Here is a 72089-nt window from a genome sequence, read left to right as displayed (position 1 = left end):
GCTTATATCCTTTTAGATCCTAACCGTTGATTTTCGTCCATCAACGGTTATAATTTATTGTATTAAAATTATTAATTAATAATAAATTTGGCCCATTAAATTTGGCCCAATAGATTATAACCGTTGATAGACGAAAATCAACGGTTAAAATCTAAAAAAATATAAACTTATATCCTTTAAAAGGATAGATGTTTTTCATATAAAACAATGATAAGTAATGTCATTTCATTCTATTCTCTTTTTGACAAGTTTAATGAAAATTATCACCAGTCAACCTAGGTAGAATCCGGTTACTATGGTTAAGTGCAAGTTCAAATATAATAATTATAAAGCAGCAATTTTTTTTTTACATAGCTTGAAATTACCGTAGGTGTTGTAAAGTGAAGTAATCAAAACACACGAGACTAAAAAAAAGTGTCAAATTTTCATATCCATGAAACTTTCTTCTTTTTGAGTTCTTCAACTCCTTCGTTCAAGTTAACTAATTTAGTTTTCCAGTGACACTGGGTTAAAATCTTTTGTCCTTGCTAATAATTTGTCGATAAAAAACTTGAAATCAAGTTCCAATTTGATCGGAAGAAAGTGAGCATTAACTAGCTGCTGATGTTGCCATGATTTTTCATGATTGTTAAACGGCATGAAGAAACTTTTTACAAAGTACTTGTCAACCCTCTGCTTACTTTGTGATTTTGTTGGGCATCATGCAAACATTTCTCTGAGTAGAGTTATAAACAATCATTTCTAGAAATAATTGCATCAGAATTTACAGAGGAATAATTCCCAGCCATTATGAAGGACTGCAAATGCTGGTGTCAGCACACATTCTTGGTTAATTATACCATAAACTGCACCAAGAAGGAGAATTTAGGTATGGTCCTACACGTTATAGGAATCATAAAATAGATCAAAAGAGAGTAAATATAAAGGATTCGATATTTGGATCATAAGTACAAAGCATAAGTGTTAGAGAAATATGAAATATTAATATAACCTTACTCAATATCATGTTAAAGAAATATAAATTATTAATGTTACCACACCCAAAAATTTAAAATTTTTTGGTTAAATTGACGCTTTACGAGAAGTCTAACAAAAAGGCCATTGGCTGAAGCACTGCAGGAGCACCAAGAAAAGTCATAGGACATCAATGATCTTTTTCAGTACATATATACAGCATGCAAAATCTCTATCAGAACTCCAAAGATGAAATCCTTTGACATGGTTCCTCCCCCACTAGAAAGGCCTGAATCAGGGACCAGTTGGCAGTTACAAATAAAACAAGGAATAAGGTAATACCGTAATAGAGACTAAACCCTGTCATTATGCCGTTTTGCTTCTTCAACGACATATATGATTAATTCTGAAACTGGAATCGTTTATTGCTGCTTAGATTTCACTAAGCTTAATGATAATACATTGTTTATTTTGATTATTTACTTCTTCTTCTTTTTTCAAACCATGCTTTTTTGGTTTTTACTTACAAGTCAAATTACTCCCACTAGTGATATGTAATAACGCTGGATTTGAGAATTTCAGCATTTTTTTATAGAAAATTCATAACTTGAATTACGGTGTTTTAAATTAAGCGCGGTTTGAACCCACGCATAGCTAACAAAGAGATTTATAATATAATTGGAGATGAGGATCATAGAGGAAGTATATAATTCCTAGAGTAATTAAAAAGTGAAGATATTTAATGTTGAATATTAATAAAAATGAGTTTTAAGCCTTGTTGGATTAAAGGGACTACTTGGCGCTTTGTGGGAGCGATGTATGATATGGTTAAATAAACCTTAGGTGTTCCACATATTATTTAAGTTATGATTACAACTTTTAGAATTATTTTAAATACGGAATTGATTTTAAACAAAAACGTTTATTAACGCAAAAAGAAAAAGTTTATCCATATTTTAATTCAATTGTTGTAATTATAACTGCGCTTAATGTCATACGTAATGTTAATGAACCGGTTTCAGAACAGACGTTATAGTATGAATAGATAACGAATTCAGCTCTTTTGCTAAAAGGCATGTGTTATGTGCATAGACATATAAGGATAGAAATTTTGCAGGCTCATTTTTAACCATTAATTATTTTAAATCTCCGTAATAATTTTCCTTTTGTCCAAATCCAACTAAACAAAATCCCATCCGTAATACTTTGTGCATAGAAATTTGTGCAAATATTATACTTGGTAGAAGAGAAATTTTTTTTATCCGGGAATCTCGATTTTCAGAAATATGATAACAACATTCAGTTTACGATAATATCCGAAAATTAAAAATTTAGAAAAATTCAGTTTCGCGAAAATCCTAAAAAATACCGGCTACCAAACGCCCCCTTGAATAATCCAACACACCTCTCTCAATATTTCCCTTAAACATGAATAACGACTGATACAATGTCTATAATAAGCTCAACACATTCTAGGACCTCATTTCCTATATAAGAACTTTAACACATGCAGAAGACAGTGCATCAGACTTTCTTCGGATCCCATAATGAGAAGGGTATTATGCACTGAGCTCAAGTTTGCACCATCTCATCAAATTTGTGTACGGTTATCTTTTTTTTTTTAGGAAACTACTTTTTTGAAATTTTGATGTTCAAGTAAGTGCGAGCATTAGTTTACCATCCTCCATAGCAACTTCTTTTGGCTAGGCACTGTGACTTGTATAACAATAGTTACTTTTCCAAAATTTTCCAAATAAATATAGATTTGCATTTGAGTGACATGAAGTGGATATCTAATAGCCACATGGACAATGAGGTTGAACCTTTGAGATCTCATAAAGCATTGAGTCTGACACCGAATCTTTAATTGTTGATATGAGCAAAGTTCTGCCATAAAATTCATATTTTCTTAAGAACTCACTTGAACTTGTTAAGAGGAATGGTGATGTATTTTTTTTTTAGTACAAAGGAAGGGCAAAGCCCAAAAACAAACAGAAGAAAAACTACAGAGAAATTAACTCAGCATCCAGGATAGGACCTAGTCCAAGAGGACAGCAATGAAGGAAAACAAACTCTTCTTGAGTATGGTTTGCTAAATCAGCTAGCCAATCAGCGCTTCTGTTGCTTTCTCTTAGCACATGCTGAAAAGAAATTTGCCACTCTTTATCCCTCCACTAGTGGATACACTGCACAATTGCTAAATTCTCAGGGTAATTGGTTTCTTTGGAAATAGCCTGGATGGCTAAGAGGGAGTCACTTTCCACAATTAAGGCCTGAGCTTTAGAGGTTCAAGCACACTGTAAACCTTTAAGAATAGCCCACAACTCAGCTATTAAAGGGGAGCAGATGCCAATTCTATAAGTGAACCCAGCTACGCAATTGCCATTGACGTCCCTAACGAGACCTCCACACGCAATTGCCAATTATATAAGTGAACCCAGCTACGCAATTCTATAAGGGACCTTTCCACCTCCAGATTGTCTTCCAAATTTGATCATGAATAACTGTATCAAAATTTTTAATTTTACTATACGCAAACTTGACCAGATTTCAAGAATTCAGATTATTCTTCCAAAATGATCAGAAGCCCTACCAGTAGAAAGGGGAGGAATAGCTCGAATGTGCTGAACCACAGAAGGATACTCTGAAGGAGCTCCATCCTCCATTCTCCAGAAGCAGTGTCCACCATATCAACACCCTTATTTTGCATCTCATCATCAGTAATAGTACGCGTGGTTAGATTGACAAGAGGACTATCCAAGCTAGTCCACATATCCTTCCAGAAGAAGGTATCCTTGCCACTGCCAATTTCCCACTTAAGGCAGTCCAAGAAGTTCTCCCAAATTTTTCAAATTCCTTTCCAGAGGGTTGAATCGTAGCTTTGACATCTAATATGCCTTATGATATCCTTCTTCCTACCATATTTGCCAAGAAGCACGTGAACCCAGAGAGCATCCTTGTTGCTAATGATTTGCCATGCTATCTTATACAAGAAAGCCTCATCATGCGCACTAAGGTCTTGAATCCCTAAGCCACCATCAACCTTAGGCTTGCATATTTTCTCCCACGAGATGAGATGAACCTTCTTCTTGTCCACTGAGTCCCCCCTTTGAATTTGCTCTATTTCTTTACAGATCGAAATAGGCAGAGAGTTGTGTTGCATGTGGTAGATGGGAATAGCACTAATCACTAATTTGGCAAGAGTGGTTCGACCTGCGAAGGACAAGGGGTTACTCTTCCAACAAGAAAGCCTCTTCTTGACCCTATCAAGGACTCTAACATAGTTTCTTCTTTTATCTCTTCCATGAAATAACACCGCACCAAGATATTTCCCTAGGGATTCAATCGCGTTAAATCCACTAGCTTGGATGATGCCAGCTTTTAACGTGCTCTCAGTGTTCCAAGAGAAATAGATTGTGGACTTTTCAATACTAACAAGCTGGCCAGAGCTGTCACAAAAACGCTTAAGGCAATCCAACATACTTCCCAGTTGGTCCAGCGAAGCTTCCCCGAAAAGAACTAGGTCATCAGCAAACATCAGGTGGGAGATATAATAGCCCTAACCTAATTAATTAGCAAATTACATGTAATTAAATAATTAAGCATGTTTTAGTGAGTAAAATTAAGTATAAGGCTTAATTAAATGAATCTGAGTCACTTTGAAGTTAAAAAGTGTACTTAGTGAAAATTAAAGGGTATAAATAGGTACTGGCGAAAGTGCCCAAAATATAAATATAAAAATATAAATATTCCTAGAATAATATTCCAGACTTTTGGGTAAAGTTTGGTAATTAATGGAGTTGAATAGATAGACGAACCAATACCCGCTTAAAGTCACTTAACCTATGTTAAGTGACTAAGACACCAAAAAGAGAACCCATTTCCCACCCATTCCCGTCGACAGCCAGAGAGAAGGAAGAGAAGAAAGGAAAAGAGAGAGAAGAGGGAAGGAGAAGAAGGAAGGGAGGAAGAGCAATCCTCCATCGATTGGAGTAATTCAAAAGCCTAAACCACTCTAAATCTTCCCCTCTTTCATAATCTAAGCTTAGTTTTGAGTGGGGAGCATTGTGGAGTGAGATATTGCCTCTCGAAAATTCGACCCTTTGGGAGATTTTGGGGTTTTGGGAATTTCTACCTCCATGGGAGCTTGAGGAACGCTCCTTGCTTGGTTGTGCAACCATTGGTGGTAAGATTCTACCCTTTGAACTTTATTTTCATGGAAAATTGCATGAGTTAGGGTTCAATGAATAGTAAATTGGGGTTTTGATGAAATGTGGTTAAATTAGCTATGTTCTAGAAAGAATGGAGCTTAGTGTATGTTGTGAAAAATGCTAGGAATGGCATTTAATCGGTGGAAATGAGCTTAGATAGTTATATGACTATACCTTGGAAAATTGCAAGAATTTAATGCTTGATATTGGATTTTCTTGCATTAATGATAAAAGGTTTGGTTTGGTTGATTGATGTTTGTGTCCTAATGATGTCTAGGATTGAGGCATTTGGAGCAACCGTAAGTGATCAACCATTGGAGCAAGCAATGGAGCTTGATTAGCTCTTTGTGATAGGTAAGTCCATGCCAATTGTGGTGTGGTATTGTTGTATTGATGATGAATATATGTAGATATTCATTGAATTGCATGATTGATGCTATGACACCTGGATGTAGGTGTGTGCTGCGTAAACCATAGCTTGAAACCAAAGTTGATTGATTGTGGAACCGGTTGGTGGGAACAAAGGTTGGCTAAAGCTTGAGGTAAGCCTTCGGACCTTGGGTGTAATTCCCTTGACTGTTCTACCAAGCCCTGAAAGGGTAGAAGTTGTGTTTGTGTATATAAATGCAATAAAATAGTGTAATGTTTTGTTATACGTATGTGTATGCATTTGGTGTGGCATAGGATGGTGTTTTCCTATGTTGGTATGTTGCATGACGATGCGTAAATCATACTTGGTAGTTAGCTGGCCAGTAGGACTATTTGCATATGAGTTTTCTTAGGAAAGCTTGAGAGCTCGAGGGATTTCTCCTGGAGATGTTATTGCACTTTGCATAAATATGTATTTACTGCATTATTATTGTTATTGCTATTACACTGATATGGAACTGTGGGGTGGAGAAATGCTCCAAGGACTCCTGGTTTACTGGATATATTCGTATATCTCACCCCGTGTTGTGGGGACCCCTTTTCAGGTAAGGAAGCTGCAGGAGCCTCTGGTGGCAAGTGACCATATCTGGATTAGCATATGCATGAAGTGTTGCATTTTTTGAGATTATACATGTTGTTTTGTAGCTCACATGTATAGAATTGTAATGATAGGCAAAGATAGATTTATGATTGGTATATTGGAATGGACTTAGCCTATGCTCATGCCTTTGGTCATCTCTTTTGTTGTTGGGAGTCAAGGGAATGATCATAGTGTTTGTAAGCTAAGTTCCATGATTTGTAATGAATATGTACTGTAAATGATGCCTACTTGAAATTCAATATATGCATGTTTTTATGTATTGAGTTATTGAATTGGTTGGGCTGAGAAATTATATTAGGTACCTAGTTCCAAATTGGGAATTGTTGAGAAAACAAAGGTTATGCTGCCCAAATTTTAGTACAAGCCATGAGGAAAAGGGCATGCATGTCCCTTTAGATGTATTTGTATTATGCAAGAACTAAGAACCATTTATGGAGAGGAATTTATATGATAGATTTGGACTGTGGTGTATGTATGGAAGTTGTAGATATTTTTCTTAGCTTTCCATAGAGACCAATATTGTGTAATTTGGACAAGTACAACTCTAGTTAGAGGTAAAATACTAAGACTTGGTGAAACCTTCAGAACTCTGGCGAACTTGGCGCCAACCATGGCGCACATCGCGCCATTGTGCTCGAAAGCTTCTGTTTCGTGGCGCACATCGCGTCGGTGTTGGCGCAAATCGCGCTGGGATCACCAGCTGGCGCACCTGGCTCCAACCTTGGCGCATCCAGCGCCATAGCGATAGGGAGCTTCTGTTTCGTTGGCGCCCTCCGCGCCACAGCTGGCGCCAGTCGCGCCGGGATCAGCAGGATTCGCACACGCGTTTCGTAGAAAACCCATAACTTGGGCTACAGTGCTCCGATTTGAGCGCGGTTTGAAACCACGCGTAGCTAACGAAGAGATCTACAATATAGTAGAAGTTGTGAAATAAATAAGAAATAAATTTAAAAATGGAATAAGAACATGATGTTAAGCTTGGTTTATCTGATTCCGCAAGGTAATATGGTTATGATCACGCAATTGGATATTTTAAATTTGGCGTCGTTTTAAAAAGAAAAATTTATCCGAATTTTTAATTGAGCGAATGTGATTGTAACTGCGCTTAATATCATAATGCGATGTTAACAAACCGGTTCTAGAACGGGGTGTTACAAGAGATGTGAGGGCCTGAACTACCAACCTTCAGCGGCTTCCATCTATTATTCCCAACAGCTTCCGAGATCAAGTGGGACAGTTTGTTCATGCATAATACAAAAATGTACGGAGATAAGGGGTCCCCTTGGCGAATGCCTCTGGAAGGAAGGAATTTCTCAAACCTGCCCCCGTTCCTTTAAATGTGAAGTAAATCAATGTAACAATGACAAGGGAAAGAAATAATATGAATTATAGCTAGTTGAGAATCAAAGGAAAAGCGCAATAACACGGTTATAGCTAGACGAGATTTTAGCATAATGACTCCTCAATATATGAATGAGATGATGGATTCTGAACATTAAAATACTGATATCATAACCGTTTTAAACTCTCTAAACTCATTTGACATATGAGACTACATCACTCTTCATCCTACTGTGAATTAGTGGAGTGAACAGTCAAGAACGTCGTTAATGCATATTTTAATGGCATTATTACACAATTAATTATTAAGGGTTAGTCTTATTCTGCAACGTATTGGGAGACAACTATCAAAATATCACACTATTCACAAAAAATTACCTGAATGTCACGAACCAGATTTTTTTCTTTCCAAAATGTCACATCACCTAACTCGTTACAACACCTGGCGAGTTAGGTGTGGACATATGACAGCAGGTTCATGGCCACGTAAGTCCCTACACAGTGCAGTGAGATTTCGTTGTAGACAGCTTCTGCCACAGCCTGCGACGCGACATAAAACGCTAGACAAATTGGCGTGTTACGTGTCTAACATGTGTCAAACTCGCTATGCTGCATAGCATGTTACATGTCAGCTTTTCTGACACGTGGCCATACATGTTGTGCTGCATAATATATTATCTGTAAGTAGCTCAGCAGTCTAGCATTTATGGTCTAATAAATTCACCACTTCCCTTCTCATTTCTTGTATCATTGTGGTCTAATAAATTATAGGATAATTTTAATTATTGAATTTTGTATTTTGGAATAAAATGATTTAAGGAAAATTAATATTTTTTATTTTAGTTTTAAATAACTTATGCTAAAATAATTTAATTTAAGACTGTTAATTTAATTTATTTGTGTTGACAAATTTAATTTAATGTAGGAGTGTTAATTTAATTTAATTTAATTAACAAACATATTTAATTTAATTCATTAACACTCTTAAATTTAATTTAATTGCTTAAAAATTAAAAATAATTTAATTTAACATAAACTAAATTAATTAACACTCCTACATTAAATTAAATTAATTAACACTCCTACATTAAATTAAATTAATTAACACACATAAATTAAATTAAATTATTTTAACATAATTTATTTAAAACTAAAATATTCAAACTAATATTAACTTTCCTTAAATCATTTTCTTTCAAAATGCAAAATTCTATAATTAAAATTATCATATAATTTATTAGACCACAATGATGCAAGAAATGGGAAGGGATGAATTTATTAGACCAAAAACATTGGACCACGGGGCTACTTATATATAATATGCTATGCAGCACACCATGTATGGGCGCATGTCAGAAAAGCGAGTTTGACACGTGTCAGACATGTAACACGCCAAGCTGTCTAACATTTTATGCCGCGTTGCAGGTTGTGGCATAAGTTGTGTGCAACATAATATTGCTGCACTGTGCAGCGGCTTATCTAGCTATGAACCTGCTGCCACGTGTCCATACCTAACTCGCTAGGTACTGTAGTGAGTTAGGTGATGTGGCATTTTGAAAAAAAAATATTTCGATCTATGACATTCATGTAATTTTTTGTGAATAGCGTGGCATTTTTATCTTGTCCCACGACCTGGTTGCGATTGTTATAGTTCGAACTTTTCTTGGTGATCCAAAATAGACAGATGGACAAAAAAAAAGGGTACAAGGTAAAGTGGCTAAACTCAACTAGTCAAAGTAAACAGCAATCGACAGGCATGTAGCATCTTGGAAGAGAACCCGGATTAGAACCTCCAATATTGCTGTCAAACCTGCAAGCCTCTTCAGTTTGTTAAATACTTTAATACTATCCCTCATCAGTAAAAAGAAGAGCCTCAGCAGGAGTGGGGAATAGTATTTGATTTTCGTGTCAAAACTTCCTTTATCAGTAAAATTTAATCATGCAGACAGAGACAGATAACTGAGCAAAAGATGTTCTGAAATTCTACCATTCACTTCAATTCTTTTTCCTTTCTATTGTTCTTTTTCCTATTTTTTCTCAAATACCGTGGCAATCACTATACATCAAAACTCTCATTTTCTTTGCATTAAAAAAAAAAAGTTAGTGCCCAAATGATTATTCTGACGATCTTTCAGCTTCACTCAGTCATCATAAATATTCTCCAAAAACAATCAAAGAATCTTGAATAAAAAAATCGACTTCTTCAACTTCCTGCACAAGGAAAAGGCTTGTTTCATGAGTAAGCAAGCGTGTATATTTCTGTTAATTCGCATAAACAGCAACTAGCATTAATAACCACAATGTAGTACCAAATGACTGTGACACTGAAAGTTGATTGTTTGTTAATTGGGTATCAAATTATGCACAAGATGATGGTGATAATGTACTGAACTGATCATGTGTTTGGCAAAGCATAACAGTAGACCAAAACTACAGATTATAAACTGACAAAGATAAAGTAAAGGTAAAATTACAAAAAAGAAGTTGGGCAAAAGCAGAACCAAGAAAAGCATGAAAGAGAAGAGAACTAACCTTTTTCGGTAAGTGGGAAATGGGTTGTCCCTATCTCCCTTCATGAATGAATTTCTTCAAAGTAATTCCCGCTTGGTAATGGGGGACCAATTGCTGAATAGTAATAGGTGCATGTAAGATTTCTAATTCAGGGGAAAAGAATAACTGTAATGACAATAAGAAAAGAACAAAAGTACTTCAAAGCAGAAAGATTGAGATATAGACTTTCCAGACTATGCTGTGAACATATTCTGTTTATAATGGCTGCCGAATTCATGAAATCAATTTGTATATCTAGTAAAGCAAGATACACCTAGGCCAAGATCATATTAGTATATTCTTTAGACTTTATGTTTTGATTGCAGGATCCACTCTATTATGTTCAACCCCTTATAAATCAGTTACAGCTTCAGAATCTTGCAATTTTCGTCAGCCAACGAGAAAATAAGAAAAAGGTCAGGGTCCCCTTTGGGGCACGGTCAGGATTGCTTAGAGCCATACACATAGTTTTTTGTTTTTATATTTGTATGTATTTGCATGAGCTTAAAATGAAAAAAAATAAAAAAATCATTCAGGTACCTAAGTTCCACTGTTTGACAAGCATGATTGAAAGAAGGCATAAGGGATAGATAGCATACTTGAATGTGGATGGACATGTCTCATATCCAGCCGTCCTTTAGAAAAAACTTAGTTCAGTGTATCCACTGGTATATGGCAGAAGTTCCTCCACCTCAATTCTGGAACGAGAACAACTCACACTTTTCTTCAATCTGCCATGAGTTGACTCAACCTCAGCACAAAATATGCCATAAACAGGTCTGTGGTCTGAAAACCTTGATTCCCCGCGGACATAAGATGACTGATGGAGACCTTCTCCATACCACAAAATGCGGTCACACCTATGAAAAGAAAATTATTTATATCAGCATAAGCTGTAACAATTTAACAAAATTATATCATAAACTATGAAACATATCTTATGCTTCACTTTATAGCATCTAATTTTTTTTCTTCATATCACTTAATTGCCTCTTTAAGCATTTATAGTAAGTTTCTTCTAAATTTTTATTAGGTGATGCGGTAATCTTACCAAGCAGGTGTTCTCCTTTTCTCCTTGGGGTGCATATCATCTCCAGCATACCTATCTGAATTAGTTGAATACTTATATGTTGGAGGAAAATATATCTTCCCTTCTTTCCATCCCACAAACGCGCGGCCTCTTTTCTGCTCTATTCTCAACTGCCAGGAATGCCAATAATTAAGACTCATTATGCTTGTTATACAACAATACATGGAGTTATTTGCGAGGTTAAACAGACGTACTTGATCATTCTCTAATAATGCTCTCCAGTTTTGCATCTCAACAAGTGCCTTAGCAGAACGGTAGGAGAGAGCAATTCGATAATTCAAATCTCCAAGCCATATAATTCGACTACATTAATGAATTTAAAATGAGAAAATGCGAAAGTTTTGTTAAATGGAAAGGAAAAACAATCATTGGGAAGCAGAAGTGCTATTGTGTGCATTTTGCACAATACACCTGGACAAGGTGATATATTAGCAGTTGCAGAGACATTTTCAAAATATTAATTATAGATGAATATGAGCAGATTCTTACTCATGCTCGAGGATTGTCTGTGGAGACTTCTCATTGTCCACACCATGAACACGAGGAAACCTTGTCTTTTTAAGAATCTCCATCACATCAGAATTTCTTCTTAGCTCGTCACCCTCTTTCTGTCCTGAGGTTAAATGGCTACAGATAAAGCAAAAGCTTGTTTCATGCACAGACATACTAATTGAGATGGATCCCTGCAAATACAAGCAAAATAACTCTCTTATTTAAGCCAATTTCAGGTAACCATCATTTTTGCCATAAATTAATCTAAGGAAAAATAAAAACTAGGACTATCATGACAGACTTAAATCACCTTATTTCCGAGATAGCCCATCAATCCTCTGCCAACACAAGATACTTTCATGTTTTGAACATGATCTTTCAATTCACTTTTCACCCATATGGTAAGATATATCCCCACCATTTGCTTACTAGCAACAAGGCAGTACCTTGAATGCCCTGGCATGCCATATCCATCTTCATTAGAGGCAGGTCTACCATAAGACATTGGTGAAAATAAGACTGTACTTGGAGAATCCCCAAGGCCATTATCATCATCAGATGAACCCCATCTTGAATAGTCACTTGGTCTTGAGTAGTCACTTGCCCTGGAATAGTCACTTGCCCTGGAATAGTCACTTGGCCTATAACCCCATCTAAAACTGGGATCATAGTCACTTGGCCTGTGACCAAAAATCACACGATCACAGACACTGTATCTTCTATCTAGTCGTGGCTGCACAATTGAAGGATCATTATCCATTCCCCAACCACTAGAAGTTGTCTGGAATGATCTCCTATGGAAGAAAGATGAATTCTTCTGCCTAGCTGATCCCTCAAAATCTGCATTTAGCTCTGCAACTGGTTGAGGAATGGGAGATGGTGTATAACATCCACTACTTCCACTGGTGCCAGGAAGATTGTTCAAAGTCTTTCGGATTAGAGCCAACCATTTTTTGGCAGGGCCATTGTCCTCTGAACCTAAAATATTACCAGCATTCAAGGGAACTATCTCTTGAAATCTGAAAAAGACAGGTACAAATGTATCATTTGTAACAGTTAATGCTAAGTTTGGCTAAAGTCTAAAGATGATGTTGACAACTACAAATACCTACCCAAGAACATAAATATCAGCTGGTGGCGAGGAATGAAGCCAATCATCTAAAGTCAAATTACTTGATGGGGATCTTCCAGCTACATTCCATGTAGCTACAAAAATGCTGTTCAAAGAAGAAAAGAAAGACACCATGAAAAATTGAACAAAGCCTTTTTTTTATTATTTGTTCATAAAAAAGTAAAATCAGTGAAGCAGTATACCTATAGTTGTGCACATCTATAATTCGAGGATGGTCAAGATTCATTCTTCCTCGCTTGACCTGATCTGTGTTCCTGCTAAATTTATCTGTTCATCACAATGAGGGGTTGTAGAGATTTTTTGTAAGTGTCAACATTTTAAATAATATCAAGATTTTCAAATGGGCATGGTTCAAGAAATGGTATGGGGTAATTGTGTACCTGTTTTGCTCTTCTTGATTGTGCATGGCTCTCTCTCAGAGAAGCTATTCCTGCTTCTGCATTCCATGTCACCCCCTGAAGAAGGAAAGAGATGTTAATGTATCAAAATCACACACACACACAAAAACTATAGTAACTGAGTTTATATGAGGAAAAATAAATAAAACAGAATCTGATTTAATGAACAAATATTCCAGAGTTTAAAGAATGCTTGCACTTTGTTTGGATTCCAAGAAATTGTAGTAAGAAATAGAATTGGTAAGAATTTAGGCCTCACGGAAAGCTAAAGGATTATTTGGCAAGGCTTAATTTTTTGCATTAGATAACTACAAAATCAGCCAGAAATTGATGAATGATCCTAGGCTTCAATTTTCTTTCCAAATGATGTTATTTGTTTACTTTCCCTCGTTTCTCGGGTACCCAACTAGAACAAGAGAAATCATGCAAGGCCTTTGCATTGGACAGTGATATCATCACAATCTCTTATGGGATTTAATCCTATGCTTGTTGCTCCATTAATTTGTTGAAACAGTTCACTAGTAGAAAATGAATTTTGAAGAAAACAAGGACACCCACCTCCATAAGCAACAACATCTGCTTGGGAGTCCTCAGATTTGCATTTGATGTTAAAGAACTTTCTGACCATTTTCTTTGACCATGAGAGCTTCACCAAGCAACAGATGGACAAAACAATTAACAACTTGCAATATACAAACACCAACACAATCTAAATGTTGAATTTCATTTCCCAGGAAAAAAAAGAAAGGAAAACCAAAAACAAATTATCTTTATAGAAGAGGAGATTGGCAAAACCTTGCTTTTCTTGGAACTCTCATCTTTCATTTTTGCACTTCTACTTCATACAGCACCCCAAGTACTCTTTGATATTTATCTGTTACTGGTTGTGGCTTAGAATTATACCCCAAAACTACTCAGAATTTGAAAGAGTAAAATATTATTTGCTTTGGAAACCCCTTCTCCAATCTCCACCCTTTCTATCCGTCTTTTAGAGCTGAGAAACAGGACCAAGCTCATTTGTTTCCCTGTTTCTCAATTCCAAAGCTCTCCACCATACAGAATAGAAAAGAAAAAAGAAAAGAAAGAACTTAATCAACACGAGAAACTCAACAGAAGACAGCAAAATATCCTTAATTTCCTCTTCTGGTGCTATGTGCTCTTACCACACTAATAAAAAGTGTAAGAGCATGGAAGCAAACTCCCATAAATATGAAAGAAAGCGCCACCAACTCGTAAGAGAGAGAGGGACAACACTTTAATGCGTGGAAGTGAGAAGAGATTCTGAAGTAGAACAAGACAATGCACCAAGCATAGGAAGAGAGAGAGAGAGAGAGAGAGGGAAAGCAAGCTCCTCGTTCTCTGCAACCACAGCAAACAAAGTATCGAATTTGAACAGAATAAAGCACAGTAAAAGAGTGAGCATAGAAGAGCTTTATTAGTATTAAATAACAATTTTTAAGTAACAACCTTGGCACAAGACAAGGGGGCAACGGTCAATGAGTTTAGCTTTAAGGTTTCTTCGTAAAACGACCCCCGGTCAGCAGAACAAAGCCTGCCCGTAGTCAGCAAAGCGAAGAGGGGGGTTGTGATTTGTGAACCATGAACTGTGAACTTTGAAGTGAGATGTAGCACTATCCTATAGCTACATTCTCCTTCCGGTTTTTTGGTCTTCCAATTAAAGCAAAAGCAGTTAAAGAAGGAAAAAAGATAAAGTTCATGTGTATATAATGTTATGTACTGTTTTTTTTTTTTTTTCTTCCTTCTTCTTTTGTTGGTTGGACAAGGAATGTTTGGAAGAGAAGTATACTGATGCAGTGTTATGGCTTATGAAATTTGACAACCCCTCACCCCTCTATAATAATGAAAACAATAAATAAGAAGAAAAAAAAAAGTTGTGTCTTTTTGGGTATGTGAAAGAATCCCTTCAAAAATCTATTTTTTTCATGAATTGCCATGTTACGACAATGTATTTTGTGGGTCATATTTATCTTATTTTGTATAAGAGAAACAAATTTTTTACACACACTAGAAGGGTGAGTCCCACATCTTCTTTTTTCTCTTATCTTAATCGTGGATTTCATTTATAATTTTATTTCTACGACATGATAATAATTTTTCCATAAAGTGAGAAAATTATTTCCCGTATATAAATTTTATATGGAACAATGTGACGTTCGATTTCACAGATTAGTGATAGGCGTGGTGCCTCAGAATGTAGATTAGGGAGGCCCTTTTGGGTCTGACCTAGTCCTGTATGTCTTTGGAAACAATGGCAACTTACCCAATTTTGTGGTGCTGGCTCTATTGGGGCTTCCCTTCCCCTCATTGTGTTCAATGTTTTTGACTCTTAGAAGCTACCGCCTACTTGTGGTATGTGTTGCTAAATGCTTTAATATAACTATGGTTTAAACTCTGGAATAAAAATTCTATGCATTACTTTTCTTTTTTTTATCTTTATTGGAATCACATGCGCTGTTCATGCTTCCTTGGAATTTCTTGGTCGTCCAACAATCCATCCCTCTCTAAAAACTATACCAATTTCCAAAACAAAATGACCTTTCCGCTTTGGCTCCCCAGTTTGAACTCTTCCTTTGACCAAATGACCATGCCTAAGCTTTTCCCTATCACTCAATCCTCCTCTGCTTGTAGTTTGGAATTTTATTTTAAAATTGAGTCTTCTTCTTTTTTTAGTAGATCACAATATGAAATTTGATCTGTATTAAAATTTTTGAGAAAGCTCATTGAGGGTTGAGGCCATGGCCCCACTAACCTCTTTCACCAATTATCGGGGCTTAAGTATTTGATTAGTCAACACTATTTTAATATCGTTAATGGAAAATGTATTGAGTCGACGGCGCAATACTGCAATTTGAGGCATATTATTATTATCATAAGGAATAAAAGGCATTTTTCAACACACAAGTCCACCCTCCAAAAGAAATACTAAGCTGCTTCATATATAAGCCCCCCACTAAGCAGTGTCTGTTTGTATTAACTGCCATGATTGCCAAGCAGGTCCCAATCTAAATAGAGAATTGTTAATATCGTTTCATGTAAGTCTAAAAACAAATCTTAACAGTTTCACAGAATAATATATGTGATTACATGCTCTGCTTTTGCTTTTTGTAGGAATTTGAGATCATGGTTACGTTTATCCGTGGATGAATGTGGATCTTTGGGAATGATTAGCGAGACAATAAGGAAGTAAAGTGGGGCCATTGAATAGTCCAAATAAACTCATAAAGGGAAGAATTGTTGCAATGATGAAAGAGAAATGGGCCATATGTATGCCAATTGCATATCTAAAGTGCAAAATAAGTGGTCCCGCAGTTTAGAATGTGCTTAGTCTTCATCTAGTTTTCTTCAATCTTTGAGTATTGACAACTTAGAAGATACATCAGCATCAGCATCTTCATCAATGGTATCTAAGAGGAACCAACGTTTTTGGATTCAATGAGGATATGATGAGAAGGGATATTTGTATGCGCATTTTATTGGAGGTGTCATTCTAACGACAAGAGATAAAGTCTGGAAATTTTTTTCCTTTAATTTATTTTAGGCAACATAGTTGAGATATTTTACAAGAATATTCTCTTTGAATTACAGAAACTACAAACTATTATAGCAGAGTTATGGCAAGAGGTTCGTGTGAGAAATTACTCTCAACAATTCAATCCAAAATCTTAAAGTATTAGGTAAAGGTGGTTTAAATTATTCTCGAACACATCTCTTATCCAAGAGTCTTTTGGGCTTAAAACGTGTATATTACATAACTTAATTTTTTTTTCTTTTTGATTTACCTTATGCTTATTTAATTCTATAAGTGGGAGGACGTTGAGAATCGAACTCATGATTTTGTGATTAATAAAGCTCTGATATCATATAAAGAACTAATTCAATCCAAAATTTTAATGTGGAAGGTGACGGACATTTTTAATAGTTTATATTATTCTCTAACATCATAAAAAAAAAAGGCATGCCTTGAAATAAAAAAAAATAAAAAACTATGTATTCAATGCGTGACGAATACATACCGTCATAAAGGGGGATCAGGGGGGAACACCCAACAGTGTATTCAGCAAAGATATGATGAGCGCTATGAATATGTGCAATATTTTTCACGTAAGTATCGAGCAGGAGAGGGTTTCTTGCATTTCCAGCACTTACTTATATAGGCAAGTTTGAATTTGGTGCTAAATGACACTTATAACTCAACAAGAAGAGAGAAAAAGGAAAAGAAAATGGGAGAGGATAACTAGGTACCTTGATAACGAAAGTCGTTTTAGTCTTTGTGCTCGGAAAAAGCACTGGCCACAGTTTAACAAACAACTGAAGAATATTGAATGATTGGAATTTGGGACCATATGCATTCAATTTTTTGTACTCTCAGGTTGGTACTATTCATAACGGCCAAACACAATATTGTTGTAATAAAAAAAAAATCAATATATTGTATAATTGTAATCACCAAAATCGAATTTTTAGGTAGAAACGGAAAGAAATGATAGAAATGTAAATAGTAAAAATGACATAAAATGTACAGTTTTTATTACTTTAGGTCAAGATACAAAATTATATATATATGCATGTAAAAAAAATATCGCATAATTCACTATTCAAATTTCAATGAATAACTTCATATTTAAAAGATATAAGTCACATAACTATATAAGACATAAGTCCAAAAACACAAAAAAGAGTTTAACAACTCCTATAACCAAGTTCCACAACATCAAAGAATAAAGTTTAACAACTCTTAAATGGAAATACAGCGGCCTCGCGTGAGGATTTTTTTTTTCAAATAGCTAGAAGATGATACTGTACATTTGATTTGGGGAAATGGAAATAGGGTTTATTTTATTTTATTTTATTAAAAATATAAAAATAAAATCAATCATGGGTTAAAAGTTGACCTCGTTTGATTTTTTGGTTTAAGTAAAAACGTAAAAACTTGTGTTTCTACTATTTTTACACATAGTTTTTATCAGTTTTTATTAAGGAAAGTTTTTACTTGTATCTTAAGACGTATCACCTTAGTAAAAATGTAAAAAAAGTAATTTACGTTTTTACACTAATTTTCAATAACAATGGTAATCACAATGGGTAACATTTCTAGTGGTAGCAGTTATAAAAGGAATGGGAACTACTATTTTTACATAATAAAAACGTATGAAATAATGCCTCCTTCATAGTCTGTGTCTAGAAAAGAACATTGAATTGAAACTGTAATTAAAAAGATTGCAAAGAGTTCCAATTAAAATTTACAAATTAAGAATCATTATCAACCTTCATGAATAAATGTTTGTATATTTATCATTGTCTTATGTGAAAACATGTATTCTCAATATCCCAATTGTGTTTTTGGTTAATAAATCCTAACACAAAGGACATAAATTTATATCATGCTCGGAAAAAACATTGAACACGACTTGATAAACATCCGGATAATATTGAACGATTGGAACTTGGGACCATATGCAATCATGCATTCAATTTGTTGTACTCTCAGCCTCAGGTTGGTATTATTCATAATGGCGAAACGGAAAGTCGATATAATATATAATTGTAATAACAATAGGTAAAATTTCTATGGGCACACAGATGTAAATATAACACCTAATTCATTAATGCTAAAGCCAAAAATCACACGAGTTTTATTAAACAAAAATAAATTACATCCATTACCAAAAAAAACATTACGTCAATTAGTGTTTTAAATGAGCGTCGTTATCTCATCAATCAAATTTGAAAAAAAAAATGTTAAAGATATGATATGTGATCTGGATAAAATATAATAGGCTCATTAGAGGCCCAATAACATACAATGAAGCTCAATCTCATGAAAGGTCCAGAATAAAGCGCGATGGTCAACATCACGCGCATGGCAAGACGCGATGCTTCCATCGCGCATGAAACTACCCTTTGATATAAGATCCAGAAATAAGGAAACTAACTTAAGAACCAAAGCAGGCTCACCGCGCCTTTGAACTAATAAACAAATGACAGCACCAGCTCGCCGCGACTTTATCAAAATAGCTTGATACTAAGAAGATAAGGCTACCTAGGTCCTAGCTTGACCTGCATCCCAAACATGACCAATCAGAAGCCATACCGCCTTATGAAGGCGGCATCATAACCGCTATATAAGCAGGAGGTACACACTCAGGTACATTTATCTATTTTATTATTCACATACATACACCTGCCTGATACTGACTTAAGCATTGGAGTGTCTTCGCAAGTACCCCATCCAGACTCACCGCGCTAGCAAAGGACAAAGGCATACTGCTCCTCAACAACAACTCCAAGCCCAAGACAAAGAACATCATACTCGCCTCAATCGTGTGTGATTTGGCCCAATACATATTGGTCAGCCTATATTGTATTTGGTCTGATCAATATGTAAAAGGAAAAAATATTTTTGCAGTTACTGCATATAAGTTATCTGCATTTTTTTCCAAAACGGCGTCGTTTTGGTATTGAAATCTTAAAAAATTATAAATATAAAGATTATTAGAACCCTGAAATAAATTAAAATTATAAAAATATCATGAGTCTCATAACGACGTCGTATTGGGCTTACTGCAGATAACTTATCTGCAATAATTGCAGAAAAAATGAACCCTATGTAAGATCATTAATCTGAAATTTAGTTAAAAATTTAATTGGCCCTTTATGTGATATAAGAGTTTTTACGACCAAGTGATTACGAGTTTCATCCTCATCGCTATTGTTCCAAAATTCATTATTAATGTGACATTCACTAACAAATTTAAATTTTTGGGTTGAATTGATATTTTATACATAATTATTTTAAAAAAATTATAATACATCAAATAATACTTAGTTGTGAATGATTTTATTTCCCATTATAATTGTGATTTTAAATCACGAGATATTTGTCAAACAAATATGCAGAATAAATTCTAACAGTGAAAATTTAATTTTAAAATGCAAAAGTGCTTTTTGCCGCACATAAATAATTGTAAAGTCATATATTTAAAAAAATTATTTATCCTTTTTTATAAATATTACTCCATTTATATTTTTACTATATTTAACATTTAAGATTGATATGATTGTTCAACTGCAAGCGTATGTATAAATATTTCCTAATTATATCTAAGAATCATTTTATTCAATTAAAAGGGTATGTATACGTACTTTTCTTTTAATAACAATATTGCGTGCTCTCTTTTTTTCATTTCTGCACCGTGTACTTGGAATGCAGAATCCAGAATTACTATTATGTATTCACTAACAAGAGTAAGTAACTACAATACAGTGTGCTCAACGTAATCCATTTTATAATTGTTTGACACCCAAATCTTAAACTGGAAAATCTTCCACATAGTTAATTGATATATATAAAAGGTCAAAAAACAAAAAAGAAGTTCAAGAAGATCTGCTTCTTTGCTTTTGCTTTTTGTTTCCTAAACAACCCACCTTGTAAAATCGGGGGCAAAATTATGTTTTACGAGGCAGTCAAAGAGATAAGCATTTGATTTATTTTATTTTGATTTTTATTCTTTTTTCCGTGTGCCTTCCAGTTTGATTCTTTCTTGCTTTTTCTGCTTTGAAAGAGACCCCATTGTGTTTGTGTCTCCTTTTTCTTCTTTCATAGCCTTAAGTTTTAATCTGTTTCATGGAATGGGTTTTGGGCACTTTAGTTTTGAAAACGTGACAAAGCTTTCCTCACCCGTCACTATCTTTGCATTAAAGAGACCCATAAACAAGCAAATTGAACAATATGAGTATGCTTCTGAAATTCTGATGTAGATCCCCTCTACGGTTCTATTCTACCATAAGCAAATTTGACACGTCCTTGCTTTTCTTCCAGGGTTAAAGGAACAATCTATATAATTACTCTCTGCAATAAAAATTTTGTATTAAAGTTTTATATATATATATATATATTATGGAATATTTCCATATCCTAACTACCTACCCAAGGATCCCTTAAAGGATAACTACCCAATTATCCTAACACTATAAAACAGTAAGACTGATAAGGATAGAGTCTCTATCCCAACAGAAAGGAAGTTAAATCCTATGGGAGATCTACACAAGCTCAAGAGGTAACCCTTATAAATAAGAGGTTAAAGACCCCAGGTACATACTCGGAACTCATTTACTACTTCGGCCCACACTGTGCACAAACTCACGTCTCGGCTATAAGCCTATTGCTTGTCCGCAGTGATGGAGATATTGACTATAAGTCAACCAAGATACCTATATGTTGGATATATGCTCTTTTGGTCACTAAAGTCCTATTGGGCTTCAGTGAAACTTGAGCCCATGAGGCTTAGGGTTGAGTTATGTCTAAGACCTAAGCGTATATATTCATAGTTTTCTCCTCTTGTGCCTCCAAGGTGAACAGATCATCAGAAACAAACCCCAAGAGGCAGACGTTCATCATCTGAACGGTTGCCCACACAACCATCTCATCCTCCTCGAGAGATAGTCTGGAAGATCTGCCACAGTCCAGCTTCAACGAGGTTGTTCGTGCTGCGGCGCTGAGGTGAGCTGTTCGTGAGGAGGAATCCTACAAGGGAAGATTCTACACGAGACCTGCGCACCGAGAGGTAATTGTGAAACAAGGATGATTCGGTAAGCATACCAATGTACTAGGTCCTAAACCGCTTCCGCATAAATCTAAGATTTCCTACAATTGGTATCAGAGCCTTGGCTGTACATTGGTATGTGAATCTAGTTTCACTATTCATGTAATTAGTTTTGCTTCTTGAAATGTGGCACCTAGGGTTCTAGGATTATGGTATGAATCTAGCATGTGTATTTTATAATTCATTTTCATAAAAGTTTAAATTTTAATCGGTAAAAATGTTTTAATCCATGGTTAGGGTCTCTCGTGTATTTCTCGATTTGTAACAAGGAACCTAATCCCATATGATTAGGTTTCCTCCTTGTTGTTTTTATTTATTTTCGAAATTTCTGTGTATTTTTTCAATATTTTGTAAAAGTTCAAGATCGAGAAACCGCGAGTAAGATGCGCAGTCAGTACTGTCGGAGACTTTTCGAGGACTTCACGATCTCAGAATGGATCGATCTATATATGGTTGGAAAGAGGACGGAAAGACGAACGCAACGGTGGGTGGATCCCCTCCATCTAACCCATAACGCGCCCCCACGCGCCTCCACAAGCGTATGAGAGTGGTCGCCACTCTCCGGCAACGAATTGGAGAGTGAGGGAGCGTCCGGCCACCTTTTTGGGTGGTTCCGGAGGCGGTGCACTCGTATCTACGTGGCGGTCCTTCCCCTGGAGTTTCAGCCTGATTTGACTTCGGGTGACGGCGCGGCAGACCTGACGGCTAGGGTTCCTCTTTCGCGTCCTAGGGTTTCTCGCCAAAGGATTGGGTCTTTGGGCTTTTGGGCCCATGAAACCCTAAAGGGGCTTGAGACAGATACTATGGGCTAGGCGAAAGTCGAATTCCAAAGTTGTATTATTTAATTTTATTTTATTTTATTTTCTTTAAAATAGGAAGGCCATGGATTAAAGTAATTATGATTTATTATTTAATGCTTTTATTGATTGGTATAAATTATATGATTGATAACATGCTTTATTGCGATAACATGCCATATAGAATATGTGGTGCCATATTGTTGCATAACTTGTATGATTGCATGAGCATAATAGCTATTATGTCTTCAGCGACTAGTATGATAGTTATTATGGGATTATTTTGATTTTAAATCATCCTAAGAAATTAATTAATAATTATTATGATTTTTATTAAAAATCTAGATTAATAATTGAATTAATTAATTTTGGATAATTAACATCAAGACAAATAATCGTTATGAAAATTATTTTGATTTCAAATTATCCTCATAAGTGATAATTATTATGATTGTTGCAATCTAGATTAATAATTAAGTCAGCTATTTGGATGATTTAAATCTAGAAAAATAATTAGAGAAAATTTTCTAAGAGAATTCTTTTATTTTGCGAGTAATTTGTGGGTTTTCTGAAATGGTCATGGAATAACACACGCTGCATACAACCTTCATGTATCATGATTGTTTGGAGCACACGCTGACGTAAAGTGATCGGATTTCAGGACCTTAATGCTTTCAAAATTATGTTAAGCTTAGTGCACGTTTATCGGCGCTCTTACTTATATAGTTTTTGAAATCGAACAAAGGATACTCTCAATTAAATAATTCTTGAAAATTAGAAAATGTTGCTTATGTTGAATGGAAGGAGATTTAAATTAAGAGATTAATTTAACCTTCAAGCGCATTATAGGATCATTAATAAAATAATCATGTGAAGTCCCATCGAATAAGCATGATTGGATTTTATTAGATTGGACTTAAATATCTATGGGAGGAGATTTAAATTAAGAAATTAATTTAACCTCCAGGCGCATTGTGGGCCTATCAATAAAATAATCATGTGAGGCCCCAACGGATAAGCATGATTGGATTTTATTGAGCCTTAATAATTTCAAAATTTTAATAAAGTATTGTACGGCCCATCGTCGATAATACTAAGTTATTAAAGATAATTTTGAAATTAAACAATGAATTCGATTGGGCTTATGAAAATTCTCAAACAAAAATGTTGAATGGGTGAAGGTTTTAAAAATTAATTAATTTTAAAACCTGTGGGCTCCATTTGTGGGTTTATTAGTGAATGGTTATCGCTGAAGCCCCATCGGATAAGGATAATCAGATTTCACTAGATTAAATCTTAATAATTTCAAAATTTTAGTAAAGTATTGTACGACCCATCGTCGGCAATGCTTAGACACTAAGGATAATTTTGAAATTAAACAATGGTTAATTACATTCAACTTTGGTAAAATTGTTAACCCTCCCATCGAGGCTGTGGCAATGGCACTGAAGGCCCAAATAACAATTTTGGTTTTTACAAGTGACTTGCCCATCGTAAGCCTTGTAAAGATAAACTGAAGGATTGTTAACAATAAACAAGAGTAGTTATGAGAATCTACTTGCACTTCGTTTGTTTATTGCATTATTTGTTTGTAATTGTGTGCTTTATATGTTTTTCAGATAATATCTTAGAAATGATTTTGAGTCGAAAACCTCAAGATGGTACCAACTATGAATAAGTGAAAAGCAAATTTTTTGATATTGTTCTAAAACATGGAAGCTAAAATTTGTTCTGACAATGCGAGGGCCATAGCAACCTGCAGAGGATGCGTCTTAGGAAACGAAGATGCATTTCTCAGATTAGGAAAGGGCAGATATGGTAGTTCGTTGCTATATTATTGTCAGTCTTTCCAAATACTTGCAGAAGCAAGTGTACATGATTAAGAGTGGAGTAGAAATGCTTCAGACTCTTAATGACATGTTTGCTGCGTCTAGTAGCTCTGCTAGACAGAATGCAGTCGTTGCAGGTTTTGCTAAGAGTCTTGTTAAATCCAAAGGGAAACCCTAGGGTGGTAACAAAATGACTTGGTTATCAGTTGTCAAACCAGTTGCTATGAAGAAGCCGCAAGGCAAGTTCTTCAAGTGCAGACTGAAGGGATACTGAAAGAAAAATTGTCCAGAGGTGATGAAAAGAACCTGACATGGGCATATCAAGGCCTGATCAGTGAATGAATGATTGATTCAGGAATCACTGATTATGTTTGTTACTCTTTGTAGTAGTTCAAACATGGCATACCTGTCAGCAATGGACATAGATATTTTAAGCTTGAAAATTGAAACTTGTGTCTGCATTTGCAGTAGGACAAGTTATTTATACGACTATGGTTTTGAGTGACTGTTTATTTGTTCCGGATTTCAAGAGGAATTCAATTTTTGTTAGTTGTTTTGGTTAAAACATGGTTTGACAATGCAATTGATTCCTCAGTTACATTTCGAAGTTCATCTTCGTCTTGTTTTGTTCTGGTACCTTGTTTAAATAGTCTTTATTACCTATGTCCTATACCTTTTTTTAAATTTGTTATGTTGAATGGAAAGGATGATGAACAAGAACTTTCACCAAAGAAATAAAAGTTTCAAATGAAACATAACTTTGGCCTTTGTGATTGAGTCATATTATCTCAAGTAGGAAACATATTTTAGTTAAAAGAGGGACTGGAAGTTCAATAATCTTTTAACTAACAGCTACATGTTAGTCCTATTTGGAAGGTAAAGTGGCCAAGCAATCCTACAAGGGCCAAAAAGGTTTGCGCAACTATTCAACTGGAACTGGTACATACTAATGTATGTGGACCAATTTGCGTTCAGACCAGAAGAGGTGATGAGTACTTCATTATATGAATGTTTACTTTGGATTTGGACAGATGAACCAAGTGTGCCATAAGTCTAAAGCTTTTGGGAATTTCCAAGAGGTTTAGTCTGAGGCAGAATAGCATGTAGGTGTTCAAATCAAAACACTTTGGTCTACTAAAGTGTTTGGCTACCTGTCTGGTAAGTTCAGGTCTTACCTGATTTAAGAGGGGATAGTTTTTGTAACTGTCAACTCTAAGAACGCGTTAGTTGAATGAAGTTGCAGTATGCAAAAATCAAACATTTCTAGACTTGGTGAAGATCATGTTCAGTTATTCATCTTTGTCAATGTTGTTCAAGAGATATGCCTAAGAGAAGGAAATGTACCTTCTTAACTTGATTCCGTCAAAGTTTGTTGTAAAGACACCTAAAGAATTATGGAAAGGGTGCAAGCCCAGATCAAACCATATTCGGATTTAGGGTGCTACGACACATGTCCTACAACAACAGTCAAATGAGATGGAATCTTGTATGGAAGAGTGCATATCTTTTGGCTACCCTAAGAGAACTAGGGATGATTTCTTATTTAGTCTTAAGGACAAGATAATCTAAGTGAGCACTCACATGATTTTCTTAAAAGAGGACTAGATAAGAAATTATAAGCTCTTAAGTTAGGTTATTCTTGATGAGATTTATCTCAGATCAAGAATTTCCAGAATCTCTAGAAGCTTCATCCACTGTTCCCTTGATTGTTTAAGAGGGGATATATATATCTCTAAGTGAACAAACAAGAGAACCATGATTGGAAATTCAACATGATAATATATAAGTGAAACTAGTAGAAATATTAGTATCACATGTAAAGGAACAATATCAAGGATAAGCGGATCCTCAAGAAATTGAAGATCCATCATTTGACCCACTCTTTGTTTTACCTATAAATACATAAGGTCTAGTGCAGTACATTCGTAGTGGGATAGAACCTTGTTAACTCTCAAGTTGTCTCTTGTAGAGTGATATTGATCCTACTAGTTATGATAATGCACTAGAAGGTGTTGTTGATCAAGTGTTGCTCAAGCTATGAACAATGAGATGAAATACTTGTATTTCAACTCCGTTCGGTCCTAGTAAAGACACCAAGATGGGTAAAACCCACAAGGTGCATGTGGACATAAAAGGCAAAGAGAGGATGGACAGAAAGGTGAAAACCTTCAAAGCTAGCTTGGAGGCAATTTTTGCCAGACGCTATGCTTGAGTCTATCCAAATTCTCTTAGTTGCTATAAGTCTCAATTATGAGATTTCATTTTGGGAGTTGGATGTCAGGATATCTACATACAACAACCAAAATGGTTTATAGCAAATGAGTAGGAACACACGGTATGCAAGTTGTGAAAATCTATTTCATAGACTTAAGCAAGCATCCAGGTCTTGAAACATCAGTTTTGATCAGGTTATCAAAATTTTGATTTTGAGAGAACCTTGATGAATGATGTGTATTTGTATGTAAAGGATACAAAGGAAGACAGTAGCTTTTCTGGTACTTTATGTAGATGATATGCTCCTTATTAGAAACAATGTGGAGGTAATATCAAGCATAAAGAGTTGGCTAAGTTAGTGTTTTGGTATGGAAGTACTGGGGAAGCCAATTATATTCTTGGTATAAAACTCTTATGAGGCCGGAAGAATAAGTTGTTGGCATCACCTCAGGCTACTTACATTGACAAAACCCAAAATTCAACATGAGAATTCTAAGAGAAGAATTATAATTCTCAGATGTGGAATTAATCTTCCTAAGGAGTGACCAAAGACTTCTAAGAAGGAAGAATGCATGAGCAAGATATCTTATGCTTTGGCAAAGGTAGACTCACACATATCATGTTGGGCGTTAAACTAGACATCTGTCACGTAGTGGGAGTTGTGAGATAGTACCATTTTGAACCTAGAGGAATACTAGATTATTGTTAAGCATGTACTCAAGTATCTTTGGAGAACGAGAGATTATATGCTGGTATATTCTAGTAGGAGTCTTGAAAAGCTGAGTTTTCAAAAATTCAGTTATTTCAAGTGGATATTGACTCAAGAAAATCAACCTCGAGCTATGAGTTTTTCACTAAACTCAGATAGCATTAGAGGTGGATCTTGCAGACCCAGTTACTAAGAGTTTGCCTGAACTTGTGTTCGAGAGGCATGTTACTTCTTTGGGTCTTAGGAGGATCCCAGACTTGCATTAAGCAAGTGGGAGTTATTGGTTTTATTGTGCTCTTGGAATAAGACGATGAAACAATAAAATCATTTTCTGAATTTCATAAATAAGGTTTTATTTATTTATTTTGCGCACTATTTACAAACATAAAGGTCCGGATCAAATTATGGAGTATATGATCATATGGATACGTTCATGGAGGACATGATCATAGGTTCTCACAAATGATGAATGGAGTCACAGCCGTTAAATAAAGTTGGGCACTTTATTCAGGCTGCAATATTTTATGAAATGATTGTCCGAATCATTGTAAAATATTGGTGTGAATTAACATTCACATTGAAAGGATCAAGGAGAGATTTGATTAAGGTTGTTCTTTCTGTCATAAGGAATCAAATTTCCAGATAACTATAGTTATGTAGTTGCCCTTAATCTTGTGTTTATTTTAAATAAATAATTAAATAGTCTTCATTCTTTGATTTACCAACGGGTGAGGTCTGATCTTTTGACGGCCAATAACTCGGTGTTTTGGGAGTGAGATTATTTGATCATCAGTATTTATGAGATAAACAACAAGGAATTTATAGGAAATGTCCCCTTGATATATTTCGGTACTTGGATATTAAAGACATTGGCCAGTGCATGTAATCCATTAGAGAAATTATCAAAGTCAAGGGAATAAATAATTGATTGGGTTACAGAAAACTAATCAATGAATTATAGACATTCTATAAAGGGGCAATGCATATTAATGTTATAAAGGTCATTAATCTTGGAGTTCACGTTCGGGCTTTTAGTGGAGTAGCGCCGAATTAGATAATCTTGTAAAGATTATCAGGAGCCTTGATCAATGACAAATGGTAGGTCCCCAGGCTAGCTCGAGACAAGGGCTGAGGTATATTATCAGATGATGATAGCTTATGGGCTACATGGTCTTGGGTTTACGAACTCAAGTTTGTATCTTAAAGAGCAAGTGAGAGATTGTTGGATATATGCTCTTTTGGTCACTAAAGTCCTATTGGGCTTCAGTGAAACTTGAGCCCATGAGGCTTAGGGTTGAGTTATGTCTAAGACCTAAGCGTATATATTCATAGTTTTCTCCTCTTGTGCCTCCAAGGTGAACAGATCATCAGAAACAAACCCCAAGAGGCAGACGTTCATCATCTGAACGGTTGCCCACACAACCATCTCATCCTCCTCGAGAGATAGTCTGGAAGATCTGCCACAGTCCAGCTTCAACGAGGTTGTTCGTGCTGCGGCGCTGAGGTGAGCTGTTCGTGAGGAGGAATCCTACAAGGGAAGATTCTACACGAGACCTGCGCACCGAGAGGTAATTGTGAAACAAGGATGATTCGGTAAGCATACCAATGTACTAGGTCCTATACCGCTTCCGCATAAATCTAAGATTTCCTACACTATATCCATAAGATATCTCTGAGCGCATACCCTTGAGGTATCATTATACGGTTTAATAGAACCGAAAAAATATATATATATATATATATATATATATATATATATATATATATATTTGAGGCAGGATCCTTTGACATCAGTGTCAAATTTGAAGTTTGACACCTCATCTGAGAGCCGTTAGATCAAAAAAGATCAACGACTCTGATTTGTAAGCATGTGACACCATTGATCTTTTCTGATCTAACGGCTCTCAGATGAGGTGTCAAACTTCAAATTTGACACCGGTGTCAAAGAATCCAACCTCTATATATATATATATATATATAAAAGAGAGATAGATAGATAGTCAGTCTTGCCCTTATTATATTTGTATTTAAAAATCCACAACTAATAATAAACATAAAATTTACCCGTCCACTTCCTTTTATATACTAAAAGTTTTTGCCTAAAATTATGGAGTAAAATTTTTTCCTGTTACAAGATAAATATTTTCCTTTCCTATTGAAACAAAAACTTGTGGGGCCCACTAATTAAAAAAGAGAGTAATGGGTAAGATTTTTTTATGTTTATGTAGGAGGGTATAATACCCCTAAAATTAATTTGGTAAGCTTATATTCAAAACTTTAATGTAGTAATAAAAATATTATTGGAATTGGAAATTATTTAAAAAAAAAAACTATGAGAACTCTGCACAAACTAATATTATTTATCAAGAAGAAAAACAAGATTATACAATAATATAACATGTGTAATTGTTATGGATCAAATATCGGCTACACATTAAACCGATGGCTATGAAAAGGGACACATGGTCATTTTTATCAGCTAAGCAAAGTATACTGGCCTCGGATCATATATTTTTGGACCTTAAACTAACTTTGTCTGATCCAACTCTCCAAGCTTTCGCTTTTCTCAATCATGAACTTACTATACAAATGGCTCAAAATAAAAATTAAAAGCTTCGTGGATGGTAAAATTGTACCATTAACAAGTAGTGACTGCAGGAACGATATAGCCTAAGTAGTTTGATACTTTCATTGACGTTTGTGGTGGCTTCCACCCATTCATATTGCCTCATCAAATTATGGGGTATCTGACTGTTATAAGATTATGTCCTCCATCAACTTTCTACCTACCATTCATCTTCCTCCAGCTGTAGTATAAAATACATACAATATTTGCGTCATTGTCGAATACCAGTTTCGATTAGAAAAAGCCTGTTTTGACAAGTTAAAAGAAATAACATTTTAAATTTTTAATCTAATCTTTTTAATTTATGATAAAATAAAATTATAATTTTTGGGTTTTTTTATTAAAATTATCAAATTATTTTAATATTTTTAGATATGTTTTTTAATTAATTTTTTTTAAAAAATACAAACAAATAAGTATGTTACCTCAGCAGGCATTAAGTTCAATCTAGATCATTATTATTGGGTTTTTATTAGGCAGTATAGCTATTTTTTATTTAAGTTTTTAAAAATAAGTAATAAAAGAATTAAGGTTAAATCAATTACTATATAAATAGTTTAACTAAATATTTAAATATGTCTAATAGGATATTTACACTTTTAAAAAAATTTAAATAAGTCCTTCTACCAAAAATATTTAAATATGTACTTACTCACTAAAAGTTATTAAAATTCCGTTAGCTTTTTTGCTAAACTATAAAAACTTTTTTGCAAACTCAAAAAAAATTGTTAGAATTCATTGGACAGATATTAAGTATTACTTTAAGAACCTACAGAATAGTTTAACGAATTAATTATAACTGAAATTTCAAAAAAAAAAATTGTAATTACAATTCTATAATTTTTTATTTCAGTTTAACTAGATGTCAATAATATTTTAGGGAAAAAAAATTGGATTCATTTTTTTCTGCGGTCAATGTAAATAAGTTATCTACATTAAATCCAAAACGGCGAAATTTTGGGGCGAAAATCAAGGTATTTTCGTAATTATAATTTATTTCAGGGTTATAATAGTCTTTCTCATTATAATTTTTTAATTTTTCAACACAAAACGACGTCGTTTTGAGAGTGAATGTAGATAACTTATCTACATTTACTATATAAATATTAAAGCCAAAAAATTATAACCAAATGAGATAATCGTTTTTTTTTTTTTTTGGGTAAATAGAGAATCGTCTTTATTATAGTAAGTATAGATAGATATAAATCATTAATTTGTCAATGATATTTTAGGGAAAAAAAACTTATGACCCAAAAAATTTATTTTATGTTTGTTCAATAAATTCGTAAAAATATGTGACTTATACGTGCGATTCTAAATTTAAATAGTAATAAACAAATTTGATTACTACACCATATATTCTCTCTATATTTTTCTTATATTTCTCCTAATTTTTTCTTAGTTTCTCTTATAAAGGTAAAGGATTTCTCCGGTCAATGGAGATAATTTTATCTCCGGTGAGCACAAAACGACGTCATTTTGTAGCGAAAATCAAGGTGTTTTTATAATTCTAATTTATTGCAGTGTTATATTAGTTTTTATCATTATAATTTTTTAATCTTATAACCCAAAACGTTATCATTATAATTTTTTAATCTTATAATTCAAAACGACGTTCCTCATTCATCCTAAGGCGATTTCTTTGTCCCCAAATTTTTTTGAAAAATTTGTTTGAGTCAGGATTTGAACCCTATCCAAGCAAATTCTTAAGAGCTCAATTGTTAGCTGAGCTACCCTTGAGAGTTTACTTGTTTTACTTTTTGTCCAATGAATTAGTAAAAACACTTCAGGTTATATATAATAACTACATAATAAAAGTAATATAAAATTATTTTTTCGTCAAATACATCTTATATATCATCTCCCCCATTTTCATTATTTTCTCTTTTATTCTGTTCTCCTAGACTCTAACTTTTATCACATTATTATACTGTTTTGATTTTGTTTTTTCATTTTTCTTAGAAATAATTGTTTAGGATAAAGGAAAATATTCACAATATATCGTTTTTGATTTATTTTAGTATGGTTTACAGTGGGATGTGTTATCCCAACACCAAAGTAGCAAGTTTGGGCCCTTGTTGCAAACAATCACAAATTCCTATTCCATTTTGTGAAGGATTTTAAAAACAAGGTATATTGAGGTTCGGACTGGACAGTGGATATAAACTCATCATGGGCATGGAGTAGCCAATTGGAGAGGAAGCTCTCTTCAAGCACATAAGGATCCATGGTTACCCAAAGATGACCATCTTTTCTTCCTTGTAGGCTGTAGCCAAAGGATCCACGTTTGTGCTTTTGAGCTCTGCATCACATAAAACATGTGGTGGTTTTGTTTGGAACTCCCTTGCAAATGTAGTAATGGAAGTGGCAGTATCTTTACAGCTTGACATATTAGTGTAACATTTTTTGCCAACATGATAATACTCAGTTGTCCATATGCAGAAGGATCATCTGCACACATCTTAGAATACTAAGTTAAGGTGCTGTTGTGTTTATTCCATGTATTTTATTTTACTCAAACAAACATATCCATTTCTTATATTTTGAAATTTTACACAAATTCTCTAAAAGCATAACATTGTGCCTTGACTTTTCTTTTACAAACTTCCCTTGGTATGCCCCGTTCAGGGAGGTTTCTGTTAATTTACAAAAGCATACTTCAATTATATACATTTGCCTATAACTTTTCCGCATATATTGCCTGAGCTATGCCTCTGATAGTATTGGGAGTAGTCCTGCAGCAGCCACCAAAAAGGGAAGCCCCAGCATCACGCCACTTGCCTATATAGGGGACAAAATCTTCCTCTGCTCCTCGACTTGATTTCTTCAAGATAAATTTTAGATTATCAATTTGATGAAACTAAACACAAATTGTATCTATGAATTCATACAAATCTGAATCTTCCAGTAGATAGCACTGTGTGTGCATTCTAATTTGTTTTCAATTATTATTCCATTTCAGATTATATTGTGAAACTTGCTTTGCAAATTATAGACTGTCAAGTATAAGATTCATAACTTGGGAAGTGCAAACATATTAAAGGAGGTTCAGATATATTTAAAATGGTGACAAGGTATCACTTTGGTTGAACTTGAACATAAGAGATCTGCATCCATGTAAAAAGAGAAAAGCAGGAACTCACCACCCATTGGTTGCTCTCAGCAATATAAGTCTCTCCACTGTTGGGATATACAAGTACTGGTTTACTTGTTGCCTGCTATTTAAAAATTTATTGAACAAGGATCAGATTTATAATTATCATCATAACATATAGAAGTTAACAACAGTTTATATTGAAGACAAGAAAATTGATAGTACAATAGGCAACATATGAACTTTGGAAGTTGGAACCACAGTACCGAAACTATATAATTTGAGTAACTACAAAGTGTAAGAATGATTTACAAGGCCACCAAGTTAGGTTCTTTCACAAGTTATTCAAAATAGTAAAGCTAATTAGCACATTTTAGTAGTGTCAAGAACCCATTCTTAAATAAAAGTCGCACCTTTGTAATAGATGAAATCAATCCATGAATAAATCTAGGAGCAGTACAGTTGGCTCCAATTGCAACGACTTGTCTGCATGAATCAGCTATTGAAGCACACTCTGAGATAGATTCACCACTAGCAACATTGCTTTCATCCTTACAACTAAAAGAAAACCACGCAGGAATTTCTATGCCTTCTTCCTCGAGAAGTTCAGCATAAGCCTATATTAAATTGCAAGTTAAAATCAAGGTGAAACTAGGACAAATTTGCAATGGTAGTTTCCATGGTATTAGTAAATGATAATTGATCCTGTATTTTGCTCACAAGATAATAGATTCTAACAGTTGCGTAGATATAAAAAAAAAAAAGCAAGTAACCAATAGGTAAGTCTGTTTGACAGATACAGAACCTCCAGGGATTTGGTAAATACCTTTGCCTCCAGCTTATTTGGAATTGTTTCAAAGGCAATTAAGTCAGCACCTGCGTCAACAAGAATCTTTACCCTTTCCCTGTGAAAATCTTTTAGTGTCTGGACTGTAACTGCATCACCATAGTCTCCTCTGTGAAGAGAGACAATCGAACATAGACTAAAGTCATGATCCTTAACTTCATCAAACTCAAACTCGAAGGCAAAGAACAAGAAACAAATTTATGTCCTGAGGGTCATTCTATGACATTGAGAGCCCTCTTTCCAACAGTAAAGCATATTGGTAAGAGGCTTTAAAACTGGTAATAACATCTCCAACATCACATTATATATTGCTGCAAAATTGCTTTAACATTACAGATTTAACATGTTGATCACCTATTTTTACTTCTCATCATGAAAGTTCTCATCTTAAATTCATATAAATGAATTAGTAAAGTATGTCTGCAATTTAGTATAAATTTATGGTGAAAACAGTGAATATTAATCGAAACCAACAAAGATCCGAACTTTGGTTTAATTTGCTCACATATATTCAGAGCCGTCAGCCAAATAGGCCCCATAACTTCCCACAGAGGCTGCAATTAAAATGGGACGTTTCCAATAGCTTTCATCTCTCATAAAGTCAGAAGAATCTTTGGTACACCTATCATAATAAATTTCTCGAGCCTCACGTGCAAGTTCCACACTTCTTCTAAGCATAGCTTCACCTTCTTCTCTAGAGAACCCTTTGGCCTCAAAACCCTGAATAGTGGCCTGCATCCCAACCCCAGAAAGAGCCAAGTCTTAGAAGGAAAAATAATAATAATTATGTTACCTGATAGATTGCTACTTACCTATATGATTATCATTGTAAGGAGGAGAAAATTCTCAGATGATAATTACCTGATAAGATGCTGTTATTATTATGTTTGCTCCTGCGTCAAGGTAATCTAGGTGAACCTGTTACACGTTAAGCAAATTAAATTTAATGAAATGAACAGTTGTACTTGTTCATCAAAATACATAATTTACTTCCTAATGTTTCTATTAATTTTTTCGTCTTTCTATCCTCTCGTGCGGAATATTTTGATACACAAGGAAATAAGTTAGAAAAGTATAGTCCAATGGGAAGTACGAACGTTTCTCATCCTTAGATTGATTTAAGGGGCTTTATTAATCTCAAACAATAGAAGAGAACTCTCTCATGCAATAAAATAATCATGTGTGGGACTCATCCACTATAAAAAAAGAAAAAATAATACTAAAAAAATTGATGTATGTGTCAGAGAGAAAAACAGCATAAGAATATATTTTCCCTTGATTTAATATATAAAAAGGATTGAACTATTTTTAGATGAATATTAAATTCCCTTATTACCATATATTTGATAAAATCAATTTATTTAGAAAAAATATGTAATACATAAAGTGGAAAAAAAATGATATATGCGACAAATGCCCTAAGAGTATTCATTAATATTTGCCTATAATATATATCCATCTGACTCTTCTTTATTTGCATATATACCATTCAATGATAGATACAATTTTTTTTTTCTTTCATATCCACCCAAAAAAACAACACCGAACTAGACTACTCGTTTGAGCAGTATAATGTGTATCTAAAGTTGTAATCAACAACTGCATGATTGATCATACATATTCAAACATGTCAGGCTCTTCTTTTATAAGATAAAGTTCTCTTAATTAAAGTGACGGTTATCCTTAAATGTTACGTATCAAGAATAAATATGTCAAGCGGGTTTAGAGGGAAGTCCGTGGCAGAGAACTACCACCAATAAATTAAGTTATAGCAAATACACCAAATGGGACATTAGGTTCATGGGTCCATCCACTTATATACTTTTCACTTAACTCATTACCAACCAACGTTGGACTCATCACATTTGAATATCTCAACAATCTCCCCCCTCAAGTGTGAAACCCACCATTGGTATGCTCCCCTTCAACCGAATACTCTAGGGCCCAAGTACTCAACTCGCCTCCTAACCAATCACCAGGCTAGCTCGAGCCCAACCCGACTCTGATACCACTGTCAGGCAAGTCCAGAGAAAGCCCATGGCGGGAGACCACCACCAATGAGTTAAGCTATAGCAAATACACCAAGTGGGTCCTACACCACATCTGAACCCAAAACCTTAAGACTTTTGGTTAAGATGTGGTGTCGGACCCACTTACAATGGTTGATGTAACTTAGTCCATTGGTAATGGTCTTCCGTCATGGACTTCCCTGGACCCGCCTTACAAAATCAAATAATTTACATGAATATCATATAAATAAACAAGGTTTCTTCTTGCCCGGTGCCTTTATTTTTTAGAGGAATTTAAGTACACATTTAAGTATAATTTTTTACTAGTAATTTAATACTACAACAACCAAAGTTCTCATCCCATTAGATACTGATAATCTTCTACAATATAAAATTATTAACATAAATAAATTTAAGAAAAATATTTCTTTTGTTGCAATCTCAAAATAACATTGCTTTGAGAAAAAAATAAGACATTTTAATAAAAAAATTTTGTATTATATAATTTTACAAAAATACCATATATTTTTCTTAAATTCCCAAAAGATGTTATTTTGAAGTTGCAAGAGATAATTTTATCTCATATTATATGAGAAACATTAATTCTATAAATTTGCCTAGATGAAAGTATAACCTCTTGCGCCTATTCAATTAGAAAAATTATAAAATACACAATAGAAGTGTTATATTTGCAAACTAATATTATCAATTAGAAATATTATACTTAATCTCCTACTAAGTTAATAACACGATACGTAAAAAGTTTAATCTGAGATTAATATTTTTCATTTTATGAAAAATAATTTTATCTATTATACATATATAAAAGTGTGTGATCTCATATGGGATCATATGAAGAGAAAAAAATGAATCTCAGATATTTTTATATGTATATGATCACATATTTTTTATGTGTATAGGAGTCAATATCATCTCATATAACAAAAAAAAAACACTAATCCCATTAACTATTGAATTAAATTTTAAATTAAATAGCAGGCCATGAGAGTAGTACTCTCAAATTAAATTAAAGCTTATCCTTCTTACGGTGAATGTATTGTTACCTCTTTTCGTTGGCAGCCACCTAAGAATGACATTTACACGCCACGAACCCCCCAAACACGCATAGCTATTAACGCGTGACAATATAATTTGCCATGTGTGCGTTGCAGGCTAGTTCTTTGTCCTTTATCTTGACATACTTTTATTGTTAAAAAAAAATAAAAGAAAAATTTAAAAAGAAACTCAGAATATTACTGAATCAAAATTTGCAGTTGCCACTGGCTATGATAGCTTGTGATGAAAATAGATAACATAGGCACGAAAAAAAAATAGACATATATTCGTTTAAAGCAAATAAGTAATTAACATCTTTAGATCAATTTGTATAGTGATGAATATGCATTAAAACAAAGCCGAGAAAGAATAAAGATAAAAAAACAAGTACCCTTCGGACAAGATGCGGGGAATTAATAAGGCATTTGGCACTCCAAAGAGGGTCGTTGAGGTCTGCACCGTGACGTTCAAGCTCAGTGGCAAATCCACCATCTATGACGGCGCAGCCACCACACTTGTCAAGGAAATCCCTCATAAACGTCGACGAAGCCTCCTTCCCCTCTAACCCCATCACTGCTAGAGCTACCACGTTGCAATAGATATGCTTTTGAACAAGAGAGAGTTTTGAGCTCTGAGTTGTGTAGCTCAATGTTTTGCCGTCTTAATGGAGAAGTTGCCAACTAATATAACGCATGTATTCTATCTCGTAAGTCGTAACACTGAAGAAAAGGAAATCTCTGAAATTACTATTGTGACCCTGACACGGTATTATTCTCACCATTCATATATCCCTTTAATCATACATATACTTACACTTTAATTAATGAGTTTATTTTTTTTAAAGTTATTTTAGACAATTTTATCTATTTTTGTCGAAATGATGTTATTTTAGGACGGAAATTATGGCATATTTGTAATTTTAATTTATTTCAGGGTTATAATAGTCTTTATCATTCTAATTTTTAAAATTTTTAACTTCAAAACGACGTCGTTTCGGTAAACATTAGACAAAATTATCTAAAGTAACATTAGATACTTTTTTCCCCCTTAATTAATATATTATATTGGCTAAAATATAAGTTATCCCCTTGAACTTTGATCATGTTTCAAATTACCCCATTATATTTTTAATTTTTTCAATTAACCCCATGTACTTTATAATTGTTTCAAATCAACAATTTTGTTAAAAATTTTACAAACTCTGTTAAACCTCATTACATGCCCTAAGTCCCAAATCTCAAAAAAAAATTCTCTTTTTTCTTCTACGTTATCTCATCTCTTATTACAATAATTTGGGATGATTTCGATTTGGATCGGAGAAGATTAATGTGTCTCTTTTCTTCTATATTCTCCCAAGGTCTCTCTTAAAAAATATTAACATCTTCTACGAAGGGGAAACAATCATCGCTGAAAACTTTGTGAATAAATAATCAAGAGCTAAAGAAAAGAGAGAAGAAAAAATCATCCCAAATCGTAGAAGAAAAGATCATCGCTGGAAACTTTGTGAATAAATAATAACAAGATCATCCCATCACTTTGTGAAGATTCTTCTACGTTAATCTTCAATAGGAGAACGTAGAAGAAAATAGAGAAGAAATTTTTGAGATTTGGGGCTTAGTGCATATGAGGAGGTTTAACCGAGTTTGTAAATTTTTTAACAGAATTATTGATTTGAAACAATTATAAAGTACATGGGGTTAATTAAAATAATTAAAAGTACAAGAGGGTAATTTAAAACATGGTCAAAGTTCAAGGGAATAACTTATATTTTAGCCTGTTATATTTACAATTTTTTATTTATAAATTATGCTATGTATTTCGAAAAGTACAGATATTTAAAGGGAAAAATATTTCTGCAGTTAATGCAGATAAGTTATCTGCATTTATTCTCAAAACGACGTCGTTTTAGTATTGAAATCTTAAATAATTATAAATATAAAGACTATTTTAAAACCCTGAAATAAATTAAAATTACAAAAATACCATGATTTCCGTCCAAAACAACGTCGTATTGGGCTTACTGCAGATAACTTATCTGCAGTAACTGCAGAAAAAGTGAACCCATATTTAAAATATGTACTCTTCAAAATATAATGTAATTTATAAATGAAAAAATTATAAATATAATCCATCCCTAATTAATATACGTGTTTCTTTATATATTATTTACATCCATTACTTCCACAAATTAAGAAATAAAAAATTTTAACGATAAGTTTCCGTATTATTGTTCTTAAAGTGCATTGTAGACTATAGTTCCTCAACAAATGCATTTGATTTTTATTCTTTTGTCATCTAATACTTTTTTATATAGTAAATTTAATTATTTTGGTGATATGTCTCTATTGTTACCAGCTCCCATTATGGGGTAATCATGGAAGCAAATTCATGTTATGTTCGCAGTATATAGCACATGAGTTTAAATAATGAGTGCCGAAAACTAGTTAATTGATTCTGGAGAAGAGAGATTCCTGCGCTACTGATTGTGACAACTTTTATGGTTCTTCTAATCAATTTTATTGGAATAATCATGTTCGTACATGCAATCAACAGGAATAAAGAAAACAATTCATTAATTTATGAACGATCATGAAAGCACTGTCAAATGTGAGCCAATGAATACTTTACAACTGAAATATTAATTTTGTCTTGTTTCCGTTGTAATTTTAGAGTAGCACTAGCATGCCCGCATCAATAAAGCAATTCTGCAAAATAAAGCCCACGTAGTTATCGCCATGATCTGTTCCACACCAAGCTTCTAAAATAAAAAAGATAATATATACCATAGTATTGGCATCTCTTGAACTATTTTTGTCCGTTACTCTTTGCCCTTGACAACTACATGGTATTTGGGAGTAGACTTTCTATCATAGTCATGATACGTGCTTTAGTTTATAATAAACATAATTAATTAATTAGAGCACTATGCAATGCCTAACTCACACAAAAATCATATATATATATTAAGGAGAGCGAAATGGTGAGATAGATATGAATAGGGCTAGTTGATAATTAATTAACTTAAAGGATTCAACTTCAATTTAGGTTCCGTTAAATACAGGATGCATATAAGTTTCGTAAGAGCTACTTATTAAGGAGAAGCAAAGACAGCAATTTTTTTAATTTTTTATTTGGAAAAAACATGGAATGACAGAACAGGACCAGGGGGACCAAACAGAACTAAGCAAAGACAGCAATTCTTTATTTGTGACTTGTGAGTTGGGACTTTGGCTTTTGTTATTTATTTATTTATTTTTGTTAAAAAGTCTTCGCTCTTTTTTAATATAAAGGAAACGAGGTTTAAATATAAGGAGACTAATTAACTGAAAACCTTCATTACATCAAATATTATGAGAATATTCAACTCTAGTGTAGGAGCATAATTTTTAGTAATATTCTATTACCTTAATAAGAGGTAGGATATTCATAATATTATTTCTTTCTACAATTATCTATTATCATTTATTATAATTATATATTTTGGGGAGTATATAATTACAATATTAAAAGTTATTTTTCTTTTTTCTCTTTTCACTTTTTTTTTAGAATTTTACAAAAATTATCGGCCAAATTTTTTTTTATCCATAGTAATTAAAATAATAATGAATTGATAATAGAAAAAAATAATAATATCTTACCTCCTTTAATAATTGATATGAGCTATAAAAAAATTGAACAGATATGTAGTGCTGGTTTATGCTTACCATTAAAGACGTCACATAGGTCTTAAAATCGGTTCCGTGCGGGAAATGCCAAAGCTAAAGTTAAGGATGTCGACTGTACTTGTGGAAATGTTGGTCACACCCACTTTATCATCTCCAATTTCCAAAGCGTTGTTACTTGTTACTCACTTCACTATTACACCCAAAAGCAGATATGATCCATTCATTCACTAATCATGATAAAATTACCAATCGTGTCCAATATATAAAGGTACAAAACTTACAATTTGGAATTAATCATGGTTGCTAATTATCTTAGAGGAGAGTGCTATAATTATATAGGATGCCAATTTTATTTTATTTTTAAGGAATACAATTTTGCGGTACCGTGCATCTGGTTGGACAAACGTCCATATGACAAGTCAGATATAGACAACCAGGCAACCACACTTTGGTTGCTTTCGAAAATTTTCTCCATTGTAGTAATTGAACCTCTCCACTATAACAGTCCAGATACGTTTCGTTTCATTATGCTAAAGCTAGGATGACCTTTGTGGGGGCTTAAAATGAAACGAGCATATGGAGAATGACAGGGTCTTCATTAAGCATTAGTGGTGGCACCACTATTATATAAAGAATAGAATAAAAATAAATTAGAACAATATATAGAATGTATTTGTGGATTTGTATTTCTCTCTCGTACCTATCCTATTTGTGTGTGTAAATTAAAGGGAAAAGTAAAAAAAAAAATATAATAAAAAAGGAAAAAATATTTCTGAAGTTAATGCAGATAAATTGTCTGTATTTATTTTCAAAACGACATCGTTTTGGTATTGAAATCTTAAAAAATTATAAATATAAAGACTATTATAACTCTGAAATAAATTAAAATTAAAAAAATACCATGATTTTCGTCCCAAAACGACGTCGTATTGGACTTACTGCAGATAACTTATCTACAGTAACTGCAGCGAACCTAATAAAAAATCATTTTGTATTACATTGGATAACTTGCATCCTTATTTTTTTAATTATTTAACTCTGTGATTTTTACATCCGAGCCCCTCTTAAACACTGTTAGAAAATTAATTAAGTATACATATTTTACCTTTCTTAGAAGGAAAAAAATGATAAAAAAAGAAAAATAAGACCTAATAATATGAAAACTTGAACGCTTAACAAAAAATTAAAAGAAAAAAATAGTACAAAAAATTAAATCTGTTCAAATAAAAAAAGGAAATAAATGTATAAAAAATAAAATAAAATAAGAACAAAAAAATAGAAAATATATATATTAAAAATCACAACAGACAGGAAAGACTAAAATAAAATAAAAATGAAAATAGTCCAAATGAAAAACAAATACCAAAGACAAAAAACTAGAAGAAAAAATTAAGATAAAAAATAAAATAAAAAAGAAATAGAATAAAAAGAAATCACTTATGAGTTTTCAATATATTTAGTTTTAGTTTTATTTTATTTTATCTTTAATCTAGTTTATTCTTTTTTATTCAGAAATGTTTGATTTTTTTTTTCACTTTTTTATTCTGATTTTCTCCTCATTTTTTTTAGCCTTAAGCCACCCCATCTATTAAAGATTTTCATAAAAAAATTAAAAGAGAGAGAGAATAAAATAGAGATATAAAAAAGACCAAACATATCTAAATAAAAAAAATAGACCAAGGACAAAAAAAATAGAAAAAAAATAAAAGAAAATATATTAGAAATTCATAACTATGATTTTTTTTGTTCTATTTCTTTTATATCACCATTTTTTCTTCTATTTTTTTGTCTTAAAATATATATTTTTTCATTTAGACTAACTTTTTTTTAATTTTAGTCTTTTCTCTCATTGTTGTGGTTTTTAATATATTTGATCCTATTTTTTCTTCTGTTTTTTTGTTCTTATTCTATTTTTTTATTTAGACACATAACACATTAATTTTTTTATTTTAGTCTTTATTAAGTGTTATAAATTTTCATAACATTTAGCTGTAACTTTTTTTTTTCTTTATTACTTTATTTCTTCCTCTAAGAATGATATAATAGCTAACTTAATTAATTTTCTAACAATGTTAAGGAGGGATGTGAACTTTTTGAACTTTTTCCTAAATTAAATCTAGGCAAATAAGTTTGAACTCTTACTCTACAATTTTGTCCTACATGCAAATCAAGTTGTCAATTAAGATGCACTCATAGTTAGTGCTTCTTTGATGCTTTTTATTTTTAACTTATCTTTTTCTTATACTTTTTATCCAAACATAATTTTATAAAAACTCTTATTAATAAAAACTCTTCTTATAAAAAGCGTTTTTTTATAATTAAGAAAAAGTTAAAAGCTTTTAGGAGGAATATTTTTAAGATATGTATCAGTTTTTGGGATTCTTATATTTATTTTTTAATTTTATCTTTATTCTAAACTTGTATTTATAAATTTTATCATTTACGTTAATAATAAATCATTTCAACTCCCTTCTCAACTTTATATAATTATCAAAGAGCTTTTAATTTTATATTTTTGACTTTAAATTAAAAAAATATATGTCAAACATGCTTTTATTATATTGATTTGATTAAATCAAACTCTGTTTATTCTTCTATTCATATTACATGAATTGATCACTTTATAAATTTTTTGAAATTTTAAATTTTTCTTATTGGAAAAATTCTCAACTACATTAAGTACTCTCTCATCCATCTTTGTATATATTATTCTTATATCGGCATAAGAATAAGAAATTTGACACGTAATGTTGACTAGAGCTGTCAAAATGGGTCAGCTCGTGTGGGGTAGGGTCTAAAAGCCGACAGGGCCAAATGAACCTTAATAATCAAGACCCGCACGGGCCAAAAGCCCTATTTAGTTAGGGTCAAGCTGCGGGCCATCCAAAATTATAATTTCATAATTTTTTTTATCATATTCAATACATTAAAAAATATTTTTACAAATAAATTTTTAACACTTTCTTAACATATTTTATACAAATTAAAAAAAATTAATATAACTCTTAATAAAATAAGATTTTCCCATAAATATACAATTGAAAATGTAAACAAAATTTTAATATAAGTGAAAATTTAGTTCCTACTTTTATTAAATTCAATATTAAATGATGCCATCAAATAAAGATTTTCTCACTGGGAGTCATAATAGAATACAACAAATATAGTGGAAAATTAAAAGTAATGATAAAAAAATTATCTTAATACCAGTATTGAATAATTGCTCTTAGTATGCTAATTTGAAAGTAAAATCAAAAAAATTTAGTTATTATTATCCACAAAATTACTAAAGTGTAGTGTATACAATATGTTTCAATACAGATTCGGATGTATAACATGCTTAGATATCAATAGAAAATTTTATTTTTATTGATGCACAGATGAAAATCTCTGTTAAAATACTGAAAAAAATATTTTTGTTATAAAATATTACGGATGAACTTTCACATGATTTATAACATGTGAATCTTTGTTTTTATGACCTTTGATATATTCTATAATCATCACACTCATGGTGTGTTAAATTGTAGAATACATCCAAATGAGGTATTGTAAAATATTATGGATGACTTTTCACGTGAATTATGAATGACATTTCACATGAATTGTGGATGACCTTTCACATGGATTATGGATGACTTTTCACAAGGTTCATAACATGTGACTCTTTGTTTCTTCATCACTTCCATGTTTAAAAATGCATCTGAAATATGTGAACTCTTTGCTCATACTTATTCTTATTTTATTCTTTCTTTTATTTTATTTTGCTACACTTCATTTTCCTTTCTTTCATATTTCTTTTTCGCTTATATTCTCCATCAAATTCACAATAATTTTTACTTATATTTATAAATATTTAAATTTATATAATTTTTTAGTTTTTTAAATAATGAAAATTTTGATGAAAAAAAAAGTTTGACCCGCGGGCCAACCCTAATCCCGCCCGCTAAATTATAGGGCTTTGAGGGTTAGAGCTAAGGAAAAGGCCCTCCCACAAAAAAAATCCTAATAGGTTAGAGCCAAATATAATGTTTTACGAGCTGGCTCGCGGGCTTTAACCCATCTTGACACCTCTAATGTTACATATAGTTACATCTAATCTAATGGTTCATGTATTTAAATATAAATAGGATCAATAAGAATAATATATACAGAGATGGGGGAGAGAGTAATTTAATAATCTTATCCTTCTTTGTATGTGTTACTTCCGAGTGTGGGAAGGATTTCCTTGAAAAATATCCAGTCATCATCGGCCCTGTGTTCGCGGTCATTCTCTCTCGTTATGTGATCTTGTTCCTTTCCATGCTTAAGGAAAAGAAGGGGAACATCGTTGTTCAATTTTTGATATTTCTTTGTTTTCTGATCACTTTTTTTTCTTTTGCTATTGATTTCCCCAGTCATGGTTGCCATAATACCCGCTGAATGGATATCAATGATAGTGGTGAACAAGCATCAAATCCTTATGGCCCTATAGGGTGTAGAATCTCAATCCTACTACTACTGAGTAGGGGATGCCTTACTAAATTTTAGGCTCATCTTCACGGTCCAAAGGTCAACAATTGGATATTTTGGAAATGTAATAGAATTGTATAGGACACAAACAATTATGAAAATATAATAGAATCTGAGAACTTACAAAATAAAAAAAAATTATGGAAATGTAATAAAATTAGATAGGACACAAACAATTACGGAAATGTAATAGAACCTGAGAACTTACAAAATAGAAACAATTATGGAAATGTAATAGAATTGGATAGGGCACATGTATTTCTAAATCTAAATTCCTTGGTTTTTACTTGGGAATTTTAAATGGAACCTGTGTAGTATGATTATCCGATCTTGTTGAAGTGTTTGAGTTGGTTCCAACACCTATTATGGTTAATTTTTTGACTGTCTATATTTTGATGTTGTAATCTTATTGTTTTAGGTAAAAGTTCACGCTAGATTGTCAAGACCACTTCAGAGAAGCCGAGGAAAACAGATGGGGACTATCATCTTGGTCACGGAAACATGATTGTTCTGTGAGTATCTTTACAAAATTGTGAGAATATTTGCAGTGGCGGAGCCCGGCTACAATTGGAGCCCGGGCCAAAAAATTATATGAATATTTTTTTTTTGCTTGAGCAGGTAGCATGAAAAAGAATTATAATTTTATTGAATGTTTTTAAATTTTATTGAATATATTTTAGGAAAAAATTCAAAAAAAAAAACCTATTAGTTTTCTTAATTATCACTTACCCCTCACAAATTTTTTTTGAATCATTTACATCTTTATTTAAATTTTTTTTATCACTTATCCCCTGACTTTAAGTTTTTTTATCATTTATCCCCCTAAGTTAGGGGTAAATGATAAAAAAACTTTAAGTTAGGAAGGTAAATGATTCAAAATTTTGAAGAGAGGGTAAATGATTACGAAGAAAGTTATAAGGATTTTTTTGAAGTTTTTCCTATATTTTAATTTTTTATATAAATGGAAATGAAACACATAACTTAATACAACTTACCCAAATCTCTCACCAATATATTTGTTTTGATAGGGCCAAATTACAAATTTTAGCCCAGACCAAATTATAATTTTAGACTGGGCTAAATTATAATTAATTATATAATTATACATGATAAATATAATTTGTTAAAATTTAGCCCGGGCCGAAGCCACACCCAGACACAACGTGGCTCCGCCACTGAATATTTGATGATGGTGTTTAAGGTTTCACAAACAGAAATATTTCTTCTAGATACATACATAGGTAATGGTTTGGTGTCTTTAAGGTGGTGTTTGGTTGGAAGCTTTTTAAAGGATATCTATCTTTCTCAAGTATGGCTTTTAGAAATACCATGTTTGTTTCAACGTTTTTCACCAAAAACTCATCTATCCAATTTGTCTGGATTTATGAGAAAGATAGATATCCGCACTGTTTAGAAACCCAATTTGAAGGTGGGATTTTTTGGAAAACCGGTTATCTGGCTTTTAATGCACTGTTGATTTCATAAAGTTACCTAATTTTCCCAGTAAAGTTTTTCCCCACCAAACAACTTTTTTTTACATTTTTCTACCTATCTCACTTTATCTATCTTTCCAATCATTTCTCTATCTATCTCATTTCCCTACTATTCCAAAAAAATTTACTCAACCAAACGCCCCCTAAGTGTACTTGAAAGCATAGGGATTGTACTAAATTGTTTATGGGAAATAGTTTTTTCATTTTAGGTGAGAAAATTTTCTCATGCTACACTCACAATACATGAGTGGATCCCATCTTGACTTTTTTGTCATCTCATCTTTTTGTGGACCCCACTCATGTATTGTGAGTGTAGTATGAGAAAATTTTCTCAAGTAAAATGAGAAAATTAATTCCCATTGTTTATTGTGTTATACTACAAAGAACTAAATCTAATTATACTACTAACCTAGGTCAAGTTTTAGTTTAAACACACATGAACCTGACCTGCTGCCAGGCTTACAAGTAATAGCTTATCGCTTGCGGTTTCAGCCATGGTATCAATATCTAATATATTTCAGCTGCTTTACCACTTTAAATTTTTTAATAGGTTTTCTTCCCGTTAAGTGTGATGGAATCGACATTGTTTTATCATCTTTATTTTTTTCTCTTTTTGTTCTTTCTTTCTTTTTTTTCTCCCCAATACTAGAGGCCTGAGGCCTCCAATTGTAATTATGTATCAAGCAAAGGAAAAGAAAATGAAAAGCAATGGAGCAAAATATTGACACCCATCCAAATTTACCATCAACATAAATATCATTGGCGAACCAACTCAAAATGCTCCAATTTGGACAGCACTTGGGCAGTGGAAAGGGCCTCAAAGAATTACTGTATTTATGTGGTTAACTATTCTTAATAGATTACCAACTCGAGAAAGAACATCTAAGTGGGGTAAGGGGACACAAGATTGCCTATCTTGTCCAGGTCAAACAGAATCCCCCATGCATGTTCTTAAAGATTGCAAGCATGCAAAGAAGCTTTGGAGTGATTGGTTTGAAGGCAGAGTTCCTATGAATTTCCAGAACAACATTGGCACAGATTGGTTCGACCTCAACATCAGAACTCAAGGCTGGGGAAGATGGAGTAAGGATTGGAGAGACATCTTCTATGTATCTTGTTGGTTTCTCTGGAAATGGAGAAATATTGATATTCATGATAGTGAGTTCAAGAGACCAAATAGATCCAAGATTTGTATTTTGAAGGTCATATAGAGCATTCGTCATGCTTATTTTGAATCTATCCTGCGAAATTTAGTGGGTGCAGTCAACAATCATAGTGAAGGATGGATCAATCCACAAATAGTTTCCTTTAAAATCAATGTGGATTGAGCTGTTGGTAGACAAAATGGTATTGGTGCTTGCGGAGGTCTAATTGGGGATGATAGGGGGATGTGGTTAAGTGGCTTTGTTTATTATGTTGGGAAGTGCAGCAGTTTAGCAGCAGAATTGTGGGCTATTTATCAAGGCATCCTTTTAGTAAGGAAACTAAACTATAGGAACGTAGCCATTGAGTTAGACTCGATGGAAGCTGTAACAAGTGTCTCATCAACCAGTGATCAAAGGGGTGATCTGCAAATTTCTATAAGGATCAAGAAGCTCCTTAAGACTCAAAGAGATATTGGAATCAAGCACATCAGACGTGAGGCTAATAAATCGGCAGATTGGCTAGCAAAGAATGGTCTCCAGAACTGCCATCAGAGGAACATGCTTGTGCTCAATTCACCTCCTGACAGGATCAAGACGTTACTTGATGATGATGCAAATGGATTAGTTGAAGCTATGTTGGAGACTAGTGGTAGGATTCAGGCGTTAGAATCTGTTTAGTTTTTGTGTTTCTTTGGGCTAAGGCCCTCCTTTATTACCTAAAAAACAATGATATAATTATACGTCATTATTTAAAAGGATAAATATTAATCTATTTGATAATTTTAATTTTAACTAATTTTATAATATTCTTAAAATACAATACACGCAAATGTTGTTTGAACATATTTATGCGAAAAAATTGTTTGTATTTGAGTATTATTTCAATCTAAATAGTGAATTCGACCCTAACTTCGATAACACACAGCCCATGTATGCGTATTAAGCAATATATAGCCTTCTTAAAAAGCCGATAGAGAGGGAAGAACAATTGCTGAGAAAGAAAAGAAGAGAATGAAAAATATCACGGATAAAATTTTATTGGTATTACTATGGTGGTAGCAAATGGCAAGCAATGATGAAAGAGGGAAGGGCATGTATTCCGAATTAGTGCCTTCTGCCAATCATGCTTTGTTGGTTATCTTAGTTCGCGATTTAGTTGCTTTGGCTTTGGATCTGGCTCTGGCTCTGGCTCTGGCTCTGGCTTTGGCAAAGGCAGGGGCTTTGGCTTTGACAAAGGCAGGGGCTTTGGCATAGTCTTCTTCATTTGGAATTAGAGCAGTTATCTTGTCTCTGCCGTCATGTTTGTCCTCTGCAGCATAGAGAGACATTTCAAACTTAAAAGTCCATCGATACAAATTTTTATAAGGTTCTACATAGATACAAACAACATAATTAAAAATAAACATATACATAGAACTACTATACTCCTGCGTTACGTTTGAATATTTTCGTTCAGAATTTATCATACCAAATAGTTAAAAAATTGCAATTGAAGTTAAAGTAAAAAAAAAAGTGAAAGGTTATAGTTACTACCTCTTTTTGTTACTACTAGCTACTACTAAATCGTAACCGTTGATTTCTGTCAATCTAACGGTTATAATTTATTGGGTCATACTTATTAATTCATTATTAATTTCCAATAAATTATAATCGTTAAATTGCCAAAAATCAACGGTTACGATTTAGTAGTAACAAGTAGTAACAAAAAGAGATAGTAACTATAACTTATTCCAAATAAAAATGTGTTATCTATTACCAAAATAAAAATAAAAATGTGTTATCTGTATTGCTATATAATATTAAATAGGGTGTTATTGATTACCAAAAAAAAAGTGTTATTAATCTTATGTTAAAGGAGATAATTATCTCATGTCATAAACACAAAAATGTGGGCCCACCATTTTAAAGGGAAAAAAAAGACTGCATAGTTATTAAGTGATGTATAGGAAAGAAAACTTATCTTATATAACATCATAATAGTTTTTTACTATTAAATAATGTCTCTCTCTTTTTCCTTAAACAATTATATTTTAAAAAAAGGATTTAGTATTTATAAATATAATAAGTTGTGTCTTTTTTTAATTTAAAATAGTATAAATTTATATCGTTTAAAAGACAAATATTTTTTCCCATAGCCGGCTCAAAAAGTCGAAGCTCGTGGGGATACCGGAGGGAGCAACTCGTCTCAAAGAGATAATTAGGGTTGGGTAACTCCAAAAAAAAAAAAAGACAAATATTTTTTCCTTTAACAAATATATAATTAAATACAAAAATTTATATTTTGGGGGAAAAAAATTAACTTTTAATATACAGCACGATCTAGACATGAATATGAGCATATTTAAGCTGTTCCTTTTTTTATGGATTAGATCTATTCATGACCAACATGGTCCAGGTCAGTGGGACAAGTAGGGTTGTGCATGGGTCAGGTCGGGTCAGGTTTTTGTCTGACTCGACCCAACTTGGTTTTTATAGGTCAGGTATTTTGACCCGACCCGCTTTAATTTGATCCAAGTCAGGTCTGACTTGGATTGGATTTTGTTGAACTAGTTCAGAACCAGTTTGGATCTGACCTGACTTGGTTTCTGAACTGGGTCAAATCTGACCTGACCCGTTTTTGACTTGGTTTTCTCACAAAATTTTGTCGAAATTTTTACGTTGCAAAAGACGAAAATTTCGTCACAAAATTATTTTTTCGTCGAAATTTTTACAAAAAAAAAAATTTCTATTGAAATTTAGTTTCCGTCAACAGTTTTGACGAAAATGATTTCTTCCATCAAATGTTTTAAACGAAAAAAGAATTTTGTCAAAAATTTTACGGAATGTTTTTCGTTCAAAATTTTGATGGGAATGTGTTCTGACAAAAATTTTGACGGAAATGTTTCATTTGAAACTTTCGACGAAATTTAGATTCTCTAAAGAATTTTGACAAAATGTTTTTTTCGTCAAAATGTTTTTTTTGTCAAAAAATCTACGGAATTATTTTATAGAAATGTGTTTCGCTGAAAATTTTGATGGAAATTTTTTATCAAAAAACTTGACGAAAAAATTTAGTTGAAAATTTTCGACGGAAATGTGTTTCGCTAAAAATTTCGATGAAAATTTTTTTTTGTCAAAAAAATTAACGAAAATTTTTTCGTCCAAAACTTTCACCGAAATTTGAAATCTGTAAAGAATTTTGATGAATTTTTTTGCCGTCGAAAATTTTCGTCGTCAAAATTTTTTGATGACGAAAATGTTTTCGTCGAAAACTGTAGCCAAAATTTAAAATCTGTAAAGAATTTTGATGAAATTTTTTGCCGTCAAAATTCTTTGATGACGAAAATATTTCCGTCGAAAACTTTCGCCGAAATTTGAAATCTGTAAAGAATTTTGATGAAATTTTTTGCCGTCAAAATTTTGTGCCGTCAAAATTTTTTGATGACGAAAATGTTTCCGTCGAAAACTTTCGACAAAATTTGAAATCTGTAAAGAATTTTGATGAAACTTTTTGCCGTCAAAATTTTTTGATGACAAAAATATTTCCGTCGAAAACTTTCGCCAAAATTTGAAATCTGCAAAGAATTTTAATGAAATTTTTTGCCGTCGAAATTTTTTGATGGAAATGTGTTTCGTCGAAATTTTCAATGGAAATTGTTTTGAAGAAAATGTTTCATTTGAAACTTTCGACGGAATTTAAATTCTCTAAAGAATTTAGACAAAATATTTTTTTTGTCAAAATTTCTTATCGAAATGTTTTTGTCAAAAAAATTTACGAAATTTTTTTTATAGAAATGTGTTCTGTTGAAAATTTTGATGGATATATTCTTTATCAAAAAACTTGACGAAAATATTTAGTCGAATTTTTTTAATAGAAATGTGTTTCGCTAAAAATTTCGTCGAAATTTTTTTTTGTCAAAAAGTTTAACGAAAATGTTTCCGTCGAAAACTTTTGCCGAAATTTGAAATCTGTAAAGAATTTTGATGAAATTTTTTTCCGTCAAAGAATTTGGATGAAAATGTATTTCGTCGAAATATTTTATGAATATATTTTTTTGTGAAATATTTTGACGAAATTTAGATTCCGTAAAAAAATTTGACAAAAAAAATATTCCGTCAAATTTTTTTACCGATATGTTTTTAGTCACAAATTTTGATGAAAATATTTTTCGTCAAAAATTTTTGCAAAAATTTTATGAAAATATTTTCCATAAAAAATGTTGACGAAATTGTTTTACGTTAAAACTTTTCTTTTAATGTAATTGTGATTTTTTTTTTCACATAATGGGTATGGGTCAAGTTTTGGGTCAGTGGGTCAATATTAAAACGAGTCAGGTCGAAAACTGACCCAAATAAAAGTGGGTCAGTATTTAAACCAGTTCAAAAAATATGGGTATTTATGGGTCGGATCAAGGGCAGGACAAGTGAACCAATTTTTTTTGCACACCCTTAGTGACAAGTACTGGGCTTAATTTTTAGGTCATTGGGTCTATTATTAGGTCTACATGATTGACTTACACAAATTAAGAATCAAGTCTAGAAGTCTATACCAAACAATCAATTCAAACAAAATTTTGTATCATATTCTCTGTTTCCAATTTTTTTTTCTTTTTGTTAAATCCCCATTTTTAAAAAAAAAAAAAAATTGACCTTTTGCTATATGATATTTTTCTTCAAAATCGAACAAAAAAATGTGCATTGTTGGACAGAAGATGCTCTTATATATAAATGTGACACTGAAATATTCTTTTGTATTAAGTTTTTTGGACTAAAAATGTCTTCGCCCGTGGGCTTTGTGTCCGACCTAACCGTCAGCAATGGATCAAATTTAAGTTGGGTCTAGACCCAAACATTTGAAATCCACTAGAACTTGGCCGAAGCCCAGTTCAACTTAAGGTGACGTATCTATCTTCTTATTCTATTTTAAGCAAAAGTATCATATTACTCTTCAGATTAGGAATTTGGACGTAACAAAAAAATTTGGGACTATTCAGGAATGGACTAATTTCCCCTTCTCTTTTCCTACCATACACATTTCCAAAAGAGGAGAGGAAAAAAGACAAATGAGTATATTTAGAGGGTTTTATTTTTCTTATGTTGCATGAGACAAGTTGTCTCATGCAACACACAAAAAGTGAATGGGACCCACTTTTTTATTTTCTCTCTCTTCTTTTTTAGTGGGTCCCATTCACTTTTTGTGTGTTGCATGAGACAACTTGTCTCATGCAACATAAGAAAAATAAAACCCATATTTAAAATGTTTAAAAATAATTTGGATTTGGTTTGATTCGTAAATTAAATCCCGTGTTTAAATAATAAAAATTAAAAAATAATTAATTTTCATTTATTTACTATTTTTAATTTATTGTAAGTCTTATCAAATTAGGAAGGTTTTGGTAAGAGTACTGATCTAATTTAAAATGTAATTATAAAAAAAAATAATCATACTACTCTTAATAAATTAATCATTGCTGTATGACATGGAAGCAAAATAACTTACCTAAGACAACTTGGAATATGCAGCCTTTACAACACCACCAATTGCAGAAGGGTGCGGGAAAAGCGCATTGATTATAGCATTCCCTGTAGCAAAATTTTTGTCTGGGACTGAACCTAGGCGGTGCCTCAACATAATCGTAAGCTTCTGCGACGACAAAGCACACCAACAACAACAACAATGCAACAATGTATTTGTTTGCCATTTCGCTTCGCACCCTTTTTTTTCTTTTGCTGTTGTTGTTGGTTTCTTATTGCTCCTTCCCTTCCCTGTCCTTAATCTTACAACATTCCTAGGTACATATAGCTTCTAAAATTATAAGTGGCTCCCCAGCCACAAATAATTTCAAGGTTCGTTGCTAAAATTAGGTATTCTCGTTACCAAGTATCCTGATTTTAACAAAAACAAGAAATGGAAATGGACTAAATTCATCGCTGTAAAATTAACACTAAGGCTTAACAATGATGAGTTGTGTTCAATGGATTAGTCGCTGTACTGGCATTATTTAATGGGATGATTTCAATCTGATCTGTTTCTATATATCACAAAATTTAGGAATTTTTTTAAAATATATCAGTAACAATTTTAACCAGTTCTCATATCTATGTATATTGATAAATAAAAAATGTCAATTAATAAATAGCATCCCCACTGAATTTTTGTGCTTCTTAAAAAATAATAATTCAACCAAGCACATTATACTTGTATTGCATGAGATTAAATCGCATTTAAGTAATGCTAGTGCCGTAACGTCCTGCCAACAAAAAAATTAAACACAACTCACAAAGCTGCGCTACAAACTTTTCCTTCAAGAACTAATGAAACGAGTTTTCAATACTGAATACTATATGGGATTTGCATTCATCATGCAACATGACAATAAAAAATTTTCTACACACACCATAACATTTTCTGGGGCTCGCATTTTTTGAAGCAAAAAAAAAAAAAAAAACTATAGCACAAAAAACGAATATCTATAACATAACAGAATCATTTTTCCTACATGATAACTTTTATAAAACCCATACTATATTAACAGTCATACTCTTCTTCTATCAGGAAATAAAGTTAAGTAGTAAACCTGCAAGCTGCAACTTATGTCGCAGATTGCCATAGACAATGACATACTGATCAAGGATTGAATATGAAGAGTTAGGGACCACGAAGAGGTACAAAGCAAAAACAAAATGGAGTCTGATCTTCGGGTATCATTCCACCTCCTTTGCTCGTATCAATTGCTTCTAACATTCTCACCACCTCATGCATTTCTGGACGACTCTCTGGTTTCCCATCCCAGCATTTTCGCATTATGTTTGCTAAGGCATTTGGACAACATTTAGGAATCTTTGGTCGTAAATTCTGCGCAAGGGCACAAACAAATATGAAGTCCACGTATGCATGCATCATAGGTAACATTAAATTAGGAAAAGATGCTATGTACAATGATGCATAAGCCACAGTCTAAATAATACTTTATGCAATCCTTGACATGTAGAAATGAGAGTTTCAAAGTTATAGTTTTGATCATTCTAGACAATTTGTGTCAATATATACACATGATCATTTAGAAACATACAGATAATCTATTGATAGTTTATGGTAGAACTTGCCGAGCATATCAGGGCTATTCCATGATTAAAAAAAAACATTAAATCAAAAATAAAGAAAGAAGCTTTACGCAATTGTAAAAGGAGCCGTAATAACAAAATCAAGAGACTACTTGATAGTAAAAACTTGGAAGAACTTATTGGGAAAACCTCATCCCAAAAGCTAGCTTGCAATGTAGGAAAGCTCAAAGTCCATATAAACTCTACAACAGAACCATATGTTCCCTGTGCGGGCCTCCAAGTACTAATACCTTACAACTAGATCATATGAGTATTACAGCTATGAAATTAACTATAACTCAAACATTGGACAAAGAGACCTCGGAACAATTCAGATACAATTCATGCACGAAAGCATCAATATCACGTGACATAACAATCATTCTCAATCCCAATGAACTTCTTACACCCAAAAGAAGATTTAGTTCAGAAGACTTTTAATTTTTGTGGTCAGAATAATAGCTAAAAGAGTTTACTATAGGATATACATATATGTAAGTAAATGACTAAATCATGCTAGGTCGAGACAAGATGGTGGGAATTTTAAATGCTCATAGGGGAAGAGTACGAGGATAGACAGAAATAGTTAATTATAAGAACTTACCCGATGAGCAACCGCATATGACGCATCAGCAAAGCTTAGATTTGGATAAGGCATATCGCAGCAATAGATTTCCCACAAGCAAATGCCAAAGCTGTATACATCACATCTTCTGTTGTAAGGCTTACCATCTAGAACCTACACATAGCATAAGGCCAAGATTCTTGAAATGGGAATTCCTATCTCACAGTCACATGTAACGATATATTTGAAGTCATAGAAAATAACACTTTCATATTTAGCCACTCAATATCTAAAGCAAATTTAAACGCAAGATTGATACCTCTGGTGCCATATATCCAATGGTTCCAGTTTCACCCGTCATCTCATTTGGATTTATAGCTTCAACCCGAGCAACACCAAAATCAGCAATTTTCAAATTTTGATTGGCATCTAACAATATATTTTCAGATTTTACATCACGATGAACAATTTTCTTCGAATGTAGATAACTAAGACTGCAATGGAAAAAGCATTGTATTTCAGTGGGGGGAAAAAATATTGATATCAACAATGGTAAAGGTAAAGAAAATGGGATTCACCCTCTAGAGAGGTCCAACGCCAGCTGAATCACAACTTTATATGCAAGTTTTTTCCGCCTATTTTTGAACAAGTATTGTTTTAGTGTCCCACAGGGTACATACTCAACAACAACACAACATGCCTTGGAAGGAAGGGAATCTTGACGACCAGCTTTTAAGGGAATCTTAGGATTTGAAGTGGCCATTGAAGCTCCAATAAACTGTTGGAGGAACGATATACAATTACAAAACTGAATTATGACTTAAAAAAAAGAAAGATCCTCTTGCTTCCCCTTATAAAGGAAGGGAGGACATAGGCTAAGCATGCAGAATTTGCTAGCATTCATGAATTTGAATACATGAGAGTGTGAAGACTATAAGTTCGTACTTTTGTGACATTCGGATGATCAAGATTCCGCCAGACAGTAACCTCCTGCTGAAATGATGCTCGTAAAGCAGCAGTTTCAGTAGCAGAGGCAACACCATCCTCACCCCAGTCCAACACTTTCACTATAAAATTCAACGGGACAATTCAGTTAGCATTTCTACGAACATAAAATATTCAAGACTAAGTGTGATTTATATGGATAGTATGGGTGTTTGGTAGGAGTATTTTTTTTATATGCATGGGAAATTGAGGTTGGATTTTTTAGAAAATCATGTTTGGTAGCCCAATTTAAAAGAATTTTCCCGGGAAAGTTATTTTTCTGAGAATTTGTTGTGTGTAAAACTTACACCAAAATACTACTAAAAAATACCACCCAGAAGATAGTATTCAGAATTTTTTGGGTAAATGCAAAATTAGATACGAAATTTGTGTCAACCAAACACAGTATCAAGAAAATTAATTCAATATTTCTAGGAATATCTTGGCCTACCAAACAATTTTTTAGTAACATCCCCTAAACTCATTTTTCCACCATATTTTCGAGAATCGGAATTCCAGGTAAAAAAGAATTTCCTCTGCCAAATACCCCTTAACTAATTAAATCAATCAACTTGTAAGTTTGAGGCTAAAAGAATAAATCTTGAGAGAATATGGACCTGTCTGATTTTCTGATTTTTTTTTTCTTCGTAAAACTATTTCGTAGAATAGTTAAGGAATTGAGTGTTTTATATTTTTTTTATTTTGAAAGTTAAAAACCAAAATACAAAAATAAAAAATTACTCAAACATATCATCTAAATTTGATTCTAAAAATAAAAAAATATATACACTTTTTAAAATTCTTTTTTACACAATTTTTTTTACTAAACAAGTTTTTTTATTTAATTTTTTATGAAAAATCAAAAACCTGTTTTTTCAAAACAGATTTCAAACAAACCCTACGTAACCTTTTAGTATCTAAAAATAGAGAATGGTTATATTTACAAATTTTTTGTTTACAAACTATACTATGTTCTCCCGAGAGAACATTATATTACATTATATTCTCTCGGGAATACATAGTATAATTTGTAAAAAATTATAAAAAAAATTTATAAACAGATTCTTCCCCTAAATATACACATTTTAATTTCTCTTTGTTGCTTTTTTTTCAGCAAAAAAGACAACCCACTAGAAGGAGGATGCAAAACCTAAAAGTGCAAATACCTGCAACATCTTGACCGTCATAAGTGCCCCTGTAGACAGTACCATAGGCCCCATTAGCTACAACATATCGTATATCCAATTTGGCTGAATCAATCTCCCACTCTTCTTTGGGCCTTTTAGCCTCAATGCTTCTGGACAAAACCCTGCTCAAGTGCTTTTCTAGCTCGGCATCCAAACTCTTCAGATCAATTTTATCTGCTCTGAACATCATATCTTTACTGCTTAGGTTTCCACCACCATTCATCTTCGAATTCAAAGCTCCAACTTCCAATCCCATCTTTGGTGTCCTAAGACCCCCACCTTCCGAATGCATCTCCAACACCAATTTTGAAAACCTATAGGACAACTGGAGCAATAGTAAAATAAGAAAAGGACACAATTTCTTCAGCAGCAAAATTGTTATTTAATAAAAGTATATGTAAAAACTTTTAATATTCATCCTAGAAAATTAACCATGATTCAAACCCAGAATTTTCTCCTTACCAACACTAATACTATCCTAATGTTAAAAAATAATAGTTGAATAAAGAAAAGCCAAAGCTATCAGAAAACAACAACCCAATTCACGCAATAACATGACCAATACCTACGACACAAAAAAAATCAGATTTTTAACGTGACAAATTAACAAAATAAGAAAAAAACAGAAAAAAAAAAACTACCTAAGCAAAAACGTTCAAAGCACGATGAAAAGTGAAAACCCACGAAAAAGGCCCACAAGAAGCTGCATGCGAGTGAGAAACACCCGTTAGACCCCAACCGCAATCCACACGAAACAAAAGAGATTGATAATCACGCTGAACAGAGGAGAAGAAGACAAACTACGGACAAAAAGTACACTTTTTTAACTCAGAAAAAAAAAAAAAAAAAAGAGAGCTAGTAGTGCACGAAGGGCAGGTACCTTTTGGCGTTTCTAAGAATCAAAGGATTCGGGTTTAGAAACAGGAGTCAAAGCGAGAAATGCAACGGTCAGAGAGAGAAAAAAGAAAGAAGCGCGGGTATCCCTTAAATAATGGTAGCGGATGAGAGAGACTGTTTCGTTTCAAAAGATGGCAAAATTTTGCTTTTGATATTATCCTAATCTCTCTTTTGAATATTTTTTAAGATCATTATCTTAGTCTTTCATGCAAGTACTCGATAGATAAGTCAGTTACTCTTAGATTTGAATTTTCTACTATAGATTTCAAAACAAATCAAATGAATTAGGTTGGATTATAGGGTCTATCAATTCATATTTTTTAAGATCATTATCTTAGTCTTTCATGCAAGTACTCGATAGATAAGTCAGTTACTCTTAGATTTGAATTTTCTACTATAGATTTCAAAACAAATCAAATGAATTAGGTTGGATTATAGGGTCTATCAATTCATATTTAAGGTTAATGTTGCCATTGCATTTTTACTAATTATAAAGATAATTTGGTAACCAAGATCAATAAGATATAGTGAGTACACACAGGATAAAAGGGCTGAAAGGGAGCATAAAAATCCTAACAAACTCACACGCGTACGTAATATGTAAGATAAGATTATATTATTCTATTTTATGTTTGATGTGAGTTATAAAGAATAAAATTAGCATTTATAACATAATTTAATATATGGATTCGCTTTTTTTACCGAAAGTAGATAATTTATCTACAGTGACCCTAAAACGACGTTGTTTTAAGGCGAAAATTAAGGTAATTTTATAATTATAATTTATTTCAGGGTTATAATAATCTCTTTTATTATATTTTTAAATTTTTTAACCCAAAATGACATTATTTTGGGAGCGAATGTAGATATCTTATCTACGTTCACTATAGAAACATTAAAGCCTTAATATAGTTTTCTAAAATTGATTTTAAAATGCTTTTTTTTTTTGTAGATTTTAAAATGCTTTATTTTCACTTATTTATACATTAATTCCTATTTTACATTATTAAAAATTATACTTTATAAATAATATATTAAAATACAAAAAATAATTTATAAAATTTTCAAAAATTAAATTTTCATCAAATAATTTTTTAAAAATATTTTAAATTAATTTTTTATATTTATATATGTAACATGAAAAATAATTTACATCACAAACAATATAAAGTAATTTAATTTGAATTATAGTATGAGTTAATTCATTTAGTAAATATAAATAATTATTAATCATATCAATCACATTAGGCGTAATATGTGGATAGAGTTAAAATTTTATTGTACGCACACCATGGTAGCAATGGCTAGGCAATGGTGGCAACGTAGCATTACCTCTTATATATATTCTCACCCAGCTACTTCAAGACAATTTCTTATCCAATTTCTTATCCAGTAACTTAAATCTCTTAGGACTTACGATAGCTTATAAGTTATGAGTAAGATAAAATGAACTAACAAAACAAGTTTATCACATATTATTGGCTCACCAAACAACCTATTCCCACAATCTTGTCCACCAAATGGATTATGATCTTTGCTTAACATGTAGAAAGAATTGTTATCCTTTCTTTACATTGATTCCTAATTAAGGACCTTCTGCCATAAATTTTGTCGAAACATTGCACTTGAATAAACACAAATTTGTAGCACTTTTTCTTTTTTTCTTTTACAACAACAAGGTATTATGACAATTTCTATTTTACTAGTATATATTAGATGAAATTTGAATTTCACTACTTAGCAATATTCACTTCAAACACCCAAACAATAATATTCACTTATATGTTGATCCTTTAAAAATTTGTACATTTTATTATTTATATATGGGAGATAATTTTATTTCTTATACACACATAAAGGTGTTATGAGAAATATTAATCCTATAGAATAAATACAATAAATTTTGTCACCTTTCATATAAAGGAGGAGTTCATTGATCATATTGCACATGGATCAACGCCTCTATTGATCAATTTTTTTATACTGATCCTAATCTTTTCTTTGAGGTGAGTTCAGTCTCAGGTATCCCTATAAGTTTCAACTATTTGAGCTAGCTATAAGACTAACCCTGCGTCTGGGCTTACTCACAGTTAAAGCTCTTTGTTCCCTTTCTAAGTTATATTTGGTGAAAATCGAACTCTCACTACTAGAAAATTCACAATCAGCAAGGGAAAAATTCCCTTGCAAAACAGCCAAATTCCCTTGCAAAAACTGTCTGCGACGGAATTTGCAAGGGAAAACCGTCCCTCGCTAAAACCCTCGTCGCAAATAGATTGCAAGGGAAATTTGTCATATGAAAATTCCCTCGCAAATTGCTACGGAAAAGTTCCCTTGCAAAAAAGTAAATTTCCCTCGCAAATAACAGACCTCTCTACAGTCATTCCGTCGCAGATTGCGAGCGAAATTTCGAGTATAATTTCCCTTGCAAACTTCCGTAGCAGAATTTGCAAGGGGTGTATTAAATTTCCGTTGCAAAAGTTGCAAGGGAACATTTTGATTTTCCCTCGCAAAATGTTACGAATTTTGCAAGGGAAAATGTTTATTTTCCCTCGCAAAATGCTACAAATTTTGCAAGGGAATTTTAAAAATTTCCCCCACAAATCCTGGAATTAAAATAAAAAAATATATTAAACTTTTCTTAATTTTCCTGTAAACAACAAGGATTCCAAATGAACATAAATACATAAATTGAGCAACAGAAATCCAAAAAATACTGGATAAACAATTAAATTAAAATTAAATAGTATATCAACAAAAGTGAACAACACCAACCATCAAATCTACAACTAAAATGTCTCTAAAGTTCTAAACAAAATAAAACATACAAAAAATATCTGATATATGTCTGAAGTCCTAAAAAAAGTAAAACATACAAACAACAACTAGTATGCCTCTAAACTCCTAGCAAAGTCGTCATCATCATCAGGATCATCATCCGGCGCCGGTCCCTTCGATTTGTTGCAGTTGGCTTCCTTGTCCTGCATTAAAAGTCGGAGTTGTTCCTGCATTTGTTTCATAATGTCAGCTTGCTGCTTCATAAAGTCCGCTTGCTGAGTTAGTTGCTCTGTCGTAGCATGCAATTGCTCCTTCGTAGCATGCAATTGCTCCTGCATCTGGGAGTGGGACACCCTTATCCTTTTAAGCTCATCTGCAAATACATTATTATAAAACATTAAGTTAACTGTTTAAAATAAAATATTAATAGAATAGAGATTGAAAATATAAAAGAATTAACTATGCATTGAGTTTACCTGTAGAAACACTGTCAATCTGGGTAGAGGGCCGCTTACTAGGCCTCAGTCGGCTAGCATATCCTCCCAGCCCGACCACCCTTCCTTTCTTGTTGAATCCACCTGCAGCTGTAACCAACATGTTCCCATTATCAGAATAGGAGGAGCTGGATTGACCGTCTGTCGCCACCTGTGCGGACATCTCCTCTTCAAGTTTTTGATAATTTTCCTGCAAGTAAAGAAAAATCAGCACACATATGGACATGTAAAACATGACATAAACCATCATAGAAAAAACAAACGTCAAATAATAAATTATCAAACCGCTATTAGCTTCACTTTGGGGCCTAACCACCGCCTTTGACCAGCTTCAGGCTGCTGGGAATGAGTTTGCTCGAAGGTAGCCCAATCAACCTTTTCAGGCGGCACTTCTCCAGAAGCCTCCTGGAAATACAAATGAAAATCATTAATTCATTAGTTGCAAGTACGAATTGTGGAATACCGAACTAGAAAACTTTTTATACTTACTATTCTTTGTCGATGCTTGCTGATTGGAATCGACCCTCCAGCATATGTGGGTGTGTCCTGCTTGGCCCTATTTTCCTTATTTTGAGCAGATCTCTTTTGAAACTTAGGACAATTTTTCCATTTTTCTTTCAATTGGATTTTTAATGATTCACTACACCATGCATTTTTGCCGATGTCAAATCTTACTTTATGCATTTTATCTGCGAACATTGTGGTGGCTCTGTGATGCCAAGCTCTTGCCAGGTTATGGCGATCCTCGGGCAACCACCTATAATGACTCTGTAAATTGCCAATTTTTTCGATTAGTGCACAAATTGGCCACAAATGTGTAGTTAGTATACATTTTTGTAATAAAACATTAGCATTAACGAGATATACATAACTTACCAGAAATTCATTCATCCAACCATCTCGAGTTTGTTTAGGAACGTCTCCCCAGGTGCTCCATACATGTTTAAAATTACGGAATATTTGATTATCAATGTATTTCATGATCTCATCATAAGGTTCGAACCTGACAATATTAAATCAATTTATTTTATTATAACGATTGAGCAATGCTAGAATCCACATTAGTACATAATTAGTAACAATTACAACTTACTCTGTGGTGCCTAGAGGACGAACCCATATACGTTTAGTCTGTGGATCACACCTCCCCCACTCTGGCTGAAATGCTGAAGCAGCATCTCCTACCTCGCTTGCAGGGGATGCAACCTGCAAAAGGGAAAAAATGTTAAGCATTAAAAAAGTTAGTACAGAGATGCTTAAAAGAAACTATAATATATATCTAAATCACAAAATGTTGGTTTACTTAACCTGCTGTGTCGGCCCCATCGGGTCAGTGGGAGTGTGAGGAAGTCCTGCACTTCCCATAACAGAGTCGGTGGTAGATGGTGATGATCCTATCCGAAGTGGAGGGAGGGATGAGGAAGCTGTACGACCTCTACCAGAGGGGGTAGATGATGTCGTCCTACCTCCTCTGCCACCACGGCCTGTAACTCGACCTCTACCGACATTACCATCACTACCAGTACGCCCATCCGTATGAACCATCTGTGAAAACTTATAAACATAATGCAAAAATATATATAAATATAATAAGTATGCAATACGACGTCTACCACTATGGCCATCCATTTGTCACTAATAGATACATACACCATACAGAGATCCTAAAAGATTAAAAATATAAAACATAATTGTATAATACATATAACAAGTGGCCTGTGAATAAAAATTATTTATTTAGTACAACAGATAAGCTTAAAGAAAGAATAACTGAAATCAATCGGACGATTCCTGTTCTTTGAATTCTTCTTGCCCACCTTCCTCTGGACTCTCATAATCATCGAATTCAGGCTCACTATCTGAATAAATATCTTGTTCATCATCATCTGATTCCTCATTGTCCAATATAACAGGAATTAACTCTAACTCTGCAGCGGAATCAAAAAGATTGCTTGGCACATCATCCTCTGCAACATTTACAGGCAGTTCATGTTCCCCATCATCCTGAAATGGATCAGTCACATCATTTGAGTCTGACTCCATCGACTTAGGGATAATATTCCGGGCTTTGGTTTTGATAACTCCTCTCCACCCTTGTTGGGAAGTAGGGTATAATGTGTAAATAACTTGTTCCGCTTGTTGAGCAAGTATAAATGGGTCGTAGCCAAGTGCATAACTCCATGACCAATTGACCTCAACATTTCCATACTGGTCAACTTTTGTCCCACGTGAGGTGTTATCAAACCAATCGCATTTAAAGAGAGTAACCGATTTGCCCAACTTGTAATCCAAAAGAATGATATCAACTAACTTCCCGTAGTAATCGCCCTCAGCACCGTCGACTTGCCCACCTCGACAACATACACCATAATTACAACATGACATATTTTGATTCGCTTCTACAGTTGCAAATCTATATCCGTTGACTATATATTTTCTGAATCGGGTGACAATTCTTGCAGCTCCACTTGATAAAATATATGCAACATCATGGACAGCCGATTGGTTTTGTATGAAGTACTCCTCAAACCATTGAGAAAATTCAGACGTAACGTGTTGATCAACTTCGGAATCTGACCATAAAGGATTATTCAAACGTGTCCATTTGGAAAAGTTTCTGTAAGGAAAAAAAATATTATAAAACTCATGAGGATAACTACCCATAAACCAAATATAGTCGCGTAATGGAAACATCATCTCTAAGTTCAAAAATGAAATCTTACTCTATGTACGGAGCGGCCTCTGGTGAGTTGTTTAGAATGTACCACTCTGCAACGTTCTTATCCCGTCCCTCTAGAATTGATGCCCTTTGCCTTCCCACGAATCGGCCTGGATAATTAAATAGTGATATCTGACCACTCGTATCACCGCCATCATCATTTCGAGGGACTCCTCTCCAAGTTGATATAAATTCAGGAGGATAATAGTACGATGCAAATTTACCAGTCTCTTCAACGAGATACGCTTCGGCGATAGATCCTTCAACATGCCTCAAGTTACTGACCTTCATCTTTAGTGTGCGTACAAACCTATGAATAGATATTAGGGTTTAGGGTTTAGGTAGCATCGTGTGACATAATTAAATGTTTGGATAAAAAAACTAACCTCTCAAATGGGTACATCCATCTATATTGTTGTGGACCTCCAACCCTTGCTTCATAAGCCAAGTGAACAGGCAAATGTTCCATTGAGTCAAAAAACGTAGGAGGAAACACCATCTCTAATTTGCATAGTAGTGTTGGCACGCTCGACTCCAGATGTCGTAACCTTTCAGCATTAAGTTGAGAAGCACAAATTTCTCTAAAGAACATTGAAAGTTCGGTCAATACACTCCACACTTTCTTCGGTAATGCTTTGAAAGCCCACGGCAACAATCTCTGAAAGAAAACATGACAATCATGACTCTTCATACCGAATAACTTTGCCCCGTTCATGTCAACACACCCCGACAACTTGGATGCATAACCATCTGGGAATTTAAGATCCTTAACCCAACGCAACATTTCTAAATTCTGGACTTTATTCAGTGTGTACGGCGCTTGAGGTTTCAAAGTCCGCCCGGTTGGAGTTTCAACCAAATTTAAACCAGGTCTTCTGCAAATCGCCTTTACGTCCAGTCTTGCATTTAAAGTGTCCTTCGTCTTTCCCTTGGTGTCCATCACAGTATATAAAATATTGCAAAACACATTCCTCTCTATATGCATAACATCAAGGTTGTGTCTTAACAATTGATCTTTCCAATATGGTAGATCCCAAAAGATGCTACGCTTGTTCCAATGGTGATCATCGCCATATCCCTCAGGGTCGTTGGAAGCAGGCATCTCTTCAACACTTGAAATGTACTTCACCCTCTCCCATATTTCTTGGCCACTTAAACGACGAGGTGCGTTTGCCCTTTCGACAACACCTCTCCTGAAGTCTTTTTTATTTCCCCTATACGGGTGATCGAGTGGCAGGAATCGTCGATGAGTGTCAAACCAACACACCTTGTGACTGTGCTGCAAGCTAAAACCCTTATTTTGTTCCATACATACCGGACATGCAAGCTTCCCTGATGTCTGCCATCCGCTCAACATCCCATATGCTGGAAAATCATTTATTGTCCACATCAAGGCAGCCCGCATGGTGAAATTCTGCCTCAACGATACATCATATGTCAGAACCCCTGTACTCCATAACATGTTCAGCTCGTCTATCAGAGGCCTGAGGTATACATCTATCTTCTTTTTTGGATTGGCAGGTCCAGGAATTAATGCTGTTAAAAACAAGAACTCTCTTCTCATGCACATCCAAGGTGGGAGATTATACGGCGTCACAATGACGGGCCAACAAGAATAATTCCTACCCGTCTGATTGAAAGGAGCAAACCCATCCGAACATAAACCAATACGCACATTACGTGGATCCGCTGCAAACGAAGGATTCGCCTCATCAAAATGAACCCAAGCTTCGGCATCTGATGGATGTGTCACATATTTTTCATCCCTACAATGCTCACGGTGCCATCTCATGTGACAAGCTGTTTGTTCAGAAGCATACAATCTTTTAAGTCTAGGCACAAGAGGAAAGTACCACATCTTGCTATAGGCTTCACGTGTCGTTTTCCTTCCGTCCCTCACAACTTTGTACCTGTCATGCTTACAAAACTCACATTTGGTGCGCTCAATGTAATCACCGTAATATAGCATACATCCTTTGGGGCAGCAATGAATCTTTGTGCATCCGAGCCCAAGCTCTTTCACTTTTCTCTTTGCTTGGTAAAAATCCTTCGCCAAATTATTGTCTTTAGGAACAACCTGATGCATGAGTTGCATCCAACCGTTGTAAGCAGACTCACTCATATGGTGATCACTCTTCAACTGTAATGTTGCTAGGGTTGCTGATAGCGTTGTATGTTCAGTATGTTGAATATGTTCACAACCTTCCCATAATGGACGTTGAGCATCTTGAAGCATGTTGTAAAACCTTTCCGCTTCCGGATTAGGATCCTCTGCCATGTTGGATGGTTCGGCATGAGTATCGGGTTCAAAATTTTGCCCAATAGACGGTCCCGCAGCATCCATAACCAACTGTTCATATTCATTGAGGTTGTTTCGCTGACTAGTTTCCCCATAATAACCTCCTGGAATAGCATGTGCCTGCCGAATTTCCCCATGGATATGCCAACATTCATAGTCAGGCATGAAGCCCTTTCTACACAGATGCTCCCTGACTTGGTCCGGCGTTTGAAATTTAAAACACTTACATTTCACACACGGACAACTGATAACGTCACTTGATGTACCTATTTGCTCCAGAGCAAATTGGATGAACGTTTCCAAACCCTCCAAGAATTCTCGAGTTAGTTGTCTTCTATCAGTTAGCCGATTGTACATCCAACTCCTATCATGATTGTCTTCCATACTCCTGATTATATAGTAAGTGTGGAATTCAAATACCAGCAAACACCAAGTAATTGCCACATATATGATGCAACGTACTACAGCAAGTCGCAAAAAAATACATGCATTCAACAAGTCCAGCAAGCAACCAGAGAATGAGGGTAGTACACCAGAAAATGGGGACATGCATTTAGGGGGAGCAAACAAAGAATGGGAAAGTACACAAGATAGGGGGCATACTATGCAACATGGGGCATTACATATATACAGCTATGTCATCACAATACAAGCATGCAATTATTTTTCATTCAAACAAGCAAATAGGTAATGTGTATAAAGGGCATACAAGCATGCAATTTCAACACTTGTTGGACCTAATCTGTTTCATCGGTCAGCATTACTCATGTTATTAAACATTATCTTTAATTTTGTTATTAGTAAAAATTATATTGATTATTGATCTTTTACTAACTTAATACTTGTCATAAACACATGCTTTATTTTATATGAAATGATATATTATTTTTAAATTTATAATTATTTATGTTTTAAATTTAACTTGAAATATTTATAAGTGCTTAGTATTCTTCTTCTTATAGAACTGGTTTAAATTTTAGACGATAAGGGTGATAATATTGATTCACATATATAATGTAGTATCATGATCCAATATGATTCACATTCTCTAGTTAATTCATTACAGTTGCCTGTGTAATTTGAAGAGACAATGTCTCCAATTCCTAATAACTTATTTTTTAAAACAGATGATTCACAAAGTGGAATTGGGGCAGGGGATGGGCCATAACAGTATAAAGCATGAGAAATCAAAAACATCGTAAACCAAAAGCAAGTTAATATTACTTAGGCACTATAAAGGAAGAACAAAACCAAAAGGCATGAACCTAACCAGCTAACCGTAGAATATTGGCAGCCTCAATATATTAAGTAAGCTATACAGCAGTATATCTTCAACTTTCTAAGCCTCAATATATTTGTCAACATAAATCACATAAACAATTCTGAGAAAATTGGAAAACAAAACTATTTAAGTTATTTGAGATTGCCTAAGCAAACAGCTTCTGAAAATTTACCATAGGGATGTATGCACAATATAAATAAATACAAGATATTGATCCTAAAGATCTCGTTTCAGCAGACTTTTCATTCAGTAGAAAGCCTAGTTTCATGAAAGCAAATAAATCTCAGCAGTAGTATAATTATTTCCCTCTAACTATCAATTGCTATTGCAGTATACAGGATTAGGAAAAAATCAGAAAAGAACGCACGCGTGTATATGTACATGTATATGTACCCGAAAGAAGAGTTGATAAGCCAAGATCACAGATAGAAAACAGATAATTTTTGAAAAGTTGTAATAGGGAAAGCGAAAAGAAAAAGGGGTACCCTAGATACATTTTGTTTTTTCTTTTTCTTCACAAGGTTAAAGAGCATTTGACATATCATGACAAAGATCACTTAAAAAAAAAAAAATAGATTCAAATTGTATGCCACCTCAATCACCTACAAATACCTTCATCTTCAAAGTTACAAAACCATTCACTAAATTCCCACAAAGTGAAATTCACTAGACCAACGAAAACGCCCACAAATAAAGTCAACCCATCATCAAGCAAAAGAGATACACAACAACAACAACAAGAAGAAGCATCAATCAATTGCATCATAGAAGAAAGAACAAAAGTACAACATAGGTAAATGAAATTCACAAACCAGCGTCAGCAGAGGGAGATTGAAAATATTGTGCACATAGATATATTGTCTCACTAACGCTCACTTCAACTAAAGGCATAACAGATGCAGAACTTTACTTCTATACTTATTTTATAAACATAAAGGTGTTATTGCAAAAGAACTAATATGGAGTTAAATCCATAAAGATAAATCGAATCAAGTTTGTCATTGAATATGAATTCCTAGCTTGTAATTGGTAACACGAAAACACATTTTGTTTAACCTCAGTGCGCACAACCAGTATACATCGGCAGAAAAGCATGCTCAACAAACAAGAAAAATATTATGAATACGAACCTGAGCTGATCAAAGACGAAGGGAGAAAGGGGCTATGCTTAGGGTTTAGTGACGGCTGCAATAAACCTCCGTTGACAATGAAGTCCAACCGTATTCAGGTACTCTTAGTTCAATTCTAATGAGCTGAGTCTGCAGCATTTGAAATTCAAAACCGTGAAATGAAAAACTGAAATTCCTATAATAATGAGACGATGATGCATCAAATCAAACATGAATTCGTAGAAAAGAAAAGTGAGACCAGAGCGAGACCAGAGCGACGGAGGAGACAAGAGCATAAGCGGCACATTATAAATAAACAAAATATAGCAAAGAATAAAAGAATTGAAGATAGTAACAAGCACAAAAGCTGAGAGCAAAGGCAAAGAAGATTAATGTAAAGACAAAGATTAACAAATTATAGATAAAATAAGCAGACATACCTTGTTCAGATTGCTGGGTTTCAGCAGATTTGGCGAGTTCATCAGAATCTGCCATACTTAGAATTTGATTTATGCAGCAGCTGTCACAATTAAACATCCGAATCAAAATGAGAAATAAGGCTAGACCAGATTTATGAATCAATCGTAACAAATTGAAAATTTTCTAAATCCTAAGCTGACCAAACGTTAACAGTCTGAGAAAATCTACACAACAGAAAATTCATAAATTGCAGAAAGGCCCATTAAATAAATCACATTCTGTACAAGCATAAATTAGGGGAGGAAAAGAGGAACTTTAGTCACAGCAAGTTTGAGAGAGAAAGAATGAAATATCAGAGAGGAGACATATATTAGTAGAGCTACTTAAAATCGTGACCATAGAACAGAGATGCACCAAACACAGATACAATCATAAATGCACACAAATTTCAGCAAGTGGTATGCGTAGGACTCTGTATAAGTATATAATAATAGTGAACTCAAGGAGTATAATCAACAATGAAAGCAATAATGAACGAAAATAATAGTTTCATATCAATACATTGATTCTCCGAATAATCGGACCATAAAAGTTCCAAGAAAGAAAGGAAAGGGGATGAACCGTACAGAGAGCAGAAATGAGGCTTTCAAATCGCGTGAAGTAAGACAGAGGAGTTGCTGATGCCGTCACTTCACTTCACTTCAGTTTTGAGAATGAGAGGGAAATTGAAAACCTAAGAAGGGGAGGTTGTGCACACCAAAACGTGGGAAAAGGGAATTCTATAAAAATTTGGGATGTTTTATGACAATGTTCCAATAGTCAAATTGGTTTACAACAATCAAAAGTTGATTTGAGGAAAGGGTTCGAATCCTGCTTTCCTATACCCTTACATTTTAATAATTAATTTTTTTTATTTTCACTTTTACCATACTTTATTTTTCAATGTAAATTTTTAATTATAATTTCTTTAATGTATAATAATAATTGAAATTTCATTTAATTAAAATATTCTAAAATAATTAATTTTATTTCCAATATTTATTAACATACTTTTTGTGTATAAAATAAGGCTTTATCTCCGTTTACAAACTTTTTTACAAATTACACTAAGGAGAAGGATCCGTTTATTTTAAAATAATGGCAAAAAATAATAATATTATTCATATATTTTTTAATTAATGGTACTAATCATCACATTTTTAAATTTTAATTATTAAATTTTTTTTACGATAAAGTTACGTATTTGTTTCTTTTTTCTTTTAATTACATTTTTCTTATTTATATTATTTGTTTGATATTCAATTATTTATAATACTCGGCTTTGATTGTTCCCTCCCATCTTTCATCATATTCAAACATTAAATAATTCAAGCGTTTATATTGCGCCAATCATTATTTGGCGAGAGTAAGAAACATGGTTCAAACATGAGGCTTGACAATGTTGTACCTAATCTATTGCATTTTTTTTCTTATAAACCACATGTATTCTTCATGAGAAGCAATTATGTGTGTTGACAAAAGTACCAACATCATGGTGGGACTAACTAATATTGAGGACAATCAAATAGTTGAGCAAAAAGATATTCCCCTTCGAATCTTACTGCCCAAAATAGAGTATGAATACTGTCATCCTCTGTTTCAGTTGCACGAATCTTTAGAGGTCCAATCGAAAAAATGACCGTTAGATATAAAGTATAATTAGCGCAACCCTTACTTAAAGTATTTTAGCACGATCCAACGGTGGACATAAGATATATCGTATAATGATGAAAGATTACTCTTTCTTCAATTCTTATGTGAAGTTTCTGAAATGGCTCTCTCTCTATTTTCTCTTATAGTGATTGATTTTCATACTCCCTTGTCTTCAAAATGCTATTCATGCACGTTCAAAAGGCTGCTGAACATCTTGAATTGGGAACCCTAGCTTTCTTTATTCGGCTGGACTTGACTTTTAATAAAGTGGTTAAAGCCCAACTACAAAGACCAATGCCCTTTTTGGTGGCATCGGAAACATGTGTCACTTTTCATTTAATTTGTACAGTGATCACGACGAGGGTGGTTGGAACAAGAATCTTTCAGACATTTTTCTCTGCTTCTCATTATTGAACACTTTTTACACACACCTTAAATATCAACAGAGTCTTATCTTTCCTATGACTAGTTGACATAGGCACTACTGTCACAACAAATTCAATGTCTGCTATAAAGGATGCGACGACATATTTAATGATTTTTTCTCATACGCATGATGCGGCGACCAATATATGCCCTTGTCCCTTTTAAATTTGATTTATATATTATTTTTGAATTTTGTGAGGGAATATATTCCTTCTCAAATTCCCTCGCAATTTGCGAGGAAATTGGGAATATATTCCCTCGCAAATTGCGAGGGAATTTATTCCCTCGCAGTTTGCAAGGGAATTGAAGAGGGAATATATTTCCTCGCAATTTGCGAGG

The 72089-nt window shown here is 33.4% G+C and overlaps 4 protein-coding genes across 7 annotated transcripts; all 4 read right to left on the bottom strand.

Annotated features, from left to right (window-relative positions):
- Window positions 1–10082: 10082 nt before the first annotated feature.
- On the bottom strand, window positions 10083–14024 carry LOC133318194 (type IV inositol polyphosphate 5-phosphatase 7-like). The gene is made up of 11 exons (XM_061520182.1): window positions 13994–14024; window positions 13757–13844; window positions 13181–13255; window positions 12983–13067; window positions 12781–12885; window positions 11979–12687; window positions 11666–11859; window positions 11371–11479; window positions 11138–11286; window positions 10686–10946; window positions 10083–10161 (listed from the first exon to the last, which is right to left on the bottom strand). Exons 1-10 carry the CDS (start codon window positions 14021–14023, stop codon window positions 10724–10726), a joined length of 1767 nt encoding a protein of 588 aa, XP_061376166.1. The 5' UTR covers window position 14024; the 3' UTR covers window positions 10083–10161; window positions 10686–10723.
- A 9409-nt stretch (window positions 14025–23433) lies between these two features.
- Window positions 23434–47169, bottom strand: LOC133318187 (homocysteine S-methyltransferase 3). Of its 3 annotated transcripts, none has more exons than XM_061520171.1 (8): window positions 37395–37663; window positions 34800–34856; window positions 34444–34670; window positions 33918–34047; window positions 33505–33708; window positions 33141–33212; window positions 32705–32821; window positions 23434–23451 (listed from the first exon to the last, which is right to left on the bottom strand). In XM_061520171.1, the coding sequence occupies exons 1-8, from the start codon at window positions 37572–37574 to the stop codon at window positions 23434–23436; spliced, it is 1005 nt and encodes a 334-aa protein (XP_061376155.1). In that variant the 5' UTR covers window positions 37575–37663. The 3 variants fall into 3 exon arrangements, with proteins under 3 accessions (XP_061376155.1, XP_061376154.1, XP_061376153.1); XM_061520170.1 differs by lacking the exon at window positions 23434–23451 and adding an exon at window positions 47137–47169 and having other exon boundaries at window positions 32464–32821; window positions 37395–37553; XM_061520169.1 differs by lacking the exon at window positions 23434–23451 and having other exon boundaries at window positions 32465–32821.
- A 7277-nt stretch (window positions 47170–54446) lies between these two features.
- On the bottom strand, window positions 54447–64963 carry LOC133318202 (serine/threonine-protein kinase STY13-like). 2 transcript variants are annotated; one of them, XM_061520195.1, is made up of 7 exons: window positions 64953–64963; window positions 57617–57834; window positions 56412–56533; window positions 56045–56244; window positions 55786–55960; window positions 55506–55640; window positions 54447–54653 (listed from the first exon to the last, which is right to left on the bottom strand). In XM_061520195.1, exons 1-7 carry the CDS (start codon window positions 64961–64963, stop codon window positions 54447–54449), a joined length of 1068 nt encoding a protein of 355 aa, XP_061376179.1. The 2 variants fall into 2 exon arrangements, with proteins under 2 accessions (XP_061376179.1, XP_061376178.1); XM_061520194.1 differs by lacking the exon at window positions 64953–64963 and having other exon boundaries at window positions 57617–57929.
- Window positions 64964–65023: 60 nt separating this feature from the next.
- On the bottom strand, window positions 65024–67205 carry LOC133318218 (uncharacterized). The gene is made up of 2 exons (XM_061520210.1): window positions 65216–67205; window positions 65024–65103 (listed from the first exon to the last, which is right to left on the bottom strand). Exons 1-2 carry the CDS (start codon window positions 67203–67205, stop codon window positions 65024–65026), a joined length of 2070 nt encoding a protein of 689 aa, XP_061376194.1.
- Window positions 67206–72089: the final 4884 nt, after the last annotated feature.

This window comes from Gastrolobium bilobum, unplaced genomic scaffold, assembly GCF_033153095.1.
Source record: "Gastrolobium bilobum isolate Gb01-03AN ecotype WA unplaced genomic scaffold, APGP_CSIRO_Gbil_v1 utg9368, whole genome shotgun sequence".
NCBI lineage: Eukaryota > Viridiplantae > Streptophyta > Magnoliopsida > Fabales > Fabaceae > Gastrolobium > Gastrolobium bilobum.
The sequence above is the reverse complement of the archived record's forward strand: the minus strand, read 5'-3'. Positions and strand labels throughout refer to the sequence as shown.

Bases quoted from the DNA above. Each gene is read 5' to 3' on its own strand.
- LOC133318194 (XM_061520182.1), bottom strand. From the start codon at position 14,023: ATGAAAGATGAGAGTTCCAAGAAAAGCAAG. The intron at 13,068-13,180 runs GTACACAATTAC...TGTGATGAACAG, and splicing joins AATCAAGAAGAGCAAAACAG to ATAAATTTAGCAGGAACACA. The intron at 11,480-11,665 runs GTAAGAATCTGC...TCATTAATGTAG, and splicing joins CAGACAATCCTCGAGCATGA to TCGAATTATATGGCTTGGAG.
- LOC133318187 (XM_061520170.1), bottom strand. From the start codon at position 47,169: ATGGCTGAAACCGCAAGCGATAAGCTATTACTT. The intron at 34,857-37,394 runs GTACTTGTTTTT...AACGTGTAACAG, and splicing joins CCCCGCATCTTGTCCGAAGG to GTTCACCTAGATTACCTTGA. The intron at 32,822-33,140 runs GTGAGTTCCTGC...TTTATCTTGAAG, and splicing joins CTGAGAGCAACCAATGGGTG to AAATCAAGTCGAGGAGCAGA.
- LOC133318202 (XM_061520194.1), bottom strand. From the start codon at position 57,929: ATGCATTCGGAAGGTGGGGGTCTTAGGACACCAAAGATGGGATTGGAA. The intron at 56,534-57,616 runs GTATTTGCACTT...TGAATTTTATAG, and splicing joins TGACGGTCAAGATGTTGCAG to TGAAAGTGTTGGACTGGGGT. The intron at 56,245-56,411 runs GTACGAACTTAT...TTCCTCCAACAG, and splicing joins ATCATCCGAATGTCACAAAA to TTTATTGGAGCTTCAATGGC.
- LOC133318218 (XM_061520210.1), bottom strand. From the start codon at position 67,205: ATGGAAGACAATCATGATAGGAGTTGGATGTACAATCGGCTAACTGAT. The intron at 65,104-65,215 runs GTATGAAGAGTC...AATGTTCTTTAG, and splicing joins GAACGGGGCAAAGTTATTCG to AGAAATTTGTGCTTCTCAAC.